The 72089-nt window shown below is 40.9% G+C and overlaps 2 protein-coding genes across 5 annotated transcripts; both read right to left on the bottom strand.

Moving 5' to 3' along the window:
* Positions 1-13155: 13155 nt before the first annotated feature.
* On the bottom strand, positions 13156-59391 carry COLEC11 (collectin subfamily member 11). Of its 3 annotated transcripts, none has more exons than XM_084515407.1 (7): positions 53605-59391; positions 35671-35826; positions 30535-30606; positions 18181-18252; positions 17445-17498; positions 15971-16066; positions 13156-15815 (listed from the first exon to the last, which is right to left on the bottom strand). In XM_084515407.1, the coding sequence occupies exons 2-7, from the start codon at positions 35798-35800 to the stop codon at positions 15406-15408; spliced, it is 834 nt and encodes a 277-aa protein (XP_084371533.1). In that variant the 5' UTR covers positions 35801-35826; positions 53605-59391; the 3' UTR covers positions 13156-15405. The 3 variants fall into 3 exon arrangements, with proteins under 3 accessions (XP_084371533.1, XP_084371534.1, XP_084371535.1); XM_084515408.1 differs by lacking the exon at positions 53605-59391 and adding an exon at positions 39358-40056; XM_084515409.1 differs by having other exon boundaries at positions 15401-15797.
* Positions 59392-60796: 1405 nt separating this feature from the next.
* Positions 60797-68121, bottom strand: RPS7 (ribosomal protein S7). Of its 2 annotated transcripts, none has more exons than XM_084515410.1 (7): positions 67761-68121; positions 67098-67179; positions 66683-66754; positions 65047-65190; positions 63459-63523; positions 61498-61648; positions 60797-60910 (listed from the first exon to the last, which is right to left on the bottom strand). In XM_084515410.1, exons 2-7 carry the CDS (start codon positions 67170-67172, stop codon positions 60833-60835), a joined length of 585 nt encoding a protein of 194 aa, XP_084371536.1. In that variant the 5' UTR covers positions 67173-67179; positions 67761-68121; the 3' UTR covers positions 60797-60832. The 2 variants fall into 2 exon arrangements, with proteins under 2 accessions (XP_084371536.1, XP_084371537.1); XM_084515411.1 differs by lacking the exon at positions 67761-68121 and adding an exon at positions 67297-67757.
* Positions 68122-72089: the final 3968 nt, after the last annotated feature.

Raw genomic sequence — 72089 nt, 5'->3', positions numbered from 1 at the left:
TTCTTTGCAAAAACCTGTATGCTAAACAAACAAACAAACAAACAAACAAATGTACCCACACTTTGGATTCCATTTACAGCCCAACACTTCCTTCTTCAAGAAATAGTTCTTCTGTGTCTTGCATTCTTGGTCTATGAAAGTGAATTGCTCCTGAAGAGCACCTGAAAAAGAAAAGCTCTATGAAATCAGTTTACAGAAGGACACATTAATGTCTGCCAGTGCACATGCAAAGCCATGTGTGAAGTCAGCCTTGCTTTCAGCAGGGGCTTGGAGCAAATGACCTCCAAAGGTCAGTGCAACCTACTTTGTGATTCTGCATCTTACTGCCAAGGACACTCAGCACATAGCTTGTCTGCCATCACAAAAACAGCCTACCTGATAGTTTGTGTAATGGGGCCATGGCAGGAGAGGGGAGGTGAAATGGCCTTTAATCTACTGACTCAAGGGTAGACTGGTAAGAACATTACCAGTCAGGCTCTACCCCTCATTTCTCTGATGGAAACTGCTGTCATTATCTCAGTAGCAAGCGAGCTGGATGCATGTCCACACTTCAGTCACCCCATTGCAATGTATTAACACCATCCATTGTGAAGAGAGAATTGTGTTAATATGCAAGGTGTGACCAGGAGTGGGTGAAGTGCAGCAATCAGTCCCATTTTGCCTCCTGTGCTAAGTGGTGGCAACCTCTGTCACAGAAATAGGGCAGGCAGGAGTAGTGGCATTTGAAATTGCTACAGCTAAATCTGTCAGAGTCTTTTCATGGGTTTTTGAATATGGATAGGAAGGATAATTTGTAGCCTGCAGTCCCAAAAAAAAGCTACATGCTTGTTTTCTCTTGGTCATAATTTTCTGTATATGCAATTCCTACTTCTAATACTTTCAGTTATTTTACATGACATTTACTAAAAGTTCAGTTCCAAGATACAAATCTGCCTATAACAGTAGCCACCTGACCTTTCTTTGGCAGATATCAGCTACTCAGAGTTCTCCTCCTTCTGATTCACAAATGAGTCAGTAATGTTCCATAAAAACAATCTTTTAATTACAACAGATTGTAAGGAATATAATCTTCCTTCTTTCACACAAATGGATTTAAACATGAGGTTTCATGATGTAAAACATTTCAGAAGGATATTGTTTCCTCTTTTCATTAATAGTATCTCCCAATTACAGTATGTAACTCAATTTATTCCAAAGGCACTCAAAAACAAGATTATTCTACTGGCCTATAGCAATTTCTAGTGAGTCACAGAGAGAAAGGACGAGTAACTTCCTTTTTATGAGGTCTGCTGTAGAGTGTCAGTGCCCACCCTCAGAAGACAGGAACCTTTTTTTTCCAAGCTTTCAAAAGATGCAATATATATTTCAGTGACTTATATTAGCAGAAATTCAACCTGTACATCTACTAAAACTCCTGAGAACCACTACTCTTAGCAAAGAACTTTAGTTAGAGCAAAAGACTCTGCTTAGGCTTTTACTCTGATCTTTATCACAGGCTTGCAGTGATATGGTTCAGAAATCTGATATCTTTGTGTCTTAGTATCTCACACACATAAAATTAGATTATTACCTAGTGTGCAAGTATGTTGAAAACCTTAGTTTTCAGAGTCTGTAAAACCCTTTTTGATCTTTACATAGAAACAGAAGATTACTTTTCTTCTTGTATGTTTACATGCTAAGTCTTTCAGACACAAAAAGTCAGACAAATACTGAGTTTTCTTATTCTTTGAGAAAAGATTTCTTCATGGGGAGTTCTCCTAGAGTTTGGGAGAAAATGGACTGTCAAGTGGATGCCAAGAGCCTCTGACATCCATATATCATATGGGAAACTGGTTTTGGATACACCCATATAGCTTCTGGAATAGAAGAAAATGAAAACAGGCAACAACACCCTTTGCGGTGAAAAGATGATTGTGTGACAACAGTGAGGGGAAACTGAACACATTGCAATGGGGGGATAAAAGGAAGAGAGGTGCCTTGAGCTGGATATGGGGAAGGTGAAGGAAAACTGGAAGCACCAACAGCTGTAGGAGTGGGGAAGGGGATGAGATGAAAGACTTGCCCTTGAAATGTATCATTTTCCCGCAGTACAAATTAATGCTCTGTTTATACACCATTCTGGTCCAAGATTCAGAAAGAGCTAACATTAATGCCTATGAGCAACAACTGAAGGGATAGGGAAAAGAGATAAGTTAAAGTATCTACTATAGCGGTCTGTTGATTTGTGAGGAGCAGGTGCAGTATGGAAAGGACTGATTCTCTGACACAGTCTCTTCCTATACAAGTATCAGCAATTATCAAAAGTTAGTTGGAGTTATGGTCAGTACAGGCAAGTGACCCAAATGCTGTGAAATCCTATCTGAAACATTTACAAGATTTCTTCAAAATGTAGAAAACAAATGCTTAAATTGGAGCACTTAATTCCAGTGGAAGCACCCTCATATTTCTGTGAAATGTAACTTAGGTTCTCAAAAATATTATTTAGAAACATCTTTAAAACCAAAACCAAAACCAAACAAACAAACAAAAGAACAGACACCTTATGCCTGTTTCGACTCCAGTATCCTCTGTAGATGCTTTGCTAAGAAATCAAAGTTGGGAAAAGATCATAAAGAACCCAAAGCAAACTTATACCTCTGAGCGGCAAGCAATCACTGGACTTGATATATATTTTTAAAAGACCAAACCATTAATGGTTTATCTTTCCTTACTTTGGAATGATATTGTATCAGTGTGGGTGTCATTCTTTTTGCAGTGTAAACACATATGTCTATTTATATCTTAATATTGCAGCAGTTTGTCTGACATGCTCACAGTGAGATTTCATTTGGGACACATTTTCCTGGCTGCGTTTGGCCTGTGTTGCACCGTGCCAGGAGCACAGTGCAGCAGCAGCACTTGCATTACCACTCACAGGAGACTCGCTGTTATTACATGATTTGCCCTTGGTGCTGAGCCAATCCAAAGGTGCCTGAGCTACAAACAAGAGCTGCAAGGGATTTGGATAGGAAAATCAATAAATTCCTTGTGGCTACTGGAAATCATGCAGAATAATTATGCATCCTTAATGCTGGGCAAACATAGGTAGGTGGCTGTGGCCAGCTCAGTGTACAGCTGGCCAAGAAGAAGACTCAAAATCCTTTTTGCACAGTTCTTTTTCACGCTCATTATCGAGTACTGAGTATCTATGTCTCTCTGCCAGGAGGGGTAGCCATAGCATCATGGCAGCACCAAAATGTGGGCCTGTAAGGGACCAGAAGAAGCTACCTAGCCCAGTGGTTTTCAAGTGGCAAGGCATGGCCACCATGACAACCTCATGTGGGCTATTTGCATTCCCTGACACCACTACTGGAAATGGCAATTACAAGACTCTGTGGAGGACAGAAAAGCAGCAAAAAGTACTTACGATCTCCAGATCTTTTCTGCCTTTCATATTTATTTGGCCATTTGGTCATTTTTTCCTATGTATTATACTTTAGTTTTTCTGGTATTGTATTCCATTGGCTGATGTCAAGCATTTTTCCACTGAGTTCTTGAAACCCTCCTTACTCTAATTTAGACACCCTTCCTCTCCCCCCACCAAAAATAATCCATTATCATTCAAAACATCAGTATAAATAATGACTCAAATTGTGTCTAGGACAGATGCCACAAAGCTCTGACTTGAAATGCCCTCTTATTTTGACCCAAAAGAACTGATAATGTTCCTTTGACATCAGTTTTTCAAGCGGTGCACCCACTTTCTGAGAATTAACCAAAGCTATTGCCCATCTGGCACGTGAGCATATCATCTGGGATGGCACCAAGTGCCACATATGCTAGAGCAGTAAAGATGTCAAAACTAGAAAGATGGATTTGACATGGATTGTTCTTGACAAAGCCAAAATGACTGTCTACATTATTATTTACTTGGTGGCTTAACTTAATTGTTTTATTTTTATTTTTTTTCTAGTATCCCATTTAAACTGCCTGATGTGTTAGTTTCTTTTTTCTTCTTTCAAATTACAGGTGCTATGTGAAAGCTTCTCTTTGCCTCTGGGACCTCTTGATCCTCTATAAGCATCTGAACACCATTAATTTCTTCAGTAACTTTCTTGAATATTCTGCACCAAATTTCACCTGACCCTTCTGACTAGGACATTCATAATTCAACTTAACATTCTTTAACCTGCCCTTCCTCTACTCTGGCCTGCAATTCTCTTCCCTTGTTAAAATTAATTGCACCAAAGATCTGATTGCAATTAACCTTGAGACGATAAATCTTTCAGCCTTTCCTATTTCATCAGAACAGGCAAAAGCTTTTTCCATCAAATTAAAAAGAAATACATTATCTATGGAGTGCCCGCACCTCAGTAAAGCATTTTCATGATGCATCACCAGGCATTTGTTCTCTAGGTAGAACAAATGCATCACCAGTGCTCTCTGATGCTGCTGCTGGATTTGCAGGCTTGACCTCTCTCCCTGTTGATTAGCACTGGCTGCTGTGCCAGGACCATGCAGTGCCTTCACATCCCCCCACAATGGCACTTCTTCCTGGCAGATACTCAAAGGGCAGAGATATCACACACACAAAGTGTTTTGTGGGAGATTCTTTGCAGCATATGTCTTACCTGGCAGCCTAAACCTTTTCAGAAAGGCCACCAAACTCAGATTTTGTTTCACCGTAAATATATATATGCATATGTATATATTTGGTCTGTTTTGCATGAAAAAAGTATTTTTGTTTATGATCTGAACATATCTTTGACTTCCAAGGAGAAGGCGATAAGGAAGGTCTAGTAATCCAGCTCTGTGTAGGTGGTAAAGAAGGTCCAGTAATTCAGCTCTGTGTAGGACTACACTGGGTTTTTACAAGCTAGTCCTCAACACTTCATCTAAAACTATGAGCTAAGTGAGGAAAAGAAAAAGTTTATTTTCAAATGAAGAGTGTAAGATAAATAACTCAGAAGACTACTGGGACAATGAGAAAAGCTGAGGGAAAGCTCTCAGGACAAAAAAGAAAGAGAGAAAACTGCCCCAAAGACCTCTGGGACAGTCATGAGGTGCTAATAGCAGATCTTGTAAGCATAATGCTGTTTCTATTCTGCTCAGAAAGACCTGAGGAGGACCTTAGAGTCAGAGAATAGAATTATTAAGGCTCGAAAAGACCTTGAAGATCATCTGTGTTGAGGATTAGTTTGTAAAAACCCAGTGTAGTTCTACATGGAGCTGGATTACTGGTGGACTATATTATAGTTGTGTTCACATTTTTAAGTAGGAAGTTTGCATCCTCTTTAATACATTGAACATGGTATTTTCCCTCCTGGGTTATGAAGCACACCCACAGTGCTTCTCTGCCAAGCTTTTGCTACTGAATCTAGTCAAATGAGACGCTGTGCATGGAAGTCACTGAAGTTATCTCTGCCATGGCTGTGTTTGTGGTTTATTCTTTCTGCTGACCTTTTGATCTCCTAAATATGCTGTTTATTGCTTTGCAGCACAGCAAGGGAAAGGCACAGTGAAGCCCCACACACCACAGATGGCAGGGAAGGAAGAAGCAACACCAGGCAACTGTTCTCTCTCTTGGGCTCAGTGGAAGTTGAGCTTGCCTCTGATGTAGTGATCATAACTGCCAGTTTGGGAAGGGGAGGAAGAAGAGTTACCTTCTGCAGGCAGAGCACTGAATTTTTCCTCAGTGTGACTCATGAGTAAGTGCCATCCTGTGCTGCGTGATAGAAGCAGCATCTGGGTCTGCCACGTGATGAAAAATCACCTGTGTCTGGTCATGCTCTTCTAGCAGAGGTCACTCATCCTTGGCCACCCCAAATAGCCTCTCTTCATAACCTTACACACCAAGCACAGATGGTCAGCAAGGGGAACATATGAGTGGCAGATCTATATAATGGGGAGTGGGGGCTGCAAGCTCCTGAGATGTGGTGGGTGGGATTCTTCTGGTCATGCAGAAGTGTCTGCGTGTTAGCTTGTCCCCCTGGTCTCACCTGAGAGAGTCTGAATGAAATAGGCAGTCAGAACGAGGAACATTCCCATCTCAATTTAGACATCTAAAATAGGACAGATGAATCACACCATGAATGTACTTATTTCTCCCCACAGACTATAAAGAGAGCTAACGTAACTAGCTCCAATGCAGATATCTACAGTGTTGATGTTTAAAACTAGGGGAAGCAAATCCCGCCCAAAAAACCTGAGCCAAGGGTTCTGGCAAGCCAGGAGCAGCTGGGGGATCAAGGGGATCTGGACATCTCCATTTAAAAGTCTCCATTTAGGCGTTAGCCTATGTGCATGGAGTGGAAACTCTCACAGCCCACAGGCCAAACTGACAGACATGAGGGACTTTGAGGGACTCAGCTACTCACACAGAGGCTCCTAGCACACTTTCAGACACACTAAGATGTCCAAGGTGTTCAGCAATTTCTTTGCTATCTTCTGTTCAAAAGGTTGTAAAAGTTTGGCCTTACTAGAAAAAATATCTGCCAGGCCAGGCTGTCTACTGCATTGATACTTCCAACATAGTATCCTGTACACACTGTCACTTAGACCAGGTGATGTGTGCCAGCAGGTCACTTATAGCAACCATCTTCTACTAGGAGACTGACAAAGAAATCAGGAATTGTGAACACTCAAAGCAACCTGTAAAAAATAAGCTAAAAACAGTAGCAATTTAGAATAAACTTATATTGTTTAAATCAGTTCAGAATATTAAAATGCAAAATTAACTCAATAAGAGTCACAAAAATAAGAAACTACCCAGGCAATTATGTCCATGACCGCTTTCTCTCAGTCCTTTTTACATGAAATAACATCTTTTTTATTTTCTAGGTTAATGTTGTATATAATATTTTAGTTAATATTGATTTCTACTGTGTTTGTCTTTGATTTCTTTTCATTTTCATTATATACCTAGTAATAAACCTAGTCTGCATAATCATCATTGTACTTCTAAGATCTTCAAAAATTTCATAACAGTTTTAAGTATTTCCACTTACTCCTCTCTCTAATCCTAGGACAGAGTTTTTCCCCATTAAAAACTATTAAGAACTGAATTCAGTGAAGGCACCTATCTGTGGTCTGCAATCACACATACATATTTTTAAACAGCAGAGAAGGCCACTTTTTACCTGTATCTCATCTGAGAATAAAGAAGTTAAAGAGTAAGAGCCAGTGGGGAAAGGAATAAAATGCTGTATAAATGCAAACACAAAGCATGTAGCATTCATCCAGCACAACGGGTGGGATGCACAGGACCCTATATTGTCCATCATTGTTGATGCCCTTTATTGTTCCTGAGAAAAGCCAGGACAATGCTGAGGTTTTGATTAAACTGTCTTCATCCCTTCTTGGTGACCTCAGCAAGGCGGGAACATGGCATGGAATCAATGCAGGCTTAAATCAAAATTTATCAGATGTCATTTACAGTCAAATCACAGTGAAGCTAATTCAATGAAACATATATGGAAAATGTTCTCTCTAGGATCTAACAGTCCCTTTTCACTGCAGCCAGCATACCATCAGCTGAACACCAAAAAAACAGATGAGCTGTACTGTGAGCAATTGGACTGAGAAAGGTTGGTATCCTACAGTATGCCCCACTATTGTCTTAAGTCCTTAATAACTAAAAAGGTCAGGTTCTAATCAAATCTATTCCCATAGTTAAGATTGTCTGTCTCCAAGATGACTCTTTGGAGTTTAATAACACGAGTTCACACTGCAGCTGTTTCCTCAATAGGGACTGAGGGAAATATTTTTTCATTACCCACTTACACCTTTATGCAAAATGTTTAGAAACTTCATATCTCTGAGAGCTTTTGTTACATCTGGTTGAAACTGGCTAAAAGGTTCCAATGCTATTTGAAGGAGAAATAGCATGTGATCACATTAGCCTTGTTCTTCAAAAACAAGGCCTAACGGTGATGACAGAAAGAGCAGTTAATAACTGAGGCAGATACTACTCTGGGGGTCACAGCAGAAACAGATTTGGGCCCCTATGAAACTGGCCAAATATAAGGCCCACAAAGCACCAGAACAGATATCGCTGGCAGTGCCTAATACTGGGCATGCTAAAATATAGCCTAGTGCAAGTAAAATCATGCCCCGCTACATTTAAACCATAAGGTCCATGGGCATTTAACTTTTCATCTGTTAGCAACCATCACATTACATTTTAATTTAAAGTTATGAAGCAGATTTGCCTCGTGGGTTAGATTTGTTGATCTTCCATTTACTCTAAAGCAAAAAACATCTAGGCTTAAAGGGGATTCATCTTAGTTAATGGCATAAACCATATTTTCAAAGAATCCATTTTAAACTGCTTATGATTGAAAACAACTGCACACACAGGCAAATGAATTTCTAAGATAATACAATACAGAATATATACTAAAAGTATAAAATTAACTTTCCGTATGGGTTTGACAAGATGCTAAAGGAAGAGAAGCTTTAAGAAGAATATGGAAAACATTGCAGAGATGAGGACAGTAGTCTCAAAGAGTATTTAAAAAAGCAGAAATTATCACTAAGTGTTAGGCATGGCAGCAATATATCAGCTGTAATGTATTTATGCTTTTACAATGCAAGATTGAGGGATTCTTCCACTTTGAGAGGTTTCTGAATACTAAGACATAGCCCCCTCCCCCCCCCCCAATAAAAAAAAAAAAAAATCCATATGGAAAAAGAATTGCCAATATCAAAGTTCACTATAAACTTTTCTGCCCATCTAATTGCGGGTATTCAGAAGAGATACTAAATTTTACCTAAGTCACAATTTGCTATACTAGATTTTCTTTTTATCTAGAGGAGAAGAGAAGTGATGCTGGGGAAGCAGCGGGAATTGGGCTTAAATAAAACCAAATAAACAGATTTACAAATGTGGAAGGCACTTTGTAATAAGTAAGTTAACATTTTGCATATTCTTTCTCAGTGTGTATGACAGACACGGTGAATTGAACATATTGCTCAATTTCCCTCTTCCAAAATGTTTGTCTTTCTTTATCATTCCAATCACACTAAGAACGAAACAAGAACAGAATTGAATTGTGGCTCTTTAGACATGTAACAAATCTTTTCTTCACTAGATGGCACCAGTCTACTCCAATGAATCAATGTGGAGTGTGGGGAAAAAAAAAAAAAAAAATTGTTTTCATAGAAGAATATAAAGAGGACTTATTATTCATGTTACATGCTTTTACTGTTTCTTTGTCTTCTGCATCATACCTTTCTGTACTCTCAGAGGTAAAGTTTCACATTTATAACATACATCTACTTCAATTGTTAAGTTCAATATTTGTGTCAAAACTGATTACAGCCCAGAAATTTCCATGAGAGATGAATGCATTATACCAGATCAGACTTTGAAAAAAAGTGGCCAGAAAAAAAAACTATATACATCGAAATACTTCTGTTTCTCTTTCTTTCTGAAATAAGCATAAGTATGAAATGTTTGAAGATACTGTGCCAGATCCGCAGCAGGTATAAATCAATTTGGATTCACTGAAGTTGATTGATGCCAGGAGAAGATCTGCACCTGCATTTAGATGCTGGCCTGCAGGGCACAGCTTGACTTGTTTCCTTTTTCATAACTCCGAGGCATGATAATTGAACTCATTTGGACACAATTCTCACTTCTTAGTCAAAATTCCCACCTAGGTATTGGCATTGGACTTAAAGTCAACGCACATCTCTTTGTTAAAAATCAAAATAATCTTTTCACAAAGAAGAGGAAAAAGCTGACTAAAGACTTCAGGGATGGGAAATTGTTGTTCAATACCACATTAATGGCTTCATTCAATAACATGGTAACTCTGATGCAAGCAGAAGCAAACTACTGCTCAGCTCCATCGTTTTGCATTTAGTTGCCTCTTGCTGCCACTAGATGATAGTATGGTAACACATGTATAGTTCAGCTGCACACCAGATCTTCAGTTGCTGAATTCTTGGCAGTATTCACACCTTTATATGAAAAGAACATACAGAAAGGCATCAATACTACATAGTTAGCCTTTGAATATTAGTGCTTAATTTTATCCTCAATGACTTTATACATTAATATATCCAGTATTAGTAGATAATATTTGGCCATAGACCTAAACTGGACTTTATTTAGGCATAGATATTACGCTGAAATGGTCACCTACCTCCATTTTTGTAGATATCCAGCCAGAGCCATAGCGATACACTTTGATAGAAAGGGCAGGATAATTATGTTTCCCTACCAGGAAGCACAAGAATGTAAATGGCATTTACGTTTCTCCTTATGGGCAAACCACTCACTTCTGGTTCTGCACATCCACTTTCTGCTTCTCACAGCTTTTCTATTTCATGCTCTCACCCTTGAGAGGACTCCCCTCCTCACCCATTTGAGAAGCTCCCAGCTAGGAGGAGACATGCAGCTGGAACAGCACCTTGGGCACACAGCTAACAACCCCTCCACAAATTTCTCACAATTCAACTGATGTGTTTGTTTGTTTGTTTTTCTCTCCTAATATGTCAAAATTAAAAACAAACTCCTCATTCTCTCAAGCTCCTCTGTAAATAGTCAAAACCCTCCACCATATGTTTTTTTTTTTTCCCCTTGATATTAAGACTCCCATTTCCTTTTATCCACAATAATGAAATCAGTTCTCCTCTCAGTAAGCTAGTCTGCTTCTCCCCAACCAGGAATAGACACCACAGGAAACAGGTGAGTGGCTGGCTTCAGTCCTGCACAACACGTCTCACATCACAGCCAGTTTCATGGATGCACTTGCACTTCCAGATGCCCCAACAGACAAAAAAGTGTCTTGGTACATAGCCTCTGGCAGAGAAGCTGAGTGATGTGGATCTATTGGCACCCCAAAGTAAGAAGAAAATTGAAAAAGAATCTCCAGTGAAGAAGAATTGACCCTTGGAATACATTCATACGTGCATTTATACAGAGAGCCAAGTGAGCAGAATACCTGAAAATAAAGGCTAAGAGAAAGTTGCACAAAAAGTGTGAGGGGCAGAGTAGCATGTAATCATTGTTTGGGCTGTAAGACAGTTTGTCTACTCTAAGATCTGGCCACCAGCACCACAAGTCACAGACTTTCTCATCAGAACTGGAGATGGATACTAGGGGAAAACTGAAATTTCCTTTTTGCTAAGAATTTGGTTAGTCTGATGTCTTTTGTTTTAATTCAGGATGAAAGTATATTATTAAGATTTTTTTTTTTTAATTTAAAATATTTGTATTCATTTTAGATTGTGTAATGATTGGACACCTGTAATCATGTATAAGTAGCTAGTTATATGGCATAAAACTTAAAAGAGTCATTTTCATTAACAGTAAGAATATCTTCTACTTAATATTGATTGACCTATCTATTGTTTTGTATTCAGTGTTAACAGTGCCAGAGCAGTCCTGGAAGGAGAAAATGATTTAAGCATCAAACTCTTTCAATACAACAAATAAGAGAACTCTCAAAAAGAAAATAACTTGTTGTAACTGGAAGCTAAGACATAAAGAATAAAGTAAAAAATTTCAAGTGTTATATTGAATACTTTAACTGGTATGGTGTAAAACACATTAACAATGGTATAAAAAATTGAATCCCTTTATAGGTCAGTATGAAGCTTCAGAACTCAGAAACGGAATTCCTGAAGGAAATATCTCGAAAAATGTCAACTTAAAAATTCTTTGTCCATCTTGAACTTTCACCTTACTTTACATGGAAAATGTATTTAATTTCATTTTATCTCATTTTCTTCAAAAACCATTGGGAAAAAAAAATCCAACCAGCTGCTATTTTATAACATATATTTGAACTGGCATTTTATGTGTTTATTTAAAATGATGCACTCTATTTTTCTTGTATCAGTAAGAATGGTTTCTATCCCATGTATAAATACTAAATGTTACAGTTCTGCTCTGTGACTTTAGACATTTTAAAACTAAACTCATAGCCAGGGAGGTGTGCTGCTGCTAACCTGCAGCCTGTTGTGAAACCATATTTTCATGGATTGTCACATCAGCTGTCAGGATGCAGTAAGGACCATCTGGTCCACAAGGGATAGCAAACTGGGACCCAAGCATGACAAGGCAAGTGGAGATAACACCTTATACCAAGGTGCTAGGTTGTAGAGTGGCAAATCTGAGTTAGGATCAGGGCCAGGCAGTGGTCAGGGTCAGGCACCATCAGGTGATCTCCTAGGAAGTCCACAGCGATGAGGAAGCTTGGTCTCAGCCAGCTTTACCTTCTCTAAGTCAGCTCTTAGGAGGGGGATACATACCTGTCCTGACATCAGTAAAATAACAACTCAACCTTAACACCTAAATGTGAGGAGTACAGTTGAATAAAATTGGTATTTTGTGTGAAGAAGCCATTGAAGAGTACACATAGGTGACTGTGTAAAAAAAAAAAAAAAAAAAAAAAGCTGTTATTGTTCCTCTCTTAAAATGCATCAACTTGCCCATTAATTAAGAACAAAATAGATAATGGCTATGGCGAATTTTTTATGAGGAAAAACCATCCATCAAGAGTAAAGAATGCAAAAGCCATTTTGGAAACCTGACAGTGCGTGCTTGACAGACAGACATGCTTAAAAGGTTTCTGTAGAGCTAAACAAAATGAGTAATGATCTAATGAAATAGGTTTTAAAGTACATGGAAAATGCCTCAAATAAACATTGTATGATTTTTTTCCTCACAGTAGCTCTGAATTCTACTGGAAACAACAGAAATCTTACCATGCTCTTCAGCAGGCTTCGTGCAGGCTGAGCTACACAGAGCATTGATTTCTGCCTCCAGCAAGGGTCCACCTATGGAGGTCAGCAACTGGAGGATGATAGAGATGATCAAGGGCTCAGTCATTTCCAAACCCTGTCATTTCTTGCCCAGTTCCACACAGAGGTAAATATCAGACGCGTAGTCTCTGCTCCTTGCAGGATAGCTACAGACCTTCTGCATCAGCCTTGTTCCTCCCACCCAAACAATGAAATAAGGACTGTGGCAGACAAGAGAATACACAGGACTCTGACAACACAGCTAATTTCCTTTCCATTTCATATATCAAGAACTGCAAATATATATATATATTATATATTATATATATTATATTATAATTATATATAATATAACTATTATATATTTTTATATTTAAATATATATATATCCTGACAAACATGAAAACTGGGGGAAGTAAATGTTTTTTACATTGCCTTTATTTTTCATCTCACATTTTAATAGAAACTCAGACTGCTTAAATGCTCTACACATCAAGGCAATCATTATAAATGTGGTGTGGCTTCCAGCTAAAATAGGAGCATTTGGCATCTGAAAAAGCTTCCCACCTCCTCAAAAGGCCTCTTTTCATGTTTCTGAGGAAACTGAACATTACAGCAGAGACTTTGAAAACCTGGGTGAAAAACAAACAGTTAGCAACTTCAGCACATACATAATGAGGGAACTCCAGATATCTGTAACTCAAGTTTAGACTACTTTTAATATAGCTTCAATGATTTGACAGAAGTGTGTTGGAGATTTGAAGGGCTTCTGAGGATTTCTGTAGCAGGCAGGAAACAACCATGATATTCATAAGGCACTATTCTAATCAAACAAATTGCTCTGCTAGAATTGTTAGTTCCCTGCAAATTCTGTAGAGTCTTTGAGTATTAGTGTAGAGCCATATTCACATTATTTAATAGATTTCAATATACAGTTTGAAGAAAATCTGACATACAAGAATCATACCTACATTCAGAAGAAAGAAGATAAAGCAATGTAAGATCATTCATTTCTTAGTGTGGCTGCTCTGGAGATGGACTGATACTCAAATACTATAGGAATTTACTACTAATCTTCAAAATTAATAGCAAACATATATATATACATATAATAGATTCAAATTCACAGAGTAAATATATCAAACAAAATGGTTTGTTTTCTTATGTATATAATAATAGCGTCACATCAAATGTTCTTGGACTGTGGATATGAACCAAACTGTGTGATCATTGGTTGCTTAGGTACCATGGCACTGTAGAGTTGATTTGAGTTTGTCTTGCCTTACTGTGGGGCAATCTCTTGAACCAGGTTAGATCCATTCTGCATATGTTGCAAATCTCCCATAACAATCAGATATTTATATTGATTACTGTGTTATACAAAGGTTCATTTCTCCTTAAAGTTGATCTTAAACCAGGGTATTCTGAAAAAACACAGAGATTTTGTGGTCACCTTTCTATGCCTAACAGCAAGATGAGATGGCATGCCTCCTTGGAAGACCCAAAGTAATTCATCATTTATTTTATGAAATTATGTTGTTGCTGTTTTTTAATGTACATCAGCTTTTCCATCAGATGCAATTGTAAATTGGGTGCATAAATTATTTGTACAAAATGGCATTATTGCTATATACATAAACAGGAATATTTTGGTGACTTTTCCTGCTTTTCAGAGGGTCACCCCTGCAATTTGAGTAAACAAAGGCTGCTTTCCTGCCAAAAGGAACTACAAGCTAAACCACCCCTGTGAAATTTGTTGTCTACTTATGAAGTCTGTTTTAAATTGTGGAGAGTTTTTTGTTTTGTTTTTTTGTTTTGTAACATGATGCACCAAGATCATTTTATAAAAATTGAAACAGTTACTTTAAGAAATTATTTTGAGCTTTAAATAGCTCATTCACTGAGTCATTCTCAACCAAAGAATGCAGAAAATCAAAATCATACTTTAACCTTTAACCAACCCCAAAGCACCCATTTGGCACAATCCCTCTTTCAGTACTGAACTACAAGAAGCTAGTCCCCTCCTAGCACTAAAACTGAGTTTACTGAAGGACCTCCTCATCTGTGAATATTTTAATAAAGAAACTTTACAAAATTGGTAGGACTCCTGCTTTGTTCACTTGCTTTAGCTATTAAAAAAAAAAAAAAAGTAACACCTTTACATCCAAAAAAAAATACAGTAATATTTGTACTAATTGACTGGAGTATACAAAATATTTGCCTTCTTGCTGAAATATCCCTGTAGACCTACAAGCAATTAACATTTATAACTACAAAATTTGCTAAGATAAAAGAATATCAAGAATCTATTTTTTCAGAAATGATCAGTCTAAAAACTAGAGGCCAAATTCTGCCTTCCCCTACAGTCATGCCATCACATTTGATAACTGTTGTGAGGTCAGAATTTAGCCCCAAACCACTTTTTCTTTTTTAATCTAAATAGTTACATTTTCCTACCAAAAAAAAAAAAAAAAAAAGCTATGTCTTACTTATCAGTGCTCTTCCCTTCTGAAGGGTAAATACCGATATTTGAAATACCTAAATTGTATTTACAGCTGTACAACACCGATGTCACATACATGTAAAATATCACTTGTACTCTATAAACCTGGGCTAACTTGTACAACCTGCTTGAAAACATTTCTTAAAATAAAGAAAGACCAGACAAGCTTACACATTTTCTTTGTCAAATTCGCACACAAAATACATGGTAATGTGACATGCAACATCATTCCACCCTCCAGACGCCACCATCTCCACACAGTCCTCCTCGTCATAAGCATTGTTGGGCTCCCCACTGCGCCACTTGTTGAAGGTCTGCATGGGCGATCGGTCAGAATAGACAAAATTCCCCTCTTTCTCTAGGTCGTTAATCCCAATGAAAACTCTGGTGAGCCCAGCTTGGTTGATGTACGAGGCAATCAGATTGTTGGCATTCTCATCCTTGGGCATGCTCAGTGTCCCTCCTCTTCCGTGGCAGTAGAGCTGGGCTTCCTTGTATCTTTTCTCTTCCTTCACCAGCAGATATATCTTATTATCTGTCTCACGCACACCAGCAACAGCTGCGGGGGAGGGCAGTGCTGAAAAGTGAGCACTCGCATTTCTATAAACCAACTTACTGTACACCCCAAATAGCTTCACAAATCCGATGCAAGGCGGTGATACTCTCTACGAGCAATTCCACCGGTAAAACATAGCAATGAGAGAGGAAAATATTTAAATAAAATTAACCTACCATTTTTTATGAATTTTAATTCCGTCGTCAGCTGGGCCACTTGGATATCCATTTCACCAATAGCCTTCCTTAGCTGGCTACACTCACAGGGAATGCCTATGAAATGATACAGGAACACTGAAGTGAAAAAGCTATCTAAATCCAGTAATTATCTTAATAAGATCATGAAAAGGCCCACACATCCACTGGGAGAGGGACACCTTCCTCATAAAAAATGGCCAGAAACCTGTGGCCTTTGCTAACATGTGCCATCAAATGATTCTCACCATTGTCTCAGCCTAGCCAGAACACCTTATTTTCTTTCCTGTGAAGCTTCAGCCCTGCATGGTTAGTGCTAAACTGAACACAGACAGAAATACCCTGGGGAAAAAAAAAAAAAAAAAAAAAAAAAAAAAAGATTTTTTTGAACTAAAAATACTTGTCAAAGTTTCACGCGAGTAAAACTGTTCTCTTCAGTCTTTTCTAAAGAACACTTTTTCCACAGCAAAAATCTACCATGTGCATTGTTCACCTGTTCCTCACAAGGAATCTCACACAGCAGATCAAAAAGGCTAATGTTCCAACCATGTAATGCATACAATTAGCTGAAAAATGTAGTTCTGTACATTTCAAAGTAGAGAAGTTACTGTACCTCTTTCAATAAAAGAAGACAATAGAAAGCCATCTATTACGCCAAATTGATATTGGTTTGACAAAGATAATCTGAATGAGAATACTAAAAGGGTAATTGTTACTTCTATGAGTTCAAATCTCAAAAGGAGGATCAATTACATTTTCCAGTTTTGTGTGTAATTATTCAAATCTGCATTTAACTACCCAATTACTCAGCTTAGGTATCTAAGTCAATCTAAGTACTGGGTAGTTATACTACAAAACTGTCCTTCTTGTCAATGTATATGGTACTCTGACTCAAGAATTAGCGTGACAAATTATGTTCTCATGAGAAATCTAATAGATGAACCTTTAGAGCACCCTGCTAGGAAGGAACAAATTGGGCAAAATCAGAAGCCACTTTTGTAAGACTCACACTTCTTGTGCCAGACATTCACCTTTCTTTCTGGAGGATTTGTATTCTTCGTAAGCTCCTGTTGCTACAATGATAATTGATGGAGGGGGCAGTATCTCCCAACCTGCTCCTTTGTGTTGGCTGGAAGCCAGAGAATATACAGAGATGTCCCTTTCCACCAGTGACAAATTATATTGACAGTTGCATTTCAGTTCCCACTGGAGTGATCAAACCTCTAAGAGCTCTCAGACGTTGTTTCAATACACTGTAAGTCCAGCAACTACTGCAGATTCAATAATATTTTTTTAAGTGAATTGATAATATTTCAGTGAATAAGCGAGGAGTAGCTATCTAAATATTTAATTTATCATCATTTCTCTCAGTAATTTAGAAAATATATATTTTTGGTGATGATGCGTGCATCTTCTAAAATCCTTCACATCATAAACAAAGTATGTCATAGAGTACCTGGGTCACCATTAGGACCTGGTGGTCCTATGTCACCGTTATCTCCTTTTTCACCTAAAAACATGAAAAGAATATAAATTTAAAGCATATTTTTAGTTAACAAATAATTCAGCGTTTTATTTTTTTTCTCTAATAAAATCCAAATGTGCAAAGTAGAAGTATGACCAAACAAAAAATAAAGATTTTTCTGTACTAGTCAGTCCACAACAAAGGCAAGCCAAAGCTATGAAACATGAACACAAGGCATATGTAACAATATTCATTTTTTGACATTCATGGGGTTTACAGAACCAATACATTCAGAAGCTGTAGAGGGAAAAGGGCTGTATATGCTACATTGGAGTCCAAAGCTTGATTCATAATCCAAATGCTTACATAAATATCGGTCCAAATGACTTAACCAAAGTCATTTAAGCATGTAGGGAGCCCATGGAGTATGCAGGATTGTAATTCAAGTCTTGTGGTTCTTAGAAGTCTTCCAAAATATAGCACATCTTCCCATGTACTTCTCTTAAACGTCCACAATTGTCTGTTGGCAATTTAAGTTCCTTAGCCTCAAACCAGGATTTCCAGCTCTTAATGCTGCTGTCAGAGCAAAAGGTAATGGGCTGACAGATCTCAGTTCGGCTGACTACAGTATGAGAAACTCCCTATTGCAATGAAGTCTGAGAGTAGCTAACCAAACATAAACGATTTTTCATCTGAAACAATGCAAAAACGATTGTACTAAGCATACCTTTTGAACCAATAGGACCAATTTTTCCATGCCGTCCCATGCTGCCTTTCTGTCCTTTGTCCCCCATTTCTCCTATACATAGCAGAAAGACAAAATAAATTAACAATGTAAATTAACAATTCACTCAGATTCCAGCATATTTGCAGTACCAGTTTTCACAATGAACAAAAACACGCTATGCTCCCAAAATGCATTGAATTTCAGACGTTTATTTCACTCCTTCTGAAGGACTTATGATTTAAACTTTACAAAGCAATTGACATTAAAGCAGCATACAGGTGTAAATGAAAACAGATCTTAGCTGAGAGCCATTGGAAGAACTTTTGCAAACTTCTCTTAGATGATCATGCTAAAATTATGTTGACAATGAAGGAGACTTCCATCAAAATATGTGGATCAATGTATTGAAACTGTTAGGGAGTGTAAAAGACCTAAGGGATCCAAGCACGACTGACAGTTTCATCTGTCAGTAGTTAGTTTCATCATTAGTCATTAGTTTCATCTAATACAGTAGCTTCACTGTAACTGAGGGCTGAAATTGGGCTTCATAGCTTATTTCCGCAGTAGCAGTCACATCCTTAGTCTTTGTTCTTTCATTTGAAGACTGCAGTAATGAAAAACGAAAACTAATGGAAATTGTATGTGTACATTGACACACACAGATGTTCATACAAATGTGAAGTCTGACAGTAACATAACAAACAGAAATGTTGAATGTTACTTAATTTAAAGACTGTTCTATGGAATACTACAAACAGTAATTGTAGCAAAGGTGCAACTCAAAACTCATTTTCCTCAGTTGTGTTTCTACAAATAGAAAGTAACCATCTACCTCTTAAGGTGAATTGAAATTGTAAACAAATCTGAATGAACCTGCCACTGTCACCTACCTATATATATCCTTGATATATAGCCAGAAATCTAATGTGAGACAGTTTGATTCACTTACTTTCCCTGACTTTGACCTCTTTTCCATTAGTTGTACTTTCCTATGCAATGTAAAGTGAATATTAGAATGGCTTCAGGGGAAACAGAATTTGCACTGGAACAGACAGTTTCTTTTATCATCATTGTCTTCACAAACCAAGCTGAAGCATTGTTACTAATAAAATGTGTGCCACAGTCCAAGTATTAATGTAATTGACTTGAGCTCCTCCAGAGCTCAAATAATAAAACGGATAAAACATGTCTGTTACATCATGCCTGGATTTTCTAGGTGGCATTTCTCAGACATAATGAAAAATAATTATCTTAATGGTGTGAATCTGAGAGAACTTTAGACTCTAATAGCAAAGCCTCATTCTACCCCATATCTACAATTCTCATCTTCAAGTTTAGTGCATTAGCAGTTGACAGAAATTCATTTGCAGTAGCCACTTGATAGCGTAAGTAAAACAGGATTACAAATAACTGAAAGTTTTGGCTTAAACCAGGATATTTATAATCAATCAACTCTACACATAGTCTACGCTTGTCTCAGCTGCAACTAACATTTTATAGATTATTATTTCCTAATGATACTTCATTTCTGTCATTGGCTTAGAGAGGATTACATGATTTGATTTAGGTAGACTTTCTGAGACCTATGATATGAGACCTAGCATTTTGTTACACTCACTACATTGTGATTGTGGCAGATTTGGTCTGATTTTACAGCCTCTGTGGCCCTGAAAGCCTCAGGAAATAATACAATATCTCATTGTACATTGGTGATACTTTTTCCTGGGTGCAACACCTGAGAAAATCAATGCTCTGCCATCAGTCTTAGGCCTCTTTGTATTACTCTGTCATGGAGCAACAGTCTGTCATATGACAGTACAACTGTCATATGAGATAGGTTTCCTACTGTACCACATAATATTAACAGAGAGCAGGGATGGAGGGACTACAGGAACAGGAAGTCAAATTCCTCCTGAAGCACCCATCCTGCAGAAACCCAAGACTGAGACTGCATTAGTATTAGAAATATTTAGAAATATTGATACTGCTTGGGTTTTGTTTTTGTTTTTGTTTTTGTTTTTTTTCAATGATTGTCTCAGCCAAGATTGTTTCTTTGCTCAAAGCGACACCTGTTCTGCTAAGTGACAATGTTCTGCTACACAGAAGCAAGGAATCAAACAATCAGGAAAGTTCAGAGGAAAATCTGCTACATGAATCCAGTAACTGAACCTCTGTAAATTATCATAGGTCAGCCTCAGTTCTGGAACTACAACAACTGAAGATTAGTTGTCAGGATGTGGGTTTCAGTGCAATTGGACAGACAGCCACATGTCTAAAACTGGATAATTTTATGACAGATTTCATCCTTCAGCCCAAGCTCAATTAGAGTTGAAGTTGGACAGCACTGTGGGAGACACTAAAAAGGGTTTTATAAAATATGTTAACAACAAAAGGAGGACCAGAGAAAACATCCATGCGTTACTTGATGTGGATGATGATCTCACAAATAGGGATGCAGACAAAGCAGAGACTTCTAACACCTTATTTGCCTGTCTTCAACACCAATGATGTACTCTAGGACTCCAGGTTCCCAAGTTTGGAGGACTATGATGGTGGTAATGATAAACTCCCAGCCAACCCTGAACATGTGCAGGACCCGCAGGTGTTGGTTGTCAAGGACCTCAACGTCAGCCAGCAATGTGCACTTGCCACCCAGAAAGCCAAACATATCTTGGGCTGCATCAAAAGCAGTATGACAAGCAGGTCAAGGAAAATTATTTTCTCCCTCCACTCTGCCCTTGTCAGACCCCACACAAAGTACTGCATTCAGCTCTGGGGCCCCCAGCACAAGACTGCCATGGATATGTGAGTCCAGAGGAGGACGATAAAGATGATCAAGAGCACCTCACAAAGACAGACCGAAGGAGTTGGGGGTTGTTCAGCCTGGAGAAGAGAAGATTCACCTAAATGGGGACTACAGGAATGCTGAGGAGGGACCCTTTTCCAGGGAGTACAGTGGTAAGACAAGGAGTAATGGTTTTAAACAAATAGTGGAGATTTAGATTAGATATTCAGAAGAAATTCTTTTCTCTGAGGCACTGGAGAAAGTTGCCCAGAGAAGCTGTGGATGCTCCATCCCTGGAGGTGTTTAAGGCCTGATCAGATGGGGCTTTGTGTGACCTGGTCTAGTGGAAGGTGTCTCTACCTATGCCAGAGGTATTGGAACTAGGTGAAAAAGGTCTTTACAGTCCTTTCCAACCCAAAGCGTTCTATGACTCTATAAATTCGTGCTCCAGCTGGATGCATGTAAGTCTATGGGACCTGATGGGACTCATATCAGGGTACTCAGAGAGCAGGCTGTTTTCACTGGGAGACCTCTCAATTATTTTTCAGCAGTCTTGGGAATCTGGAGAGGTTGCACATGACTGGAAGCTGGAAAATGTGGTTCCAATTTTCAAGAAGGGCAAGAAAGAAGACCCTGGTAATTACAGGCCTGTCAGTCTCACTTCAGTGCCCAGTAAAATTATGAAGAAGATTATTTTGGGAGTTATTGAAAAACACCTGAAAGACAATACAGTCATTGGTCCCAGCCAACATGGGTTCATGAGGGTAAAGTTCTGTTTAACAAACTTAATTTCCTTTTATGACAAGGTCACCCATCTAGTTGACCAAGGGAAGACAGCTGATTTAATCTTTTTGGGTTTCATCAAATCTTTTCATACTGTTTCTCACAGTAAACTCCTGAACAAGAATTCCAGGTAGACAAATAAATAATACACTTGATATGGGTCAGGCTCAAAGGGCTACAGTAAACGGAGTTACATCGGGCACATGACCAGTCACTGGTGGGGTTCCCCAGGGCTACATTTTACAGACAGTTAATGTCAATGTTTTCATGAATGAATTGGATGTAGGACTAGAAGGTGTTTTGAATAAGTTCACAGATTGGGAGGAGCTGCTGACTCTGTTGAGGTTGTGAGGGTGGAGAGGCCTTGCAGAGAGATCCTGACAAATAAGATATCTGGGCAATCTAATATGAAGTTTAACAGGAGCAAGTGCCGAATTCTGCACATGGGAAGGGGCAACCCTGGATGTATGGACCGAATGGGGGAGGGGAGGCTGGAAATCAGTCCTTTGGAAAGGGATCTGGGGGGATGTTGGTCAACAGCAAGTTCAATCTGGGTCAACAGTGTGCCCTGGCAGCCAGGAGGGCCAACGTGTCCTGGGGGGCATCAAGCAGGGCATTGCTAGTCAGTTGAGGGAACGGATTGTCTTGCTTTGCTTTGTGCTGTGCTGCTGTGGCCTCACCTTGAGTACTGCGTGCAGTTCTGGACACCACAATATGAGAAGGACATAAAACTGTTAGAGAGAGTCCAAAGGAGGGCTATAAAGATGGTGAAGGGTCTGGAGGGGAAGATGAATGAAGAGTGAATGAAATCACTCGGTTTCTTCAGCCCAGGGAAGAGGAGGCTGAGGGGAGGCCTCATGGTGGCCTGCAGCTTCTTCATGAGGGGAGTGAAGGGGCAGGCACTGAGCTCTGCTATCTGGGTACAGCAACAGGACCCAAGGGAATGGCATGGATCTAGGACAGGGGAGGGTCAGGCTGGGGGTGAGGGAAAGGTTCTTCGATGAGAGAGAGGGTGGCTGGGCACTGGGACAGGCTCCTTAGGTCAGTGGTCATGGCAGCAAGCCTGACAGAGTTGAAGAAGCACAATTGGACACACAATCTGGTTTTTGTGCAGTCCTGTGCAGAATGAGGAGTAGGACTTGATGATCCCTGTGGATCCCTTACAACACAGGATATTCTATGATTCTATTTGATCATTAGCTTTAACTTAAAAGTGTAAATAGTGATATGTGCCAGAACATAACATTATCACCACTGGGAGATGTCTTCTGCATTTCTATGCATCTCAAGCAGCCATCAGTTGATGGGTTAAGTCAGGAAGAAAACACTTTCTCCGAACTGAAAGAAGCCAAATGGATATGGCTTATTGGTCTAATTCATTACTGGCAAGTTCTACAATCAATGATTTCCCTCTGTTTCCAAAAAGGATCAGATTGAGCCACTACTGGATATGGACTCGATTTAGAAATTTTACCAGAAACCCAAAAATTGTTCTCTTATCCTGTATATTCTTACTGGAAGAATGGAAGTAACTCACTCAACCAGCTGAAAATCTATTTTCCAGAATATAGCTTCACTTTCAGAATAGATTCATGGTTTGCTTTAAAGACACAATCCATGGGGCTATGCAGGTTATAAAGGTACTGATGCTACTAGTGGATATTTATCCAATATAAATAGCATATTGAGAAGGCATTTCCTCAACAATCTCAAAAATACTACCTTGCCATGACTTGATCAGGTTGCTCTGAAAGTGACCCGTCTTGCTCTGGACATTTATGGATTATATATGGATTGCTTATGGATTACGGTTACACTGTCAGATGTTTGAATGTTTTCTGATGTATAATAACTCTTTTCAGGCTGCTATACCTGAAATTAAATAACCATATAGATATAATGCTTAAATGCAATGTAATATATTAAAAGACTTAACTTTCGTTCTCATAAATACTACCCAGAAGACAAACAATTACTCAGTAATAGCCAGTAAAAACTACTTGGTCTGATAACACAAAAAGTGTGTTATCTCAAACAATGAAGACATATATTAAGTCTCCTGTGCTCATTAAAAGAACTGTTTGGATTTGGTTTTCTCTTACAGTGACTAGCCTCTGCTTCTACTCCAGGGGCTTGCTTATTCTGCTTCTTCTGCAGAATCAATCAGAAGGCTTCAAGAGAGACCAATCTGCCCTGAGGGTTTCAAAACTTTTTAAACCTTCTGTAAAGTCCTTTTTAGTGGTCCTGTGATTGCCAAAAATGCAGTCTGAAGAGTCTTAATGAAATCAGGAAATGAGAGTTGGAAAGAAATGAGGACAATGAAAGTAAGTCTCCATAGACCAAAACTAGGAAATTTAACTGAGAGTTTGAATGGAGAATGTGAAGCAAGACATCTGTCATTTCTCAGATGAAGGTGATATACACTGCAACCAATTATAGAAGACTTAAAGGATTTCAGAGGAACTGAAGAGAAGGAAATTCTAAATGATCTTCTTGTTGGCCTTTTCAGGCCTACAAACAAGAGAAGAAATAAAACCCAGAGATGAATGGTGGGCTACACAACTGGTGAAAAGATGAGGTTTTGGCAAAGTACAACAATATAAAAGGGGGTGTTCACACAGGATGGTCGATCTTTTTAGACAGGACTAATTGGAGCAGACAAGAAGGTGTAAAACTACTTTAAAAAAAAAGAATTGTGCCAAAGACAAATCGAGCAGAAACTCAAATTCACCATTTCACAACAAAATTGAACTGACCTGGATCAAAGAGGAAAAGAGAACAGTAGTTTACTAGCCAAACTTGAGGATTTAAAGACAAATCAGAAAGCAATTCTTCATGATTTGGCACAATGGATATAATGAAAACCTACCTAACAACATAAATATAATCATCCCAACCCAGACCACAAGCCTGTCAACTCCAGTGCCATCTTTGACAGTAGTTAGCAGAGGATACTTAAAAAATAAAAAAAAATGTAAGATATAGAGAAAGCTTGCAATATCTTTCCACAGCATACCTCCATAGTCTTGCAGTCACTATAGCCTGACTTGATGAGAACAAACAGTATTTTTAAAGGATACAGCATGTTACAGCATAGCAAATCTACTTTCAGGACTCTTAACTTTTTAGAACCTGACTACTGGAAACCAGAAAATTCTGAATATACTAGTAGACTATGGTACTGCTTTACAGCTCATAAAACTGAATTATCTGTGCCACTGGAGGCTGGTGGTTGGCTAGGGAACAGTGACAACAACCCAGTTACATCTGATATGAACAAATAGTGGATAATCTCAGGTAGCATTTTATGAAGTTGGGGCAAACTCATTTCATCCAGCGTTAGCCACCTGAATACTAGCTTTGTAGTCTAAATTATTTTTCTAAGCTCCCTTGATAGGCAATGGAGAAATGAACACCTCTCAGCAGTGATCCATCCCACTCATTATAGACAGGTATTTTAGTGACAAAGGGTATCTTTAAAAGCTTGGCATAATAAACAGGGGGGAAAAAAGGAGAAAAATGTTACCAATCAATGCTGACTAGAAGTCAGAAAGGCTAGAAAATTTGTAAAGGAAGCTATAGGTAGTACACAAAAATAAATAAATAAATAAATAAATAAATAAATAAATAAATCCAATCTAGAAAGGCAGTGGAAAAGTTTAAACCATTTTAAAGTACATTCCAAACAAAAGCAGTGGAAATATCATGTTCCATTCCTGGAAAGGGGTTTCCATTTAAAAGCACAGTTACACAAATAACTACACTTACAAAATACATACCTTGCCAGAGTTATGTTAAGAACCTAATACCCAACTTGTTCATATCAGTGGTCCCTCTGACTCAACACTCTGATTACCACAGTGACAGCAGGAGGTGTAATACAGAGAGATCATGCAACCCTGGCTACTACCTGCAGTCCACTGAAGATGGCGATGCTAAATCTGTCTCCCAGAAGCTTCAGTGAGTGCCTCCTAACTTGGACTTAGTGAACAGCAGGTCACCTTACTCACAGCTCTCAGGATTCTGCAGACCTCAATCATATCCTCCTCAGATTCCTCCTTGCAGCTGGAAGAGTCTCAACCTGTCTAGCTTCTCCTTACAAGGCAGTTTCTCCATCTTCACATTTCTAGTGCCCCTCTCTAACCTCCTGTATAACAAGCCACACTTGTTACTTGTTGCATGTCAGGTTTTGATACAGAGCAAAATCAGCTGCAAAGAGCATCCTGTTTTGTTATTGTTAACTTTTCTGATGATGAGCAAAGTTTGTTGGCTTTGGGACTGCTGCTAATGATTTGAAAGAGGTTCTTGAGTTTTAAGTGACAGTTCTTTTGTTTGGCATCATGTAATTATGGACTAAATTATGTATCCCTAAGGTCCCTATGCAATATATTTATTTACACGGAAGCCCATCTGCCATGTTCTTGTCCACTCAGCTTAGCACAGGTTTTCTCAAAATCCCACTGTGTTCTGATGGAACTGAAAGATAGTTCTGAATAAGATACCCACTTTGTGAATCCACAACTGTCAATGTCAGGACTTCTATATGGAATTCTGCCTGCAGCACTCCTTAGTGAGCAATAAATTCATGTAAAAGTTGACTCAGAAATGTGAGGAATTGATTGATTACATATTAATGAGCAATCAGTAATACTAAAATATAAATTAAGATATTATTACCACTCTTTAGAATTTGATTATACAAATGACTGAGCACTCTGGCTCCTATCCAGATAAATTAATGAGTCTTCTCTCATACTTAGAGGCTATGTCTGTACTAGTAAGCTAAATGCCTGGGACAGTTTCCTAGCACTGAGAAACAGGTGGCCAAGAATGGGACATTCCACGGTTGTAAATTGTCTTTTTCTTCAAACTAGGATAATCAGTTGCAAGCTGTTCACTGTGTTAGCTCCCAAAATGTGCCCAAGAATTGTCTGAGAAATTGTTAGCTGCCACAAGCCAAAATCACACCATGGACTGTGCTAACACTGCAGAGATAGAGAGAGTTGTGTTTCATGCCCAACACTATTGCGTGACTGTACTTAACACACCCATATAAACAGAGCATGATGCATAAAGGCTGGAATGAAAATATTAAAATAATCTATTTTCATATGGTTGTAGCTCTAAAAGAAATTAAATATCTAAACACATTTTTAATGTCCTGCTCTTTTGATTATGGTTTACAACACTAAATTCACCCTCTCCTTATTTTGATTGACATAAACAGAATCTATGCTACTCTGAGAATATTCACAGTATTGTATTTTTACTGAAATATCTGTTCAGAATTTGTAAACATGTAAGTTTTGGTCTCACAGATAGGACCAAATCTAAATCAAATAATTGACTTCGATCCCAACTTGGGAGTGTGCAGTCCAGCTATCAGAGCAAGTGGAAAAGTTATGTCCATTAACCTCACACCCTAAAACTTGCATTGCACTACACATTACTTTTGTCTGAATCAGCCATTTTACTTGATCCAGTGCTCTATGCTTTACATAAGGCTTACACAGTTTTAAATTCTGCTGACATGCTATGCATCATAATTGACCTATACAATTAATTATAAGCAATGAAGAAAGTAAGTGGAATTTAACCTTAATCAGTGCCCAAAGACATCAGGATGTCTGATGTCACCTGAAACATCAGGACACTCAGAAACAAATTTATTTCAAGAAAGCAGCAGAAATTTTTAATAGTTATCAATGTCTGAATTACTAAAATATGAAAATATTATGAGGAAAGGATATGACAAAAAAATCTGCATAACTTTCTAATTTTGAGATGTTCACTTCAGGTCAAATATACCATAAGAAAAACATTTCTTATGTATGTTATTTATTCACTGATTATTGTACTCCTGAATTCAATGAAACTAAGCACAAGTCCTTCCTGAACTTGCCTGAACAAAACAAAGAAAGGGAAAGAAACAAGAAATAAAGAAATAAAAAGTGTGATTCTGATATTGAAAATTAACAACAAAAGTACAAAACTCTCCAAACATTACAGAATAATAATCTTTCCCTTGTGTAAACCATCACTTACTCAAATAGCAGCAATATACAATGAAATGTGGTAGTTTCCATCCATAGAAGGAGCCAAATGTTATCCCAACAAGACAGCAATTATCAAATTTCAATAGAAATATGCTTAAAAACTACAGGAGGTCAAATGTGTTAACACAGTGACTGCAGTTTAACAGACTACAGAGAAACACAGCACAGAAACAGAGCTGCTGTATTCATCCATGTATGCTTATAGAATGAGTAAAATGCAAAGTGAGGCAACAATTTTATCCCCCTTTCATTATTCACTAAGCTATGTGTTAAGTACCTGCATCATGGATCTAAGCTTTCTACCAACTGAGATTTTAAAATACTTGGCCAGGACGACAAAGGACATCAGTGATGTATGCCCATCAAGAGATCAAAAACAGAGAAAAAAAGCAAAGCCAATAGCAGGTCACAAATAGATATTAGATAATCTGATCAGGAACAGTTGCTGAATTGGTTATTTTTGAGAACACCGTACTTAAATTTCTTACTATGTTAAGATATAAGTGTTTACTAAATATTCCAAGAACATATATAAATCAGATCAAATCTGGATGCAAAAAAGAAAGCAGAAAAAATATGTTGCTACCAAGCAGTAAGGAATTTTGCCTGAAAGCACAGTCTGGAAAAATATAATACAGAATGCATTAATATTTAAGTTTCTTTCATCTCTTTTCTGTTTCAAGTACATTTTCTTGCAGTGAATTTTCACTTCAGTGTTTCCTCATGCAGTTGCATCAGAATTTTGGAATTTTGGAGATATAAAAAAAAAATGGAAAATTATCCTAATTAGTAGAATTCACCAAGCTTTCCTTTTGACAATAATTTTCCAAGTAAATGCAACATTACAATATAAAATTATATAAATTAGATGTTACACTCTGCGTTGTCTGATCATACAGCAGTACTTCCATTTCTCAGCCAATTCAAAACATTTTGAATACATGACATACATCAATCATCAAGTCCAATTCCTGGGTCCACACAGGACCACCCCAAAATCAAAGCATATTTTTGAGAGCAAATGTTTATTGAATTTCAGAGGGCTTGGTGCTGTGACCACTTCCCTAGGGAGCCTGTCTCAGTGCCCAACCACCCTCTTGGTGCAGAACCTTTTTCTGACACCCAGACTGACCCTTCCCTGTCCCGGCTCCATGCCATTCCCTCAGGTCCTGTCACTGTCCCCAGAGAGCAGAGCTCAGTGCCTGCCCCTCCTCTCCTCTCGTGAGGAAGCTGCAGGCCACCATGAGGCCTCCCCTCAACCTCCTCTTCCCTGGGCTAAACAAACCGAGTGGTTTTATTTAGCCTGCAGAAGACAAGGATAAGAGGGAGATATAACTGCAATCTTCCGCTACCAACAGCAGCTTTGTAGCAGCCTGTTTGATGCAGCCTTCTCTTCTCAGACATGCACAGCATAAGGACAAGAGGCAACGATCACAAGACAAAAGCAGGAATTTTTCAATTGGCCCTAAGGAAAAGGTCTTTTATAATGAGACTGGAGAGCAGGCCTGTCAAAAATGTTGTGGAATCTCCATCCCTGGAGATTTTCAGAAGTCTGCTGGACAAGACCCTCAGCAACCTGACCTGAATTTGAAGTCTGCCCTGTTTTAAGCAGGAGATTGGAATAGATGACCTCCATATCACCTTTTAACCAAAATTATTCTGTAGTACTTTTACTTCTCTTCATGCTGCATTACCTTGTAGGAGTTGAAATTCTAGTTTCCAATATTTTTTATGAGAGTTGTCCTTGAAGGTTACATATTCATATGGGAAGTACACAGACTGAACATACACACCTCATGGGAGTTGTAAGTTTTTCAATATGTTTTAGGGGATGAGCTCTATCCGTAGATCTTGGTCCCAGGGGAAATTGCAAATATTAGGTTTCTGTAACTGCCCAAAAGAACTACGTAATGGATCATGCATCATCATAACGACGTTATTACTGTAAATACTTTGAAAAAAGGCTTGTAAATTAATTTTGGTAAAAACACCAACACTCTTACGACAGTAATGTCAAATGTTTCATTTCAGTATTGAAATAAAAGGTTTTTACTATTCCTAATATGATTATTTTTTTCAGAATATGCAACTCCTGAAAAAAAAAATATATGAAGGTTAAATTTCCTCCCTGTTTCAAGAGGAAAACAAATGTGAATAGACAGAATTTCCTGTAAGACAGAAATGCTGTGTTTCCCCCAGCTCTGTAACTGAATATGATTGAGCACTATTCCTCTCAAGAGCTCCAAATATTTTTCAACTACAGTGCAAGCAATGTTAATACCATCTTTCCATAAATACTACTGAACTGTGATCTAAGAAATGAGGAATCACTCATGGCCACCCCTGCCTATTAAGGCTTAATGCCTTCCCACAATGGTTTTAATTAAGGTATTGTGAGTGTTCACATTTACAAGCAAAAGGAAACTGTACCTCATGATTTCTTCCCTCTGTTAAAATATGAGGTTTGCATTTGCAGAAGGCATTATGATGTCTTTTTTTACAGAGACCTTACTAAAAAAAAAGAAATATATATTTTTTTTCCATGAACCTTTTGGACCAAAAAGCAATAGCTAGTTTACAAATGAGTGTGCAAATGAATGTAAGGTACATGGAAACACCTAAGGATGTCATCCAGCAACGGGACAGAGTATTCTCATCAACATTACCTCAAAAGAAAAGGTAGTATTTGGTCAGAAATTACTTTCAAAACATCTTTTCTCCTGAAATTACCTTTTTCTCCTGGAGGCCCAACCCTGCCTGGACGACCTGGTGCACCTTTTTCCCCCTTTTCTCCAGCCTCCCCTGTCGACAAAAAAGGAAATAAAAAGAAGAATCAAATTAAGCAAGAACTATTTTCAGTTGGTGTCAGTGACGAGTGCCATTGCCCTCACTGAAAATACAAGCTTATTATAGCAAGGGGAAAAAAATAAAAGCAGATGAAACCTGACTCAACAGTTTTGTTTCATGGACTTTTCTGCAATGGAAATAGAAACTGACAAAACCAAAGTCAGTATGTTATCAAACTCTTATGATTCTAGTTCTGTGGATGTTACTCATATCACCAAGCCCCCTCTGAAAACACTACCACAACACAATTTTGTTCAGCAGAAGCCTCAGAATCTGGCCTCAACATAGCACATGTTCACGTTCCTTCTGCTGCCATGATCACAAAATAATCTTGAGTTTCTACCAAATGTTGCTCTTTTTCAGCAAAGCATGCTGAAGGACATGTCTGTTTCCAGTGATAATGGCTTAACCATAACCTCAAATTATTAAAAAAAAAAAAAAAAGTTTATTCCATGTACTTAGTTATTGAGTAAGGATGGATCTATAGGAAGGCATTGCTACATCTGTCATTTGCAGGATAATTTCTGAGCATTAAACCATTAAACGACATTTACTTAATCTGTGTTCTTTCATATACCATACCTTTTAACCTTTGTGGTCTGAACCATAGTGCATTGTATTTATAGTTATGTGGCTCATGGTACATGATACGTATTCAGCATACTTAAAACATAAGTTTCCATAAGTGTGTCCCTCACTTGTGTCTTTCATTGTATATTTGGAGATGCTTACATTGTTTTGACCCCTACTGTTGTTGTTTGCCAGGGACATAAAATTTAAAATCTCTTAAACAGAAATTTAAAGAATGATTTTAAAAGACACCTTTATTAAAAAGAAGTATGTGAAGGAGGGGAAAGTTCTATGACTTCCACAGAAAATAACATGTAAGAATCTAAAATCCAGAGCTAACACAACAGGCTTAATGCCTCAACTCTATTTCTGTAGAGAGTGAGCATTAGCTGCTCTCCAGGAAGCCAAAGTAAGCACCATAGCAGGAAGGGAAATGGTTATCATGTACCCCTCAAGCTCTCCGGCATATCTGGAAGACGCACTTTAGAGAGGGACCGTGTATAAACAAGCTGAAACATGGCATGTTTCAAATATGCAGCCTCCAGCCCTCTCTCCTTATTGTAGACATAGGTGGCTGTGAGCTGAACTCAGCCCTCCATCTGTTATATTTTCCTTCTTGAGGCTACCAGTAAGCTCCAGCCCATCTTCCCTGCCTTCAGACATGCAAAAAATAGGCCATTCTCTGACCTTAATGAGGACAAACTTCACATAATCCCCAGTGGATAATATTGTTAGTATGAAACAGGCTATTATTTGGCACATTTGGGAACGTCACCTTTTTTTATTACCAGGTAACCAATAGTCTTTGTATGATTGTCTTTCCCCCCTCAGGGCTGGTTATGAGTTCTTTGCTTCCCAAAGATAAATCCTGACAATGACTTTTTCCCTGCTCTCTGGAGGCTCAGAGCAGGCTATTACAGCCTATTGCTTTACATGTTCTTCAGAGTGAAAGCTGTGCATTAGGGATCAATAAAATAGATCACTCTTGCTTCAGGCCATTACACTTGCCTGCATTTATTCCTATAATAAGATGACACTGCATTCCTTACTGTGGATGTTTAAGAAACTTTCCCTGGGAGGAGATTACCACATTACAGGCCCTGCTACAGACCACTTTGCAGGTTTTGTTATCAGCTGTTTTAAGCAGCAAGACCTTGGCTAAAAGTGTCAGCGGCCAGTTCAGCTTTGCAGTGTTTAAGCCCCCATTTTTGCTATATGTACCCTGAGCACTGTGCAGGTGTCACGAACAACAACAACAACAAATCCGTCAAGGAATTAAATATATATATATATATATATACATGTATGTATAGTGTATAATTAACATTTTTTTTTTACCTCTTTATTCCTGAATTAGGAATAACAAACAAAAAAATAAATGAACCTCGGGAAAGACACCTCTGCTCCGCTGGTCCCTTTCCAGTCTCCAGTCCCTGTACTGTTCTTTACACCCCATCCTTTCAGTGGAGGAGGAGTCTATGCACTGTGGTTCCTACCCAATGGCTCCAGTTTAGCTTCCTCCACCAGTTGCAGTCCCTTTGCAGCTGTACCTCCTTCTCAGAGTCCTCTCCATCCCTGCCCAGACGAGCTCTTTGTCCCAGCCCTGCTACATGAACGCCCACCTCCTTCCTTAGTGCTCAGCAGCAGCTGAGGCAGGGTGAGCCCAGCAGTGCTCCGCAGTGTTGTGATGCCCCACATCCCCAAAAGAAATCAAGCTCTATTACCAAACCAAGCTGCAGCAGGACCTGAATATCAGGCACAATCCTGACACTATTGCAGACTTCTTGTTCCGTCATCTCTAAGAGCAATCCCTCATGATTCAGACGATAAATCTTACTACTGATGTCAATTTGCCTTCTCATGTGAATTCTTTGGTACAGGATTTGTCTCTGATTCTGTTTGCAGTGTGCCTACCTTGAGTTGTACCATCTACTGTAATAAAAATTGCATGCCAAAGATCAACTCCGTGAGCTATTAAGCATTCCTTGGCTGGGGATAACTTTCCTCCATTACTCATATTCCCTGTGTAAGTAGAAGCATCAAGTGGGGGTGTAAAAACAAAACAAGGTGGCAAAACAAGAAGCTAAGCCTTGAAAGATTTTTATGTGTAATGTTTTTTCTTTACAGTAAGTTCAATCTCATGGACCTAACAAAAGAAACAGGAATTTAGGAAAACTATTAATGAGCAATATAGTGAGGCTTTGCCATCCATATCTTCTTCACACAAAATGCACTTTTCCTATTATTAATATTGTTGTTTTTTTAAAACACGGATCATTCTGCTGTCTGGATTCTCAGACCCATGGTATTTTTCCCTCTCACATTTTATCTTTCTCCTTTATAAAGTTGAGGTTTGAAAAAAAAAAAAAAGAAATGCATCCCAGACCTAAGCCACTGACCTTCAACTCATTTGTGCCTTTTTTCTATTCTGGGTGTCTTCACTGGCTTTCTTCATCTTCCATTTCTACCTTCATTCTCATCTCATCCCTCTTCCGATAACCTTTTATTCTGTGGGGTCCTAATTGGCTTTGTGTTATTTTCTTTTTTTTCTTTTTTTTTTTTTTTTCCTTCTGGTTTCCAGACTCTGCTCAGTCTCATTCTTTGTGCCCTCTTTCCCCTTTTATCTCCTCCTGCTCTTCTAAAATTTCTACATTTCACTCCCCTACCTTTGGGTACTTTTTCCTGGTGTCTTTTTCATCAACCCCCACTCAGGCTCCACTCTCTACACCATCTCTTCTTGCACCTAACCTTCCCCTTCTACTTTTACCTTTCACACATCTCATAGTCTCCCTCACTTCTTCCATGCATTCCCAGCCAGCTCATTCCTGGTAGTGGGGTAGGGGTTCTTCCATCACTGGGTATCTTGCTCAGCAGAGGAGGAGCTGGGGCAGGTCTAAGAGCTACAACAAGCAAACCCCACATTGTGTGGGAGCCAAAATCTGGGCACATGGCCTCATACAACCTCAGTTTAAAGGAAACCTTGGCCACTGAAATAGATTAGAGTTGTGCCAGTGGGGGACAGCAGTATCTCATTACCAATTCTCTGAGCCAGTCCCACCAACAGCATAGCTGGGGCAATGACAGCTTTTCAGAGACTTCACATTAACAGGGGCTGCGTCAGGCCATTTTGTGCTTCGCTAGATTTGTGCATCCATCTCTCTCACTTTCACAATGTCTTCAACTCGTGAAGCGGAGTGAAATCATTAGCGCATAATGGTTTTCAGGCTTCTTTACTGCTCCCTGGCTCAGGTTTGCCTTCTGGCAAAGGACCAAGATTATTATTGCTGTGCTTATGTGTTTTAAAAAAAAAAGCCACATACAATAGTAATAATGGTCCTCTCGTAACAATGGTAATTACGGGTGTTAATTTTGACTGATAACACAAATAGGAAAACTAAGGCAAAGAAGTTACAAAGCCTGACAATGACTGACAATTACTTTGAAATGAAAGATTGTGATGCTCCAGTTCCCAGTGTTGTGGCCTGATCATTTGATGGATCTGTGTAACTTTACACAACATGTATTTACCTTGATTGTGTTGTTCTCTGAGTTACTTAAACAGCACTACCTTATGCCTATCACACTGCAAATATATCAGAGTGGAACAACTTTACTCAAGGCTTAGTCAAACTCAGATTTGGATGTAACAGGCAAGTGCTGTTCCTCCCAGCTAGAACATTACCCTCCAGTAGAAATACCATAGCCTCCACAATGTACATTACTGTTATTGACTACAATAATGGGGCTGAGATTTCACACTGTAGTGGATGCTGTTGCTTTAAAATGTTAATTCTTCCCAGATGCTGATTTCTTTACTGAAATTTACTGATCTACTTTAGTACATGGTTTACTATGGAAAGATCAATAATTTATTATGCCATATTTTGGGCAATAGTTTGGGGGCATATTTTGTGAAAATTGTGCTTTTCTCCACAGAAACTATAGAAATGCCAAAAAGACTAACTTTATTTTTTTATTTCTGCTAAAAGGTACTTGAGTATTTAAAATCAATGGAAACTTAGCCCAAAGGAAGACAAGTTTAAGAGTAGAAAATACAAAATACTTCCCTAGTACGTTGCAAAATGGCAATGAAAGCCTCTCCAGGTATAACATACAGCCTGATTTTACAGTGTGTTTTTCTGTGTATGTGCACCAGTTGTGTGCATAAACACAGAGAAAACAACTAGGCAGAGTAGCAGAGGAACAAACATTAAAGATCAGAAGCAAGTTTGTGAAATTTTGGCATGCATTCTTTAAACCGTGTTGATTTTAACAGACTTAAGTTCATCTTAAGGACCTTAAAACTCCATATATAAGGAGGCTACAAACTGGACAAATAAGAAAGACACCTTCTTTATCTCTGTAAGAAGCTGTCAGTGCAGTGGTGCAAATTAGCCTGTTAGAAATAATGGATTAGTATTTGAATGATGCAGTAGACTTCCACATTACCTTTGAGGCCTGGGACAAGGATTTGAACAGAGCAGGACTCCTCTGCAATATGTTGAGGATATCCAGACCTTAGCAGTGACAGGAAGGCAAGGCTAATTAGAGTCACCAAGAAAACCAGATCTCTCTTCATAATGAGCACTTACAGGTCACTGACTCCTAAACAAAAGAATGAATAAACAGTTATAAGAATTCCAAAGACTTTCAACAGCTTCTGAACATATGCAGCAGCCTACTACAAATACGATATATTTTTGTATGCCATAACCCACACAGCATGAGAAGGATGTGTACAGGTCCTCCAAGCAGGTTGCATGTCCCACAAACGTATGTAATATATGTAGCAATGCATTCAGCAGTTTGTTTTGGTATTATACTAAGATAAAGTTCAGAATAAATTTAATTAAGAAGGAGAAGATTAAATAAAGACAAACAAGCGACACTGTTCACTATTTCTCATTGTAGGCAGGAATCTGGAAATGTCAAAGGAGAAGATCTAGTGTACAGGCTTGCATTGCAAGATGTCAGTACTAAGTTGTCACTTAGAAGGAATGCATAGTGCTCTAAAGAGGCAATTCAGTAGTGATGAGACCAACCTAAAGGCCTGAAATTTCTGTTCCCATCTGCCTGAGCACTGAAATTGTGCCCAGTAAATTGTCTGATACAATAGTCCTCTTGTAACTCAGCAACAGTGGGAGGGAGATAATATTTCACTACATCATGCAATGAAGTTACATCAGAGCCTTCAATAAATCCTGAAAAGGTTCACCCCTGAAACATACCCTCATCTAAGCTTACAAGTGAAATGACTTGCTTGATATTAGGCTGTAAAAAGATCTCTTGAAAACAACAGTACAGAAATGGAATTTTTGTGAAAAGACCATCAAAAGCTGATATTTAGGAGGTCTACAGAAATACCCTTTGACAAAAGTGTTATTTATGTACTTATGATGTTTTTCCAGTCCTTCTTTCACCAAGGTTTTGTACTACACAAACAAGCTAGAAGTTGTATCAGGGTTTCAAGACAAGGTCTACATGGATCAGTTTTTATAGCCCTGACAGAGCTGTGGACATTTTTCATCCAGAACAAGATTGGCCTGTATTACTTTCCACTTCCTTATTTCCTTCAAATAGTAGGGTTAGATAAGGGTAGGGGTAGGAACAGTACACAGGACTTTACATCTCAGCATGCTGGGATCTAGGAGGGTGGATCTGTTATTTTGGGGGTGGCCTGAAGGAATAAATGCCCTTCAGCAGCAACAGGAGAATAAGGAGCTTCAGGGTGAGAGGGAGCTGTTGAAGCAAATACCAAAACAAATAATGGAGAAAGAGGAAGGCAAGCTGCCCTCCATGTGCAGCAAAATACAGTTTTGCCCATTCTATTTCTTGTTCTGATTTTAAATTCCACCATCCCCTCTATAATGTTTCCTGGATGTCTCAGCAGCAAGGCTAAGTAAATCAATTTAGAGCTGGGGGAATAAGTTAGTCCTCTGAATTGCTGTCCATTTTGTGTTTCCATTATCCTCTAGGAGATAACACAACTGGACCACAGCAAGGGAGTCAGCTGGGAACAGATTTCATCTTCCTCCTCACAAGGAGAAGGCATAGCATGAATTACAGTAGAGTACACTGTGAGCCCCTTGTAACCCAAGTCTCTTCACCAGTTTTCCCTCTAAAAGACAGCAAGGTACAAAAGGAGGTTCAGGCTTGAAAAAGGCAGGTTGTATGCTCAGACTTGGGAAGAGGTCGTGGATCAAGAGACCCAGGAGAAGGTGCCCCCTCACAAAAAAAAAAAAAAAAAAAAAAAAAAAAGATTCCACTAAGCTGCAGTGTAATGATTTTAGTTTTTAGGCCTCTGCTTCAGTTTTACATTAGCTTTCAGTCTAGTAGATTACAAAACAGGCAATCTTACAAAAGATGTATTTTTTACACTCACAACATTCCTGCCAGACTTCTAAATACTAATGCCATTTATAAAAGTCTCTTCTCATAGCTTAAGGTGTAGGCTCTGGAGGAATAACACACACATATGCAGATGTTTACAGTATTTTTTTCCCCTTCAAGAGTGCTCAGCTCCCAAAATTTTGCTTATGCTGCCATAAGTAAAATGACTGCAGCTCATGCATACATGTCTGAATCAGCTTTAAAATACCTAGCTCAGGTATTGCTAGGAGCACACAAACCCACAGAAGCACAAACCTCAGCATGGGCTGCTCGAATATTTAGGCCACATTAAGTTTTGTCACAACTGCAGCAATATCACTCATGGCTTCCCAAGACCACAATCAAAATTGGATTTTTCTACCCCAATGATGAGGAACCAGAGCTGAAGGAGAAGGTATGTAATAGAGATGGACCTGAGAAACCAAATAGCAGAAGGGAGGAAAAACAGAAATAAAGGTAATGGAAATATCAATATTGGATACAAAGCTTATAGTGCCATGGAGAAGAAGCAACCAGCCCAGCTCTCCATGGCTCTGACAGACAAAACCAGCAGGAAAATATTTGCTGTGCTGCTGTTCTCTGCTGTCACAGAGGTTGCCTTCTTTGCCCATGCACAGAGCCAGCCCTGACTGCCAGAAACCAGGTCAGGCCACCGGCCACCTCACCTGATGGCTCTTTGCTAAGGTTATGCAAACCACTGCCCACATTGTATCACTGTGATAGCACTCTTCTCCCACATGCCTTCACGTGCATATTGAATTACTTCAAATACATTAGGTTTGAATCCAGCCACGTTTCCCCAAGAGGAGATCCCAACACACAGGTAGAAGGCACTACATCTTAGTGAACTTGGCAGATTAGAGGGGCTCACAATATCCACAGTAGGTAGTCCTGGCTCTATTTGACAGGTCCATGATTCCCAAGACAGCAAGTGAAAGAGAGAGAGACAAAAAAATAGCCAAGAGGAAATGTTAAGAAAGGTAGAGTTGGTAGAATAGACTCCTTCCAACACCTTAACTTGTGTTTATCAGCAGAAGCCAACTTTGAGGGATGGGGAATGGGACCATCCTGGACCAATAACTGGAAGGGACCTTCGAAGATCATCAAGTCCCATTTGCCTGACCTCTTCATGGCTAACTTTAACTTTTTATATTTAGAGACCAGAACTGCACACAATAATCAAGTTGAGGCAACACCAATGTTAAATATAGTGGGAGAACCACCTCTTGTGACCAGTTGTCTACACTGCATTTAACACAACCCAAAATACAGTTTGTCCTCTTGGCTGCTAGGGCGCACTGCTGGCTCCCAGTGAGCCTGCTGTCAACCAGCACCCCAAGGTCCCTTTCTACTGAGCTGGGTGTTTCTCTAGATCTTCCCTTCATGTCTTGTAGGGCTAGACTGAGTGAGGACTTTGGCATTTGAATATCAGTGCTAGAAGACTTTAAAGCAAGGGGAGCCGTGCAACAACAGGCTTTGCAATGCCAAGTTAGGGACCACCACTCCTTACAGGGGAAGGCAGGGAGTTGTCACTGCCTCAGCCAGCCAGGAGTACTGGCAGCAACTCAGGCCTAGAATTTCCTTTCCAACACCTGAACATAGGTATTTATCAGCAGGGGCCACCTTTGAGGGTGGGGAATGGGACTATCCTGTACTATAACCATATTGCAGAAACAGAGGACATGAGCCCTGTCTCAGCCCACAGCCCAAGAGCATGGCTGGTGGCCAGCCTGCAGGACATCCCACCTTTTCCTTGAAGCTGGGGCATTTCAGAAGCCAGAAGATCAGACAAAGGCTTTCACACCAAGCAATTCAGGTACTCAGCTGAAAGCCTGAAAAACTGGGCAGTTTCAGCACAAGCATCCAGCAGCCAGGTGATAAGGATTCTTGACAGATGAATGGGAGAGGTGAATGAAACTGCCTGAGATAGAAGGAATTGAAATTAGGAGGGTGCTCCAGTCTCTGCATCAGTGGAAATAAAAGCAGCACCACCTCAGCCAGTTACATTTTATGGGGCTTCAAACGTAACCAGACTACAACTGAAAGATCAAAGCTTCAGGGTATGTTAAATATTCATCTGCCTTTGCAAACTCCTACACAGCTCAGGCATGAGACAGGCATCAAGCAGCAGAGAACTGGCATGGCTGCTTGGTGGCTCTGCTCAGCAGCCAAAAATGAAGGATTTTCTCATCACATGAAACATCCCATTCACCATCCCCTGCTGCTGCTGCAGAGTTTACAAACCCCAGAGACACCAGGGATGCACCTCACGCTTCCTCACGATAGTCTGACTCTCCAACTCGCACAGAAAATGGACTGTCACAGCACAACCTTGAGGGAACCATTTCAGAAAATAGCTCCTTGGTTTTGGGGCAGGCCACAATACCCAGGCCCCATGTGAACACTCAGGATATTACCTTGGTCTGAAAAGAGTCAGTAGCATAGGAAATCTCTGAAGAGGCTGCAGATTAAACACTTTTATAGAGTCGGCAGCTGCAGTAAAGGGACAAATTAGTACTAGAAATCAAATCAGAAACACTGTGGATAACACTTTTTCCACCTTTTCTTTTCCTGCTTTAAGAAGAAACCTTCTCTTCCGCAGCTAAAATGGCCTTACGTGATTGAAGTAAAAGTTTGATCTCTGTGTATGTACTATAGGAGTACCTTTCATTTTAAAGTCCTAGAAAATTCCTTGTCTTTCTACATTATCTTCGAGTCCTTTCAGACCCAGACTCATAAAGCCATTTGGAAAATTAAAGCCCACTGAAAGTAGTCCTCAGAAAAGGGTACCAGTGTGTTTTTCAAACACCATCTCAATCCTTGCTTTGGGGATTTCTTCAGCATTAGAATAACCAATATCAGGAAGAAACCCAGCACTTGTAGAAGTATGAACGCTTTCACACTCTTTATCATTGAATGGTTTGGGTTGGAAGGGACTTCAAAGATCACCCAGTTCCAACACCCCTGCCATGGACAGGGATACCTCCCACCAGACCAGGTTGCTCAAAGCCCCATCCAGCCTGACCTTGAACATTCCCAGGGATGGGGCACCCACAATTTCTCTATGCATGGGTTGAGTCAAATTTACAGAATTTATAATGGTGCTCATTAAATCAGAGCAAGTGGAAAGCTTTGAAAAAAAGAGGAGGAGGAGGAACAGGAAGCATTTACATGATTTTCCATTAAAAAAAAGTTAGCCACGCACCTTTAAGAACAATAATTTCATAACAACTTTGGAGACATGGCAGCTTTGGGGAATCTGCCTGGGTTACTGAGAGATGAGATTTATGGAACAAGATTTCAAGTTCTTTCAAATCCTTGAGAGAGCATTGGGGAACACCTGAGGCAGAGCACACCAGAGGCTTGCAAGAAACAATGCTGGAGCCAACCAGGACACCTGGCACTGGGTACTCCTTGAACCACCCTGTTGTGGATGGAAGGTGGATGGAAGGCTTCGACACCACTTCAGCAAGGAAATGGCTGAAGTGTGAGGACCCTGCAAGTGCCAGCAGCTGCTCTACAAGGGGTCTTACTGACCTGGGTTAGTTTGGACCTAGAAGCAGCAACACAGGTGTTCTGCCTAGCTGAATCTAAGTCACTGAAAAATGCAGCAGGAAAATGATGCTCACTGGCATTAATGCTCAGCTAGTCAAGAACAAAAGAGACTATAGCCCTCTATAATCCTACATAATTCTTCTTTGAGGTTATGATTTTAATTCTTCTTTGAGTTGCTTTTAATTTACTGACTTATTTTCTCTCGTTATAGAAAATAGAATTTAAAAATCATAATTATGCTCTGTTCTCAGAGATCTGAACTCCAGGGATCTGAGCTGAGTTTTCTGCATCCTGAGTTGACTATATATCCTGCTACAGACAGACATGCAGATCTGCAGAGGCAGCCTGTAGCTGGAAGTAATACAACCACATTTGAGGGATGATTTTGAGTCAGTGCTACAGTTTGACAGCTTTCAGCAGTTTTCACTCCTCTGACTTCTCAAGTCCATTTCACCCACCTCCTGGACCTATCTGGCAGCCTGTGCATCCTCAAACACATGAGTAGGCATGCCCACAAAGTGATGCCATCAAGATGTCAGGCTGTGACACAGACCTCGCATTGTTTCAGACACTCTGAACAAATAAAAGACAGATTAAAAAATAAATAAGTTACCTGCCAGTATTATGAAGGTAACACCAGAGGCAGGTTTTGGGGAGAAACAGGAGGCAGCAGAACTGACAACCCTCCAGCCACATGCATGCAGGCTGCTACTTTCCAGCACATAGCCTGAAGGCTATGGATCACCCCCTGGAGAGGATGTCTTTCACACTGGAGATGAAACATGTGCCACTGACCTTTTCTTTCTCCATTACAGCCTTGCTGATAACCCTAACCTACGGATGTTTTGCGTAGCAATGTTCCTACTTTATCTAAGTGTTCTCTCATTTGTCCTCCCAGCTCCTCCATGCATTACCTTGGGTAATCAAGGGTTCACTCTTTAGCCAAAATACGAAATCAGAATCAGTGGTAATGTTGTTTAAATGCTAAAATGATCATCCACTGTTTAACTTAAAAGCCCTGCAATGCTGCAAAGTGTTGATTTAAAGGTTAAAGCAATGAGCTTGCAAGAAGAAAAAATATCTAAATGTTAATGCTGTGGGATTGTGGAAACAGGGATCATAACTGCCGTGGTTACAAATTCTCTGTGAAACCTATGGAGCATGGAGTGGCATAAAGCAGTAACACATTTCAGGTTCTGATGATGCTGAAGAACAGCAAGGTTTGCTGCAGAGGACAAAAGACTGAGTCTAAGCTAACGAGAAGCTAACATTACCTAAAAGTCTAACTGATGGGAAGTCATCGGTTACTCCCTAAAGTGCACTTAATTCTGGCTCAATAGAGCTATTTCCTCAGCCAGTGTTTGTGAGGTGTAAGGGACTATTAGTTCTGACTGTACCATGTAGGTGCCCTTGTCACATGTAGGAATAGTTGCCCCACTTTTCATTTAGAATAATGTTTTTTTAAAAGTTGTGAGACAAATTTGTTCCTGATGTAGTTCTGCTGAAGTCAACGAGTTTATGGCAGAATTGACTTACCATCATCTGTGCTGAAAATACAAAATCAGGGCTTCAGCAAGGGTGAGAGAAAGACTGGTGCCAGAAGGAAGAAAGTACCTTTTCAAAACCTACAAGTAGGGGGAGATGGGACCCACATGACTTCTTACCCTGAGTGTCAAAGTTCTCACAACAGCTGTGTTGTGTGTTGGATAGTAGCAAGTCATATTCATGTAGAATTTTCTGTGTGAAGCATTTGTCAGAAATAACTAGAAATGCTAAACAAAAATGTCTCCCATAAGGTTTTAATTAAAAGTCCCCATTATACGATCATCTCTCTGCAATAGACTTACTTGCATATATAATTAGCAGAAATAATTTGTGATTTTGGGTGTCATGCTTGAAATATGTCAGACCAAATTATCAGTATTCCTAATCACCCCCACATCCAAAATATCAGGTTCAAATATAGGTGTCAGTACTTTTAAGAACCCATGCCTAAACTGTCTCAGTTCAGTCCCACTCCTTTCAAGAATCCACAAGAAAACCTGATGCTATCTCTACACACATTACTGTAGGAACTAAAACACCGAGGAGTCACTGAGAATCACTGAATAATCTAGAAAACACTGCAGGAAACATTCCCTTACATAAATGAATACATATTATTTACATATGCATTTTGCATCACATATCTGAAGCTGGCTGTGTCTGTGAGAGAAAATAAAAAGGGTTTTTTTAGATATGTGAATGGAAAAAGGAGAACTAAAGAAAACATAGGGCCGCTCCTTGATAGGGAAGGTCTCCTCACAGACGATGACGTAGGCAAAGCAGAGACGCTTAACGCCTTCTTTGCCTCTGTCTTCAATGCCGATGATGGGCTTCGGGACCCAGGGTGCCCTGAGCTGGAGGACCAGGATGGTGGGGATGACAAACTCCCAACTGACCCTGAACGTGTGCGGGATTTGCTACTCCACCTGGATCCCTACAAGTCCATGGGTCCGGATGGGATTCATCCCCGGGTGCTGAAAGAGCTGGCGGATGTCATCGCGGAACCTCTATCAATTATTTTTCAACGATCCTGGGAATTTGGAGAGGTCCCGGTAGACTGGAAGCTGGCAAATGTTGTGCCAATTTTCAAGAAGGGTCAGAAAGAAGACCCTAGCAATTACAGGCCTGTCAGTCTCACGTCAGTGCCTGGTAAAATCATGGAGAAGTTGGTTCTCGGACTTATTGAGGCGCACCTGGGGGACAAAGCAGTCATTGGTCCCAGCCAGCATGGGTTTGTGAAGGGTAGGTCCTGCCTAACTAACCTGATTTCCTTTTATGATAAGATCACCCGTATGGTGGACCAAGGGAAACCAGCTGATGTGATTTTTTTGGACTTCAGCAAGGCTTTTGACACGGTTTCCCATAGGATCCTACTGGACAAAATGTCCACCATACAGCTAAATAAAAACATCATACGATGGGTGAGCAATTGGCTAACGGGCAGGGCCCAAAGGGTTATGGTAAATGGAGCTGCGTCAGGCTGGCGGGCGGTCACCAGTAGGGTCCCTCAAGGCTCCATTTTAGGGCCGGTACTTTTCAATATTTTTATAAATGATCTGGATGTAGGAATAGAGGGTATTTTGAGCAAGTTTGCTGATGACACCAAACTTGGAGGAGTTGTGGACTCAAATGAGGGCGTAAAGGCCTTGCAGAGGGATCTGGACAGGTTGGAGAGCTGGGCGATCACCAACCGCATGAAGTTCAATAAGAGCAAGTGCCGGGTCCTGCACCTGGGACGGGGAAACCCTGGCTGCATGTACAGACTGGGCGATGAGACGCTGGAGAGCAGCCTAGAAGAGAGGGATCTGGGGGTCGTGGTAGACAGCAAGTTGAATATGAGCCAGCAGTGTGCCCTGGCAGCCAGGAGGGCCAATCGTATCCTGGGGTGCATCAAGAACGGCATCGCTAGTAGGTCAAGGGAGGTGATTGTCCCGCTCTACTCTGCGCTGGTGCGGCCTCACCTCGAGTACTGTGTGCAGTTCTGGGCACCACAGTATAAAAAGGACATGAAGCTGTTGGAAAGTGTCCAGAGGAAGGCTACGAAGATGGTGAAAGGCCTGGAGGGGAAGACGTACGAGGAACGGCTGAGGTCACTGGGCCTGTTCAGCCTGGAGAAGAGGAGGCTGAGGGGAGACCTCATCGCAGTCTACAACTTCCTCGTAAGGGGTTGTCAAGAGGCAGGAGACCTTTTCTCCATTAACACTAGTGACAGGACCCGCGGGAACGGGGTTAAGCTGAGGCAGGGGAAATTTAGGCTGGACGTCAGGAGGGGGTTCTTCACAGAGAGGGTGGTTGCACACTGGAACAGGCTCCCCAGGGAAGTGGTCACTGCACCGAGCCTGTCTGAATTTAAGAAGAGATTGGACTGTGAACTTAGGCACATGGTCTGAACTTTTGGGTAGACCTGTGCGGTGTCGAGAGTTGGACTTGATGATCCTTAAGGGTCCCTTCCAACTCAGGATATTCTATGATTCTATGATTCTATGATCTGAAGCTTTAGGGCATCTCTTTTCAACACTCCACATCCACAGAAGCATAGGACTGGCTGCACGTTTGTATATTTGTGCAATATTTAAGTATTTAATGCCTGTTCAACCAATTTACCCTTTCCAAGATGTCCTAGCCCTCCAGGTGCCTCGACGTTTTTCAGGTGGGCTTGACCATTGACTTCCTGAAGGCACTGGATGGGCTCACAAGGCAAACTTTAGCTGAGAAGGGTGGTCCCGCATCCCCAGCTAAATTCTCTGAGGTGCAGGGACCAGGCAGAAAGACCCCTCAAGCTCCCCAACACATCAACAGCAGTGTGTGCCTTTTCCACAGCAGAAAAGCCACTCAAGTACTGGTCCAAAAAGTGAGAAATGGCAGCTGTGGAACAGCCTTAACCAAAAAGGATTAAAGTCCACAGCTCCAGCTCCTCAGGAGAGTAATGCTCACACTGGATGGATGCTACAGGTAAAATTAGGGTACACTTGGGCACAGCAGATTAAAAGATGAAAGGCAAGCAGGGAAGAAGCCTGCCTGAAGGCAACTCAAGCCTAGCAGTAGGACACTAGGCTTAAAAATAAAGGAAAATGAGTCTATTGTGAGACATAAAGCAGTGAAGGAAGAACACTCATGTATTGATAGTATTGACACAGGATTAGAAATGTCTATGTAGAGGACAAATTCTAATTAAAGTACATAATAATGAGACTATAGGAAAAGTAAAGAAGAGACATAGGATGATCCTCCTACTAGCAGGAGGAATACAAGGCATAAGTGAAGAACGTGGGAGACCTAACCTGAGGTGAATGGCAGAGAAAGGAAAGAGATGGCACCATCCCAGAGCACTCATGGATTGGAGAAAGATTTGCTTTCTGTTCCTTCAACAGAGTAGAAGCAGCTTTAGCCCCCATTTTCTCATGCATTAGATATCACATCAGCTCAACATAAAGGAGGTTCTAGGGTCATGGAAAGCCATTTGACTGCTGCTCAGTTTTTCTGAACGTCACAAGTGCAGCATCTCAGAAAAGTGAGCTACGAGACAGAACACCCCTGGCATTAAGGTATGATCGTTTATCAGGGCAGCTTTGCTTAGATCCAGATTTCAACCTTGGAGAAATTACAGGCAGACCCTTGAGTGGGATTCAGTCATTCTGGTTTAGATTGTAGGTCTGAGAAAAATCACCCTGAGCTGCTTATATAATCAAGTCAGAGAAAGGCACCTATCTATGACAATTCATTTCTTCCTAAAATAGGTTAGATAATTGGCTCTCTAGAGGCATGCATTCATTTCCCAGCCTCATAGGTATGTAAAGTTAGGTGAGCGGAGTCCCACTGTCACCATTAGCTAAGCCCATCTACATGAGGAGTAACAGCAGTCTGGCTCCCCTGCTGCAGTCACACATTACCCTCCCCTTCTTCATACTGTCACCAACAGCCATCTGATCCCATGTTGAGCTAGCACAGCATGCTAAGCCAGCAGAAAGCTATTCCTCTTTCTGTAATGTTATTTTTCAGTTGATTTAGTTGCTTGGCTCCCAGTGAGGGTAAAACGGCTATCCACTCCCATGAAGAATGTTGCCAGCCAGGGAAAGAAACACCCTTGGCAGGAGTTGAGGTAGCCTTCAGTGTGTTATAAAACTGTGCCCTCACGTGCCAGAGGCATAGAGAAAACAGAAGGATATGTAACTGAAAGTAGTAATGGGACTAAATTCACTGGAACATGGAAAAAAAAGGAATATAATTAAAGAGTGGGAATATTTTAAAAGTGATGAAACATATGGCAAAATACCAGGCTGCAGTGGAAACAAATATCTAGCGAAAGATACAGAGCTTAGGAGATACAAGATGAGATATTTTGCAGTAGCATGCAAGCCACTAAGAGTCATGGAAGTGATCCAGGAGTATTATCCTCAAATGACAGGGACATGCTTCTCAGAAAGATATTCTCATCATCACTAAACACAATAGCACATAAGTATACATGATCAAAATCTTGCATTTGAATTGGGGCAGTGTCAATGCAATATCAATATATCCATATAGAAATAGCAATAGAAGCAGAACAGTGGTGGAAAAACAAACAAGGTCATATGGATCTGATGTAATTTCATAAAAGCATATGCAAAGATGTGATTACTGTAGATGACTACATATTAACAAAGTTCTCAGAAGATAAAACATTCTTACAAGAGGATGCTACAGCAGATTTGGCCATTCATTCTCTATCATTGGCAGCAGTCAAGATCCTACTTAGAAGACATATCAAATGGTAGCCAGCTGAAAGAAGATCTTCAGTGAAGTATTTTCCAGAGCAGCTTTTATACCACAGCACACACATTTGGAGTTCTTTGCTATGTATAATGCACTGGCCTAAAAGACTTAAACAATTAAGAAAAAATACAAGTGGTTGCATGCAGTTTGAAGTGCTTTTAACAATCCGTTCTCATTTTGAGAAAGAAATTTTAATTCAGAAAGAAGCAGACAAACTGTAGAACAATTTGCAAACAAGGCCACTTAAACTGGAGGTGTTACTTCCCTTATCCGTATGCCAAGATTTTTCTGCTGCCAGAAGATGCCTGAGGATGACAAATCCCTTTTGGATTTTTTTTCATTAATTTCCTTTAATCTAACCAACTGCCCTGAGTGATTCCTTTATTTTAATTATATATATATATAATTATACATGGAAGAATATATATATATATATTATATATATATGGAAGAATATAACAAGCCACTTTAAGTAACTGCTGGCATCTCCACCTACTTTGGTGCTCAGCAAATTTATAGAATCATTAAGATTGGGGAAGTCCTCCAAGACAATTCAAAATCTCCAACAACAGCCACAGATGCATCTTCACACAGCCAGAACATGACCAGAGGCAATTTCTATATCTAGAGCCCCGGTAGCGCGCCGTGATCGTATAGTGGTTAGTACTCTGCGTTGTGGCCGCAGCAACCTCGGTTCGAATCCGAGTCACGGCATCGCCCCGGCGGTACCACAGCACACGGGCTCCGAATTTTTAGGAAAGCTCTGCAGGAGGATCTGGATAGGCTGCACCGATGGGCTGAGGTCAACTGCATGACGTTCAACAAGGCCAAGTGCCGGGTCCTGCACCTGGGGCGCAATAACCCCAAGCAGAGCTACAGGCTGGGAGAGGAATGGTTGGAGAGCTGCCAGGCAGAGAAGGACCTGGGAGTGATGGTTGATAGTCGGCTGAATATGAGCCAGCAGTGTGCTCAGGTGGCCAAGAAGGCCAACAGCATCCTGGCTTGTATCAGGAACAGTGTGACCAGCAGGGCTAGGGAGGTGATCGTCCCCCTGTACTCGGCTCTGGTGAGGCCGCACCTCAAGTACTGTGTTCAGTTTTGGGCCCCTCACTACAAGAAGGACATCGAGGTGCTTGAGCGGGTGCAGAGAAGTGCGACGAAGCTGGTGAGGGGCCTGGAGAACAAGTCTTACGAGGAGCGGCTGAGGGAGCTGGGCTTGTTCAGCCTGGAGAAGAGGAGGCTCAGGGGCGACCTTATCGCTCTCTATAGGTACCTCAAGGGAGGCTGTAGCGAGGTGGGGGTTGGCCTGTTCTCCCACGTGCCTGGTGACAGGATGAGGGGGAATGGGCTTAAGTTGAGCCAGGGGAGTTTTAGGTTAGATGTTAGGAAGAACTTCTTCACTGAAAGGGTTGTGAGGCATTGGAACAGGCTGCCCAGGGAAGTGGTGGAGTCACCATCCCTGGAAGTCTTCAAAAGACGTTTAGATGTAGAGCTTAGGGATATGGATTAGTGGGGACTGCTAGCGTTAGGTCAGAGGTTGGACTCGATGATCTTGAGGTCTCTTCCAACCTAGAAATTCTGTGATTCTGTAATTTGCACACGTTAAGAAGCTGCACATCAGCTATGATCACTTGAACTTTCAGATGCCTCAGCATGTATATGCTTAGTATTTAGAGGATACTTACAAGAGAAGAAAGTAATGCTACAGCTCTGATTCTACAGCTAACAGCTAAAGAAAAGGCTTCAGAGGTGTTAAGTGTTAAAGACTTCATTAACTTTGTTCTGGCTGAAATCCCAGCACCTGCCAGTTGACATAAGCAAAGGAAAGATCAACAACAACAAAACGTTATTTAGTACTGCCAAAAAAGGATGCAGGAATCAACTGAACATATCATAAACTCCATGTACACAACACTAATTGTGACATTTAACATCATTACTCCTAAAGTCAAGGAAGAAAGTGAATGCAATCACATGTGAACTCAGTCTAAATGGGCAAATACATGCTTAAAAAGAGAGTTGCTTAGAAGACTATAAAGAAAGTTATTACCAGAGCCATTAAAGTACCTGAGAGACTCTGGCATTAAGTGCCACCAGATTCATTTTACAGGCCAGAAGGTATTGACCTACTGAGTCCTAACAATAATCCATGTCGCTTAGTGCTATATTCAGATGTCTCTTAAATACCTGCAGGGATAGGGACTCAATCACTTCCCTGGGCAACCTGTTCCAATGCTTAACCACACTCTCCATGAACAAGCTCTTCCTTATGTCCAGTCTAAACCTCCTCTGAAGCAACTTGAGATAATTTCATTGCATCCACACTTAAAATCAGAAAAATAAAGATGTATACCTGGAACCTAAGCACAGCTATGGACATCTTAATTTTTCAACGCCCCCTCCACAAAGAGCAGCCAAGAACTGAAGTAGTTAATCTTTCCATTCTCCACCCTTTACCTTCATTCTTCATACCAAAAATAAAAAATAGACCTACTTAACTCAACACTGGTGACACTTACCACTGAATCCGCATCTGTGGCCTCTTCCTAAGTTCAACCAAATCACACCAAACCTCATTCTCCAAACTATTCTATCATAAGAGGATGCACCCGTGGTTCTGTCAGGTTAGTGACAAGGGCACTGTTCTAGCAGATACAGGATGGGCACTGAAGCAGTGGAATGAACTGGATGCAGATCCTCACTCCCCAGGGAAGTGCTCCTGGCCAGCAGATTACACAGAAGCTGGGTGGTAGCACTCAGCTTTTCAAGAACTATTTTCAGTTTCTGAAGTCTCTGTGCCAAAATGACAACAGGCCACACACTTTCAAAAGGTTTCAGCTGTAGAGCACTTCAGCACATAAACACTTTGGGTTCTTGGGCTGCAGCCAGGTGCCTCACTTGTAGCTTTGGAAATAGTTTGTCCATGCCCACATTTCACTCAGGTGGTTTCTTCCTACACTGAATAAAGCAATGTAATAATACCTCAAACTTCTCACCATTTGCCTTTCTACTCTGTTCTGGCCTCTAGAATGTCATCATAGAATGGCCTGGGTTGGAAGGGACCTCAGGGATCATCTAGTTCCAACCCCCCTGCCATGGGCAGGGACGCCACCCACTAGATCAGGTTGCTCAGGGCCTCATCCAACCTGGTCTTAAACACCTGCAGGGATGGGACATCCACAGCTTCTCTGGGCAGCCTGTTCCAGTGCCGCATTATCCTGAGTGGAAAAAGTTCCTTCTAACCTCTAATTTTAAGACCATTCACCCTTGTCCTATCATTATCTAGCCAAGTAAAGAGTCTTTCTTCATCTTTTTTTTTTTTTTTTTTTTTTTTTTTATAAGACACCTTGAAGTATTGAAAGGCTGCAATGAGGTCACCCCGGAGCCTTCTATTCTTTAGGCTGAACAGCCACTGCTCTTTTAGCCTGTCTTTGTAGAAGAGATGCTCCAGCCCCTTGATCATCTTTGTGGCCTTCCTCTGGACCCACTCTAACAGCTCCACATCATTCTTGTGCTGGGGACTCCAGAACTGGATGCAGCGCTCCCAAGTGGGACCTCACCAGGGCAGAGCAGAGGACAATCACCTCCCTCAAGGTGATGCCTTACAGACATCCTAACTGGTTTCCTGATGCAGTTTGGAGGAAGCATCATCCAAACAGTCACAACAGATAAGGATCCTTAGATCCTAATAAACAAGTAAGAGACTGGCCCAGCAATGAAGAACTCAAGCAGCTTCAGTTCTCTTCTTGCCTACAGACATCTTAAGCACCTAAGGGCATATCATCCAGGCCAAGATTTGTTTGAACAGGCATTTAGACGGTTGAGACAACACCTTGTTGGATTTTAAGAACCATCACTTCCAAAAGCCTTGGGCTCCTAGGAGGTTGTTTTCCTCTTGACTCCTTCACAGTTTACCTCGCTCCCAAAATCCCGTCATACTGTGTACTTGCAGCTTGCAGTTCCAAGTACATAAAATGGAACACTTCTGGCACAAAAGTTGGCAGAAACACCAACAAAGTCTCATAAGCATTTTTAAATGTTTTCTCCCTTGTATGGGCGGAGAAGCATTTTTAAATGTTTTCTCCATTGTGTGGAAGGAAACAACAGAAGGGTTTTGAGCCTCCTGCTGACACACCTAACCCTCCCGACATGTCACACTTTCAAGTCCTACAGCAAACTGTGTGGTATGGGGCTCACATGCAAACTAGAGCAAAGTATTCAAGCTTTAAACTAGCTGTCAATTATCTACTAGCAATCAGAGAGGCTTTTCCTACATCTTCCTCCTTACTGGCCTCTTTCACTGGAGTGTACTTCCCAAAATACAGCACAGTGCTGCTTGCATCAAGGGAAATCGCAGCAGAGTCCCTGGGCACAGGCCTTACGGGAAGCATGGTTCAGCCGGGAAGTCCAGCCAGTAGTGAAATGCAGTGCAAAGCACAAACTACAGTTCCCAGGAGACACTGTGAGTATATTTTTGGCTAAACTCTTCTGGTTTTCAGCCAAAATACTTTGACAAAAGAACTAAACTACCCTGGAAAGCTGACACTTCTCCCAAAAAAAGCTGCTTTGTCAAGAGCCTTTCTACTTCAAAATTATTCTCAATCAAGATTTTTTGGGCAGCCCTAAAGCTGACTAAATGGAGCTTTTGAAATAGAGTAAAATCATTCAAAAGTAATCAGAGAAACAGCACTCATCATCGTGATGCACAATTTATAAGTTACTGTGCAATTCTCCACTGATTGTAAGAATACACCATGTTTAAAATGCCATTTTGACAATGAATTTGTCACATATTCTGTCCTGTATTAATTTCATTTTAACAAATGCTTTCAATAATTTTGTGAAAGAGTCCTAACAATCTTAAGAAGAACAGTCAGCTTGGAAATGTTCCTTATATACAATATCTACATACCTTATTTATGTTGCAACAATCAGTAGAACCAGTAAAAAGCATTAAGGGTATGTCTAACAAGTTGTCACAGACAAAGACATCCTAACATCATTCTCATGAGTGAAAACTTTAAATCACTGTTTGTTTCATATTTTTCAGTCCCTATAATGCCTTAAAATATCATGATCCTGCCTTAAATGATCATATAAATATGAAAAGTCCAAAAGTGTGAGATCTCATTTTCAAAAACAGAAACATAGGACAAGAGTTTCCTAATGCATCTCTAAAATCTTTCACTACCCAAATATAAAAGCTGTAGTATTTCCAGCCAAGAGTCTCTGTTTCACTGTATGGCAAGTGAAGCTGTATATTTCAGTTTTCCAAAGTCACTTGATTTTGTCAGAAAAGAATCCCTGTCCTGAATTCCTCTATTTGAGCACACGTATGTATGCACAGAGGTCAGAATGGAAACTCTTAATTCCTTTTATGAATCCTAATTTTTCATATCCCATGACTGAAAAGCAGGCATATGGCCTTCTGGTTACTGAACTATGGCTTACTCTCTTTGTCCAGCTCATTTAGATCATCTTTACATTCTGTCTTTACACATCCTTAATTTTCATTAGACAGTCCTGTATACTACTGCTACCAACCTGATTTGGTTTTAACTGAGTTTACTCTTAATTACCCACTGGTGTAATTCTATCCTTTACTGGATCCACTGTCATCTGCTTCACTTCTGCAATGTCAGTCTTTATTCTCTGTCTTCCAGACGTATTAAAAGCTCACTTTGTAAAGTAGAAAATAGCCAGCCACTTAGCAATAAAAGTGGAAGGATGGAGAAAAGTACTGAGCACTTCCAAAATTAAACTGAGATGTCTGTCATGTATTACCAGGAATCAGAACCCCTTAATAAACTGCATTAACTTTTCATTGCATGAGAAATTAAAATACCACTTCATCCTTTGTTGCTCAAAGAAAGGAATGAGCTCCTTCAACGGCATTTGAATGTTTCATAGACAAATCTCACACTGACCAGGAATTCTGCGATCTAACCCACATGGGTGCCTCAGACAGAAAGGTCCCACTTCATCTGCTAGAACAGAGCAAGCTGTTACTCCCCTTACCTTCCCCTGCTATGCAGCCATTGCCAATCATATTTTGCTGCTTACAAGACACCCCCCTAACAAACATCTAAGCTTTTTTCCTCTGCATTTCTAGAGAGCAAAAGCACAAAAGCCTCTTACCTTACGATTGCTGAGAAAATGGGAACTGCAGAACACTCTGTGCCTGCAGGGACACTGCACAGATGAACCTCATTGCTGCTGTTTACAGAAGTCTGACAGTTTTTAATTTGAAAAGAGGTTGTCTTTTGCTTTTCGACAGTTCAACAAATCAGACAACACAGTTGCAAGTGTTATCTGTAAACAGCTTCCTGTTTGAAATAGATCAGCTGTCCTGTAGGACAATAATTAGGAAAGAAGTGTGGGAAAGCTGAAGAGGTCCATGATGTAAGCTTTTTATTTTGGGAATGTACTTTTTTGGGAATGCACTCTTACTCTCCCCTCCTCCTCTCTAGCAGAGAACCCCTTTTTAACCATTTAGATCTATTCAGCTCTACGTTATGCATGCAACTGCCCTAGGACAGCACTTCCCTTGCTTTACTTCATTTCTAACAACTGATGTGACAACACAGGGAGTGCAGCAGTGAATATGACCGAGTTATGTGAATAATTAACACACTTTCCCTAGTGAAACTCACCCCACTCCTGCTGTTAGCTGTAAGATTCTTGACTTACTGAGTGGAAACATGCAAGTATTTCAGAGCTGAGTCTCAATTCTCCAAAACAATGCTGTTGTCCACATGACAGGCTTAAAGATTTATTTTTTTAATACACCTTTGACATCACCATGTCAGCGAGAAAGAAAAAAAGATAAAGAAATATTTCAGTATCTTTTCACCCTCCTAAAATGTGAAAAGAATCACCAAAAAGCTTTTGGACTGTGGGACAAGAGAAAGCTGTGATAGGAGCACATGCTCACTTCAATGACCTTCTGATTTGCTCTCATAGAGGTGTATGTCCTCTCCATCAAGGATTTCATGCTGTGGTGGGGGTTGCAATGTCCTTTGATAGACTTTTCCTCCTCTGCTCATGTCTGGCAGCATCCCCTCTCCCTGAGAAGAGGGGATGCACTCCTCTCCATGCACTCCTCTCCTGGCCCTGGGGCATGTAACCTCCTTCCACACACCACAGCCCCCACTTGAGGCTTCACCACCCCACACCTGAGCAGTTTTACATGCGAGGGATGGGTTCTGTTGGCAGAGCTATCCCCCTCTTCTGGAGGAGGGAATTTGTTCAGCCAGCACATCCCCACCTCTGAGGAGGCTGTGGCAAAACAGGCAGTAAGGGGAAAAAAAGACAAAAACCCGGTACCACAGATACCACAGCAGTGTAGAGGTAGCAGTGCCTCACATTCAGAAACCACTTTTACAAGGGCTGAACCTCTCCTACACCACCCTCTTTTCAAGCCGGGCTGGATCCTGGCTGTCTCTCCTCCATCAGCTTCTGTGTTTCAACGTCCACCAGATGGTCACAAGAAGTTCAGAACTGATGCTCACTTTCAGATTACATCAGTAAGGACAAAAATGTAAAACGTAACAGGGTAAGCACCCCACAACTCTAACTTGAAAGCTGTTTTCTGCATACAAGCTGCATTAGTTCAGAGGGAGCAGAAGGCAATTAGCAGGATCGGGCCCTCACAGCACTCTGTTGGCAGCAACTTGCTACAAGAAACGTTTGATGTAAAGAATGCAGCCAAGTGACTGCAGTCCAAGCCTTTGAAGATCATATTACGATGGCAAAGGCAACGTCCATTTACATACATATCTGCTCTCCCTATATAAACAGGCAAATAACTTTGAGGCCAGAGCTGGAATTCAAGGGAGAAAGAGCCATTTCAGGGAAAGTAGAAAAGGTAGTGTTAAACACCAGGCAAACAGAAGTAAAGAAAAATAAATCTAAGTTTCCAGAGTTCAAAAGGGAAGGCCAAACACAACAGATATGATAGAACTGTTTTCCCTAGACAAGGAGAAAATAAGTCTATGGCTTTGTTTCACCTCTGAAGAAGAAAAGGGCGTACTCCTCTTACAGCTGGACACGAGCAACCTTCCTTCACCCACCCAGACAGCAGACCCGAGGCTGTACAGCCACGCTAGCACATTGTTGGAACCAGACTATGGGCAACCCAGGGCACTAAGACAGACTACACTGGAGCAGCTCAAAAATTCACCTCCCCAGCTTCACCACCTAGCCCTGTCCCCAACCGAATTACTGTAGGGCAGCTGTTCAACCCCACCAGGTCACAGTCGGTAGCTATTCAGCTAACGCTTTTCTTTATGTTAATATGCCAGTCTGCAAGCTGTAGCAGTTCAAGAAATGGTTCTTAAGTCTTTCAGTCACCCTTGCTAATGCAGCAGGACAACTTTCAGAGGCTAGGGTATACAAGAAGACAGATCTAAGTTGGCTATCATGATTGATCCACAACCAGACATCCACCCAGCCTTTAAGCTCAGGGTAAATACCAACTATGCAGAAGAGTTGGATTGAAATAGTTAAAAAAAGCACAAATCAAAATCAAATTGATTATTGAAAGGTGATTTTTTTTTTTTAAAGGGAAACATTTTCAGAGCCTTCAGGCAAATTCTTTTACTCTTTCCAGAGTCAACTGGCATTCAGTCTGTAAGAGGATTAAATGTAATGCTCATTTTAAAAATACTGTTTAAAATACTATTTAAAGATACTGTTTTGAAAAGATGACAGAGCCCTAAAATTCTCCCCTCAGTTTGACAAGTCACCCAATGGTGTCAAAGGATCACGGAACGGTTGGAAGGGTCCTCTGGAAGTCATCCGGTCCAACCCCTTCTCAAGCAGGGCAAACAACAATCTGGATCAGATTTTCTTAAGGGATGAAAACTGCCAATACCCAAACTCTTTCATAAGTCATAATGTGAACTCAGTTGCTGGAGCTCAGCTTACTACAGGTTGCATCACAAATACTGCTCCACTTCTTCAAAGCCAGGGCTGCCTTGCTAACCAGCCCTTGGTAAGCATCCCAGGGCAAACTCCTGAAAAAGGCAAGGAGATGCAGCAGATCTACGACTTCGTGATGGCAAGCTGAGTGCATTCCCTCCTTTGCTCCTGTGACAATCAAAAAACATAGCCCCTTCACTCTGGCTTCACCTAACAATAAACTGTTTAGGCAAAAAAAAAATAGGAAACTGTTTTATTAAGTATCAAAACACATCTGGGGGAAAAAGGAACGTGTAGTGCTGCCTGCCCCTGTGAAGATCCCCATACATACCTCATCCCATTAATGCAGCCCCAGAGGGTGAACATCACCACTTCAGTTTGATGGACAAGGCAACAGAAGAAACTCTCCTTACCACCTTTTCTGTACAACACATTCGATGTGTAGTGGGAAAGTTCATCATGGAAACAGCAATGCAAGTTTTAAGTTCTTTTACTGCAGCGTAAAAACTAGCCTTCAACTTCTTTAGTGTTGCTGCACCAACATTTTTTGCATAAAGTTTCTGAGCAGCATTCTCTGCAGCAGTAGTAAGAAGTGTGAACTGTGTTTTCTGTTATTTCTCATCTCTAAATTTGGTAAAATCTCTTAAATGTCTGGCTCCACTTCTATCTTTGCTGTTCCCGGGGCAAATCAAAACTGAATCAGACTCATCAGCACAAGATCATGAAAACCATGGTGCTGCCCATTAGCTATTAACCATTTAGCAACATTTAACAGCAGAAACTAATTGACAAGGTTAAGAATTATTTTCCTGAGAAATGGCAAGAAGGAATAGCAGTAAACCTGTGGGTAGAGGAGGAGATACCTAAACTTGCAAGCTGTAACAAATCCAACAAAAACTTTCTCCTGTTGATCACAATAAGATCAAATACATGTAATTCCTGCAGGGAACAGAGCACTAGTACAAAGAGATGCTGCAGTGTCGCCTCTTTCTCTTGCTCTCAGTGAATGTAGGTTTTTCACATGTGTGCTCTTAAGGCAGGCAATAAGCACACCAAAGCCACCTGCTTACAAAGGGGTCAGCCATTTGCACTGATCAATGCTGCAGTCAAGCCTGTATGGAGGAAAGGGACTCACGCTCCCCTAGCCTAGCCTTAAGGCTTCTTTTTCTGGGACCACATGACCCCATAATCGATATTTTGTCTGCCATTCTGATACAGCTGTAGAGATCTACAAAGCCCATACCGCAGAAGATGAAAACAGTCTAAGCTTTAAAGGTGTTTATTTTTTTATTATTTTTTATTTTTTTCTTGGCATCACCCTGGCTTTTAGACTCAACTAAGAATCAAACTCAGGCCTCCCATTTAGAAAACTTAGGAAAAGTGAAGGTACAGGAAATAGATTATTTCAGTCCATAGCACAGGAGCCATAATGCGTCCTTTAACACTGCTTGATGCAAGGATCACTCTATTAAAGCTTGCCACATGCTTCTACTTATATTCAAGGGGAGCTTATCGGACATTATCTAATCATGCCTCCAATTAATCACATTAATCCAAGGCAGGTCAAGCACTTCAAGCAAATTCTGTCACTCCAGACCTGTGACACATTCATGAACCGGTCCTAGTGGAAATCAACAGGGAGCAGCTTTCCTCACAGACAAAAATATTTGAAGACATTTGTGAGGACTTACATGGAAGCCATATGGCAAGCTCTCCTATCAGGTGCAAGCCTTAAGAGCACCTAACAGCATAAGGCCCTTGCTCCTCGCTTTGTTTGACTGGGCTACAACAGGCAAGAATCCGTTTTTCTATGCTCTTCAGGATGTGATGTCTCTCCATATGACACTACAGGTCTTGCTACAGTATGATGCCTCATCACTTTTTCACAAAAACCAGACAAGCTCCTGAGGAATCACGCTTTCAGAGCTCCTCTGTGACAGCACACAAAAGGTACAGGCGAAGTCTAGCATCATCTCTTATGGGCACTCCTTGAGGTTAAGGTAACATTTGACACCAGTATTCCAGCTGCCTCATTAGTACTTGACCAGATGGCATCAAGTGACTTTCCAGATTGCAGGCGTTCATTTGATATGCTTGTCAAGGGAGAGTGGGAGTTGTCTCACTGTATCACTGACACTAAAACACACGGGAGCCCGTGCATAAAGGTAAACTATGACAAAAGTCTTTTGCGGAGCACATGGCCTGGTATTTTTATGCTACAAAAATTCACCTCTGCTTGCAGCTTCATTTATGTAAGAACCGTAAATAGTTTTAAGTGTTGCACTTTCAAAGAATTTGCTTATAGAGCCATCACGGGCCTTTGCATTTCATTTAGTTCAAAGGACTTACAACAAGAGCCAAGAAAAAAATTGTATAGCCAGCTGGCAATGCCTGGCAACATTTGCCATTTTCATATTCAGTTTACTTGATTCCCTCCAAATCCCCAGTGCGTCAAAACTGGAACTGCTACTGACATTTTTGTTACTAAGAGATCAAACCTGAGTTATATTTCACTATGAAAGAAGAAATACTGTCTACTGTAGCCTGCTGTCTGAGCATCACCTCTACTTGCAGATGTTACTTGGCCCCAGTAGACTCACCAACCTCTAATTAAATGTAGTTAACATCTGGTAAGTCTCCAAACAGTCCCCTAACTGCTTCTTCCAACCCACAACAGCAAATATCTATTTGCACAGGCTACCATCTGTGACTGTTATAGCACAAAGATTAGTAACATGTCTGACTTGAGACTGGATTTTTTACCCCCGCCATCTTCAACCTGCGTAATGCCCATTATAGCAGTGAGAGACTTGAATTCTCAAGTTCTATCACTCCTTCTGTTGTAGGATCTCCTGGAATTACTCTGCCCACACACAGACAGGATTCAGGGCTATACGCCAGAGACAGAAGTTTGAAAATGCAAGAGGAAAAGGTCTTATGCAAATTTCTCCAAAGACACAGCCTGTTCTTTTCTGTGTGAAGTCAAGCCTTGTCAGTAAGTAGCAGGAAATTAACTATTAGTTACAACAGGGTATATATAATTTCTTTGTTCTCTTTGCATTGTCTGCACCAGAAGTAACAGCCCACTACTACCTGCCCTTTGCTACTAAACAGAAGCTATGGTACAACTTAAAAAGCTCCCCTGTTCCAATGCAAAAGCAACGTAGAACTTGTTTTAACCTTTTAGTTTTTCCACAGTTCAAGAGATGCATCAAGTGGGAAGCAAGCAAACCCACAGAAAATGAGAAAAAGGAAGCAAAGGTACAAAGACCCTCAATAAGTGCACTTGTCTTCCATTTACTCCTAGGTAAAAAGACACAAGCTATTAAGAGCTCCTGGTGTATAGGTTGTTACCTACTTAGCTTTCCATCTATTAGGCTGTCTCCATAATTAGGTACCTTTTATTGCATTAACCACTTCCTCCTAAGTAACAGAATAGTCTGTTCAGCAAGGTTAAGTACTAAATTCATACAAATTGCTCAGAACATTATAAATTGCTAAGTCCAAAGAGTCAAACTCCTCCCTGAGCTGGTAAAAAGTTAAAACTTGCTGGAAATGTTTCTAGATATACGTACAGATTTTCAACGTGTAGGGCTTTCAAAGCCTTTGGCTGCTATGATACATATGGCCAAGGATGTATGGGAACTATGATAAAACACCATCTATAGATCATAGATACCGTCTAGATAGCAGTCCTCCTTTCACCCTGGCATATCTATCCCTGCTGTTGGTTATTAGTCATGTCCTGGCTACCCCAGATTACCCCAATATTTATTTACATATATAAACCGCTAATAGGTGGAAACAAAATCCATGACTTCCAAAAGCAAAAACAAATGACTAAAACTGTAGTTTGTGTACAAGATAATTAATCGTGCAGAAATTAAAATGTCTTCCAATTTCACTCTATTGAAGGTTGGAAGCTGCAATACCTGCTTTTAGGTAAGAGCCAGTAACGTTCTACCACTCAACCAGCAAGGACAGTTACCTCTAACTCAAGCTATGCCTTCCCAAACCTACTTCCCACAGAATTAAAACCCTTCTTCGGATATGTCATTGCTCCATGTTTCAGAGGTCACAATATCTGCTATGTAGAATTCTTCTAGTGTCAGGAAGGTGTTGTTCTCCAACTGACAGTCTTAGCACAAAAAACTCAGGAGTCCCTCTGCTCTATGGTAATTCCCCACTTCCTCTGTACAAGGAGTCTCAACACGTGTCATTTTATTTTTCTAGGCCGATTCTTTTTGCAGACTCTTCTGTCCAGAGTCACATTTTGACCAGAAAATGTTGGTGGGTTAGTACTTTGATACACAAATGCCACTCATCCAGAAAGCAGAGCAGTCTCGTGAACTGGTTAATTCCCACCTAGTTTTACAGAATTGGAAATTTAAATGAAATTACTCTGTTATATGAACAATTGTTTTATTCAGCCATCTTTTGCGCTTTACAGCTGGAATTCTGGAAACTCAAACACCACATCTTTGCCTGTGAGCTTCTTGTAGACACCAGAAAATGTTTCCACCTGTGAAGACAGACAATCTTGTTTATATATACTGTACAGAAAAATAAAATCATTGTTAACACAGTTTAGGTATTACACCGTTTCCCACTGTATCTTCATATGAAACCAACTCTTAGACTGATTCTTTTCTTCCAGAATAAAGTAACTGAGCATTTACATAGAAAACAAGTGTTTTGCAGAAAATATTTACAACCTCCTTCATTTACAAGCAGGAGACTCATACATCTAAGTTTTCTTAAACGTGTCCCCACAAAAAAAAAAAAAAAATGATCAAGGACTTAAGCAGATGTGCTTAGTACAGCCTGAAGATCAAAACTAAATGCTCTATGCTAGAAACAATTAACCCCCCCCTTCCCAGTAAGAAACCAATATTAACTACTTCACAGTCACGAAGGAGGTTTTGACAAGCTGAACTAAAGCTTTAGTTCAGAACTGCTTTGCATCATCTTTAGCATTTCCTTCCAAAAACACCAGGAGCTCCTCCATTGCCACAAGTCGAAAAAGCTTTAGCCAAAAGTCTTTAGCTGAGAAGTTTTGTAATTAATGCAGCCATGTCACCCCATTCTGAATAATTTAAGTTTCTTTACCTTGTGTTCAACATTATTCTGTTGTGCTTTGTCCAAATGGACTTTTATAAGTCTGCTGCCGTCCAATTTTACACGGATTCTCTTGCCCACGATTTCACTCGGGAAGACCAGATCTTCAAGAATAGCATCGTGCACTGCAGTAAGTGTACGGCTGAAATGCCACATTCAAATCATTAAAATACGTCCGTCTGCCAAATTCCCTAGTCTGCCAAATTCCCTAGTCTGCCAGGGCTTAAACCTTCACCAGCATGCTTTTGCTGAAAACTCAGTGTTATAGGATTTTTGATTGTTTTGCTTTTTTAAATGGCGCGTGGTGACAGTTTTACAGCTTTTATTTCTCCATGATCTGCGAAAAAGTTCTATGCTGCTTGCAGAAGTTTGGAGTGCATGACAAAAAAAATTAAAAAAAAAATCAGTAACTGGGTTTTGATCTATTAGATCACAGGTTGCTGTGCCCCGACAGGCCTCAAACACTATTTCTACACATTTAAAGAAGATTTTGTTTACATCAAAACTAAGTCGTCCCACCTTTACTTCTGTGAGACATTCACTGGAAGAGTAAGCATGCAGAATATAAACTACATATAGCACAATATGCTCATAGGATAGCCAGTTTTGAGAACAGTGGTTTCTTCATCTACCATCAGTTTGTGGTGTATTACAGGAAAAATCTAGCTGGTAAGTTTAGCCTCTGCTTAGAAAACATGGACTACACTTGTGTTCTTGAACTTGCTCTTGAACTGTCAAAGACAATAATTAGAAAAATCCATGTTATTCTGTGTACGAGTCTAGATGACTAATAAGATTCCCAGCTTCCCCATCTGCAGTTTCAAGGCAGAATCACTAATAGCAAAGAAACGTTTCTGTAGCTGCATTTCAAACTTCCAAAAATTGAGATAGTGAAGACAGACCAACACCCATCACGTTTCTACACTTTGCAATACATATGTCAATTTTACAACCCTACTAGTCTGACCTAGTGTCAGGCTGTGAAAGGGACAGCCCTGCACACTCTACTTCCTTCCTGCTGAACACAGCAGCACGCTGACCAGGTTCACATCCAACTCCTCCAGCCAGCCTGCAACACTAGCTGTGTTGCACTAGCACTCTGTAACAGAGGCAAAGTCCTCCACAGGCAGGACTGACAGTAAGTACTACAAAACTGCAACTTTAAAATCCATGCCTGAAAATCTCAGAAGACAATTTAGGTAGGACCTGAGTGTAGTACTGGGACTGCAAGAAGCTACAGACCATGCTATGTACCATGAAGAGGACAAACTTTCAAGAAAGGAGCTACATTATGACACACTACAATAGAGAACAGTATAGAAGAGGCATTAACATAGTAGCGTCCTGTAACTACCAATACCTTAAAGACACTCAATAAGCAGGGATGCCAGTTAACACAAAGGACTACAGTACTGCTGCTAAATTCATGCTCTGCAGAACTACTTACACTTACATCCTACCTCAACTACTCTCCCTCATTGCACCCCTTCAGTATCATAGCCCTGTCTTTTCTACATCTATCATGTAATGAGACTCTCCCTACAGTTTCAAAAAAAAATCTTGTCAGAACATTGTGGAAACACAGACAGCTGTGAAGGTCACTTAGGCCACTATTCTGGTCACTGTTCTTAAGTCACTATTGCTGGCTACAGCTTTAATGGGAAATACAGATGAAAGTTCCTCCCAAAATGCAATACACTGCTCAAAGACTGGCTACTTATGCACCTTGTAGCAGCCAAATGGCAAACAGTATTTCAACAGTGTTATAATGTTAATTTGTTAACAATGTCAACAATGTTAAAATGTTCTTTCCGTCTCACAGAAAGAACAAGACCACCCAATCATTTAAGTGACTACTCAAACAACAAAAAAAAAATCACCTACATGTTACTTCAGTAAACCTCCAAGTTACAAAAGAAGTCTGTCATTCTGCGTTAATGTAACTTGCTTACCTCCTGGGACGCTTCTGCTTGTTTTTTGTGCGGCTTTTTCTTGTTGGCTTGGGCAGAATCCTCCTCTGTCAATGGAAAAAAAAAAAAAAAGTGAAATGTCATTTCACAGTATGTAGCGTTCAGAACCAACTTAAACTGCATGCTCTGTAACTTATTTAATTTTTAGGAATCAGAGACACAAATCAACAAAAAATTGAGACTTCAGTATGCCCAAAGCTACTTGCTGAAATACTAGCATAGCTTTACTTCTCATCTATCAATGAGAAATTATTTCAGTGCATTGAAAATATTCATATTGCATTACTCTCACCCCCTACACGTACAGCCAGGGTGGTTTATTACACTGCATTAATAAGCTGAATGGATTTGGGGGAAGAGAAATCTCAGTTTCTAGTGGACTAAGTTTACTCCCCTGCTTCAAACTAAAGGCTATCTCAATCCCACAGACAGCTAGGTGACACCTGAGACAGAGACACTGCTCTGAATTATGCGATCTGCTACTCAATCCTGATCAACCCCTGGTTTAAGGTATTCTGTTCCAAGGACATAACCTACAAATATTTATGACAGTTTAGATGATTAAGACTTATTTTCTACCTCTGTATCTACATAGATGTTTTAACACCTTGAGTTTTAGATGCAGTTGCAGCCAACTACAGTACTTTCAACTAACACATCAGAGCTTCTCCATGCCTGTACACATAGGGTGGCACTATAATCCATGCTGGCTCGTGTCACATTCAAAAACATTTCACCTTCAGAACTGCACATATTCCGTTTTAAGATATGGATTGCTATACTGACAGGGAATTCTCCAGCACTGAGAATAAGCAAGCCAGAAGTACTTCATTAAAAGTTTTTGTTCACAAAGACTCAGAGTAAGGTACTCTGGCAATACTCTTAAAAGTATTTCACAAAATATTTTTGCTGAAGAGGTGCAGTCTAACAACTAGTTGTCCACCCTGTAGACATATCTCCAGAGTTTGTTTTCCCCCTTTGTACTGCCCACAGAGCCATCCATCACCTTTTTGTTGTTCAGCTCTATAAACTCAGAACTGCAGTTAAGTCACTTCATTAAGGTCTTCTTTTCCTCTGCCATTAAATTGAACGTTAAATGCTTATATTATGCAAATGTACCACGGCTACTATTAATATTTGCTGTCTTTCACTTTCAAGGTTTGCTTCTCAAACTTCTGAAGGAGAAGGACACCAGAACAGGAGTTACATCCTCTTCCAAAAAACCTTCCCATCTCACCAACAAGTTCACATAGCCTTGGCTCCTAGCTGAAATCATTTTAGTTTACATCCACAGAAGGACATTCGCTGCATTTCCTGCTGGTACAAAAACACGCATTGTATCACTGTTACCTTGAATGGACAAGACAAGAGCAGCAGTAGAACTCTGGAACAGGTTATCCAGAGAGGCTGTGGAATCTTGATCCTTAACTGTTTCCAAGACTCAGCTAGACAAAACCAAGGCTGACCTGATCTAATGTTGGTAATAGTCCTGCTTCATGCATGAGAGTGGACTAAATTACCTCCAGGGATGGCTTCAAACTGAAGTTTTTGTTATTGTAAAGGGTTTTACCTGAGCAATGAACACCACATGCTTTCCACTGAATTTCTTCTCCAGCTCACGAACTAGCCGCACCTGAATCTTCTGGAAAGATTTCAGCTGAGGAACAGGTACGAAGATAATGATGGCTTTTCTGCCACCACCCACTTCTATTTCCTGTAATAGAAGTAAAACGTTACCTAGGGGTTGAGAAGGAATGGTTAATTTGATCATGAACCCTCTGAACACTGACATTTGGTAGCCTTGCCTACAACTTTTAAAAAAAGAAAAAGCATCGAGGGGAAGTACCTGCTTTCATGCATTTAAGCACAAGGATTGAACAGAAAAACCTGTAAGAGCACTTGCTATGCTGTAAAACAGTGCTGCAAAGCTCATTGCTTCAGCAAAGATTCTAGCTCCCTGAAGCCTACCATCACACCTGAGATGTTACTTACATCCTGACACAAAGTTTCAAGAATCATTTGCCTCTAACAGACTCTAAACAAAGATTAGGGTAATAGCTCTTGGTTTTGAGTACCTACTTCATGGCAGTGATATTCTGTCCACTATCTGAATCACTACTCAAAATTCTTTCACCTGCAAAAGTCAGTTTTATATCACACCAACACAGAGCATTTTCTCTCACAATTGTTCAAAACCTAGGTAAGTTGCAGCAGCTTACAAGGCACTTCTCTCCTGAATCTAAACAGGGACACGCTCATTCTCCCACACGTTTGTCACCAGCAGCGTTCTCACGAGCTAACTCTGATGCCCATAAGGTTTTTCTATAAGACAAAGTAGTTAAACTCAGTAAATAACAGACTTTTTTTTTTTTTTTTTTTTTACGATTCCTCATTGCAGAGGGTAGATACTGATGCATTCAGCAGTAAATGAGCTTTTCAGTACGGCCCTGAACTCCACTGAAGTTAACGCATATACCAAGCTGACTTCTGCATTCCCACATTCTTTAACTCAACTCTAATCAGTTGTGCCTTTGTGCATGTGTGCATGTCAGTGGGCTTGGGAAAGAACCAAAAATCAGCCTAAGTCTCTGGCTACAACAACCAGCTTCAGAAGTTCCACCCAGTCCCCTGGTCTGACAAATTCTAACGGTGACTTTCTTCCTTCTGTTGCCTCTTCAAACTTAGACTTGAAAAACAAAAAAAGAAAGAAAAGCTAACCTTCACAATCAAGTCAGCCTATTATATTGATCCATTTCTCATCTATCACTTGTTGCCTAAAAGAGGATTTATAACAACCTAACTTTACAAAGAGTATAGCAGTTTATGTTCCTGACAAAGATTTCATAACATCTGCACTACTAAGAACCACAAAAACATTCAGATCTCAAACCCAGTTTGCAGAGACAAAACATGGAACTTACTATTAACACATTTACTTCAAGCACCAAACTGCCATATGAGTTTTTACAAGGACTTATCAGACCAACTCCTAAAAAAGAAGCTACTACGAAATCATACACGTTAACAGCCAATACCATAAGGTAAATCACAACAGCATACAGAAAGCCATCACAGGCTACGTACATGTACAACTAAAGACACCATTCAACTGGTGCGTTAACATTTGTAAATGTTAACAATACACAAAGCAAGTTACCAAGCAGTTCTTATGGAGAATCTCTCTTCATGGAGAACATCTGGCCTACCTTTGCTGCTGTGATGTTCAACTCCCGCAGCTGAGCCTTTAAGTCAGAGTTCATTTCCAACTCCAGGAGAGCCTAGAGAGAAAAAAGTTTCAGAACAATCCATTATTTGGTGTTCAACTCATTTTAAAAAAAAAAAAAAAAAAAAAAAAAAACAAACTTGAGAACAAAGTCTGTCCACAGTGGTAGAAATGAGCTGTAAGTATTTTTAAGCAAAGAGTTTGCTTCCTGTAGATCACACTGACAGATGCAACAAACTCAACTGGTGGGAACACTATCGCAGTTCTTAAGGAAAACCAGGAAAGAGGAACACATTTAGACAGCATCAACCCCAAAGTTTACACTCTGGAAAACTGTCAGAACAGCATCTCCACAACATGCACTTAGTCAGCGAACAGCAGAATGAAAACACACATACCTGGGATATACCCGACTCAAATTCATCTGGCTTCTCGCCATTAGGCTTCACAATCTTTGCGCTAGAGCTGAACATGGCCTTTCTGCAATGCAAAACAACATCTCAGTCACCCACAGCAACACACCTTCTGCAACAAGCACAGCGTTACAGCTGACTCCGGCCTTTCAGCCGCACACTTCGAAACGAAACCAAGGAGCACCTCACATCCACACGACCCCCGCTGCAAGCGAAGGTGACCCCAGCAAGGCGAGGAGCGGCTGAAGGGCTGAGGAACGAGGCCTCCGCTTACACCCTGGCGGTTACCGTGGCCCAGGAGCGGCGGGAGCCCCACGTGCGGCCGGACAGGGTGCCCCTCACGGCCCACAGGGCTCCGTGCTTGGCCCCGGGGCTCTGTGCCAGGCCCCGGTCCCCTCCTCGCGGCCCGGCGGCCTCCCCTCAGCGCACACCCATGGGACGAGGGGGAGGGGGAGGACAACCCCCGGCGGCTCCCTCCCCACAACTCCGGGCTCCCCGCGCCCATCGGGCCCCGGGAGGGCCCTAATCGGGGGTATCCCGGCCCCGGCGGGCCCGCGGGGCGGCCGGCCCGGCCCTCGGCACCATATCGCGGCGGCAGGGGGCGAAATGGCGGCGGCGGCCAGGCCCGAGCGGGGCCCGGGCACCCACCTCGCTCAGCGCCGGCCTAGGAAGAGGGAGAGTTCTCGCGAGAGCAGCGCAGATCGCGGCCCGCTCCGAGCGCTCCGCCCCGCCTGTCCCGCCCTAAGGTGAAGCCAAAGCCGGAAGAAGGGAGGGGGGAGCCGCCGGGCGCGCAGGAGAGAGCGGAGGGCTTCCGCCCGGGTGACGCCGCAGAGGGTTCGCCGAGTGCTGGCACGGCGCGCGTGGATGACAGCAGAGGCAGTGGCGGGGAGCGGGCAGGGGCAAAGCGCGGAGGGAGGGGGGGAGCGGAGGCGCCGCGCATGCGCACTACGGCCGGCGGGTACAGGCATTGCCTCTGCCTGTGAGGAATGTGATGTCCTTCCATTCCCTCACAGGCTTCTTTTTCTTGTTTTTCTTTCTTTTTTTTTTTTTCTTTTGTTTTTTTCTCCTCTTTTCTCTCTTTTTTTTTTTTTCTCTTCTTTTCTTTCTCATCTTTTTCTTTTATTTTCTTCTTTTTTTCCCTTTTTTTCTTTTTCTTCTTTTTTTTTTCGTTTTCGTTTTTTTCTTTTTTTTTCTTTTTTTTTTCCACCCTTTTTTTTAGGGAAAGCCCCCCCCTTCCACCCTGCCTTTCTCCATCATGCACACCCTGCTTAATCCTGCGTCCCCTTGGGCCTGGGGAGCATGAGGTGGGCTCACTGCCCAACTCCCCTCAGGGGTGCAGTCTCTGGTGTTGAAATACATTTTGTGTAAATAAAATGGGGTCTGGGCCTGGGAAGCCTGGCACAGCAGCTAGTGAACACCAAAACCCTCAGCAAAACATGCTGCTACCTCTTCTGGTGCTCCCTCACCCGCATATAATGCCATATAAAAACAGTAGCAGCTTGCTCACACACATAAAATACCATATAAAAAACAGAAGCCACCAGCTTTAAAGCAGCATGATAGTAGATGATCTTTCTTCAGTACCCACCATTTCAACTCTCCATATCCAGTTTAATACATAAAGTTAACCCCTGATGTTCAGCCCCCTCCTCGGCCCAGGGAGGACGTCTTTTCAGAAGCCAGAGGCTCTGTGGCAAGGAGTTACTAAGTAGTCATTAGAAGAGAAATAATACATGAGTCGTCTGCTATGTTCAGGTGCTAACTCAAAATATGAGTCCTGGGCTCCACGTACTCTCTCATCACTGGAAGCACTTTTTATTATATATGGTTTTATAACAAAAGCAGCACTATTAACTAAGCAGCACTATTAATATTAAGTTGCAAGCTGCTAAAATACAATCATAGAATATCCCAAGTCAGAAGGTATCCGCAAGGATTATCAAGTCCAGCTCCTGGCTCTACACAGGACCACTCAAAAATCAGACCCTGTGTCTGAGGATGCTGTGCAAATGCTTCCTGAACTCCAGTAGTCTCAGTGCTGTGCCCACTGTCCTGGGGAGCCTGTTCCTGTGCACAACCACCCTCTAGGTGCAGAATCTTTCCCTTACACCCAGCCTGACCCTCCCCTGTCCCAGCTCCATGCCGTGAGGGAGCTGCAGGCTGCCATGAAGCCTCCCCTCAGCTTGCTCTGCTCTGGGCTAAGCAATCCAAGTGAGCAGCTCTCCTCAAATGTCTTGCTCTCTAGACCCTTCACCATCTTCATAGCACTCCTTTGGACACTCTCTAATAGTTTTATGTCCTTCTGATATTGTGGTGCCCCCAAACAGCACACACTACTCGAGGTGTGGCTGCACAAGCACAGAGCAGAGCTGGACAATCCCTCGACCAGCTAGCAATGCTGTGCTTGATGCACCCCAGGACACTTTGGCCCTCCTGGCTGCCAGGGCACACTGTTGATTCATATTCAACTTGATGTCAACCAAAACCCTCAAATCCCTTTCCACAGTGCTGATCCTCAGCCTCTCATCCCTCAGTCTCTCTGTACATATAGCCAGGGTTGCCCTGTGTCAGGTTCAGAGTCTGGCAGTAGCTCCTGTTAAACTTCATGCAGGCAAGGCCTCCCTACCCTCAATCTAGTCAACAGCTCCTACTAATTTAGTGTCATCTGCAAACTTAGTATTCACTTTAAACCTACATATAAATCATTTATGAACACACTGGAGAGAACAGGCCCTAAAATGGAGCACTGGGGAACCCGACTAGTAACTAGCTGCCAGCCTCATGTAACCCCATTTACTAAAATCCAACTTGTCAGCCATCATATACCGTATTTGTCTAGTTGTATGCTGGACATTTTGTCCAGAAGGATTGAAAGTTTTTTTGAAATCCAAAAAGATTACATCAGCTGGCTTCTCTTGGTCAACTAGATGGATGACCTTGTCATAAAAGGAAATTAAATTTGTTAAGCAGAACTTTCCCCTCATGAACCCATGTTGGCTGGGACTAATGATTGTGTTGTCTTTCAGGTGTTTTTTAATAACTCCCGTAATAATCTTCTCCATAATTATATCAGGCACTGAAATTGAAACTGACAGGCCTGTAATTACCAGGGTCTTCTTTTTGCCTTTCTTGAAAATTTGGACCACATTTTCCAGCTTCCAGTCATGTGCAACCTTTCCAGATTTCCAAGACTGTTAAAAAATAATTGCAAGAGGTCTCACAATAACATCAGGCAGTTCTCAGAGTAACCTGAAATGAATTCCGTCAGGCCCCATAGATTTACATGCATCCAGCTTCAGAGGCAAATCCCACACAGGTTCGGGGGCAGCTGGGAGTTTATCATTACTGTGGTCATGGTCCTCCAGCTCAGGGCACCTGGGGTCCCAGAGCTCACCATCAGTGTTGAAGACAGAGGTGCAGAAGGCATTAAACATCTCTGCTTTGTCTATGTCCCTATTTATGAAGTCACCAACTTCAAGTAATGAACCGATGTTTTCTCTGGTCCTCCTTTTGTTGTTAACTTTTTAAAAAGCCCATTTTATTGTCCCCCACAGTAGTGTCCAGCTTCAACTCTAACTGACCTTTGGCTGCACAAATTTTCTTCCTAAAATGGCAAACAACATCTCTGTAGTACTCCCATGTCACCCAACTACTGGCCATACACTTTCTTCTTCTCCCTAAGCTCTAGAAGAAGATCCCTGCTCAGACAAGCCAATCTTCTGCCCTCTCTGCTTGAATTCTGATATTTTGGAATTGCGTCTTCCTTTGCTAAGAGGTGGTACTTAAAAAGTCACTATTGCTGGTGGACCCCAACATCTTCAAAGGCAGTTTCCCAGGGAACTAGTTCTCTGAACAGCCTGAAGACCTGTTTGTATCAGCTGTGTTGCATTCCCAGTTAACATCTGGCAAATTGAAGTCACCCACACAGACAAGGAGAGCTGATCTAGAGATACCTCTTAGTTCTTCAGTGAATAATTAATTCACTCTATTTTTTTTCATGTGCATTCAGGTGAATGCACCTGGCTGTGCATCTAAAATGGAGCTAAAACCTTGCATTGTGGACCAGGGTACCCTAGGTGTGACAGATTCCCTGCTGAAGGGCAAGTCCCATTCTGAAGTAGGTGTGCAGCTCTTGCATGCACTGCTCAGAGAGGCTAATGTGGTTCAGAGCATTGATTCAATGCTCAGATTCCCTGTATAACCCTAAGAGCAGCCAATTTTAACATGTAATACCACATTCAATAGCGAGTGCTAATCTAATAGTCTGTTACAAAATAAATAAATGAATTAAATAAATAAATAAATAGATGCAGAAGTGGAGTGATAGGCTCCTGCTGTAAACAAAACACTGTCAAGAACACCCCCACACACACCAATGCTAATTAACCAAAGCATCTGCAGAAGGCAGCCTATCCTATTTTCTAACATTCTGAGGCTTTTTGCTAAATTTCAAATAGTCGGAAAATCAGAGTGTTCAGCACTCATCTTTCCTTGCATGAATTCACAGGATAGGAAAAAACTGCCCAACTCGTACTGACATTCAGGATTAGTATTTATAGAGATGTGAAATTATCTAAACAGCTATGATGAGGATCTGACTAAAGAGTAAAAAAAAAGAGAAAGATAAGTAATCATCTCAGCATTCCAGTAGTCTGCATTCAGTTTATACTGAGAAATCCTTTACAAGAAGCAGAAAGACTAGATGATGTGCAGATGGATCAAAATTGGACTGTTCAGAGTGTTAATGAAGAAATCCCATCCCCATCTTAGTGCTACTGAATAGACCAATGTGAGAATTGTGAGAACAAGGTGCAAAGAGATGTTTCCTTACTGACACCCACTATTAATGAGGTTCATATGTCAGGCAGACTCAGAATGGACCAGGTGAAGAAGTGGAAAGCTGTGTTACAGAAGGACCCCAACAGCAACAGGACAAGGTCTTATGATGGTATCAGTAAAATGATTGAGTATATTAAC

Source organism: Aythya ferina (assembly GCF_964211825.1).
Source record: "Aythya ferina genome assembly, chromosome: 3".
Taxonomy (NCBI): Eukaryota; Metazoa; Chordata; class Aves; order Anseriformes; family Anatidae; genus Aythya; species Aythya ferina.
This window is presented reverse-complemented; position numbering and strand designations above follow the sequence as displayed.

Excerpts from the sequence above, each read along its gene's own strand:
- COLEC11 (XM_084515407.1), bottom strand. The coding sequence starts at position 35,800 with ATGAAGAGAGATCTGGTTTTCTTGGTGACTCTAATTAGCCTTGCCTTC. Across the intron at positions 30,607-35,670 it reads CCTTGTCCCAGGCCTCAAAG|GGGAGGCTGGAGAAAAGGGG; the intron begins GTAATGTGGAAG and ends TTTTGTCGACAG. Across the intron at positions 15,816-15,970 it reads ATTAAAATTCATAAAAAATG|CACTGCCCTCCCCCGCAGCT; the intron begins GTAGGTTAATTT and ends CTCACTTTTCAG.
- RPS7 (XM_084515410.1), bottom strand. The coding sequence starts at position 67,172 with ATGTTCAGCTCTAGCGCAAAGATTGTGAAGCCTAATGGCGAGAAGCCA. Across the intron at positions 65,191-66,682 it reads TGAACATCACAGCAGCAAAG|GAAATAGAAGTGGGTGGTGG; the intron begins GTAGGCCAGATG and ends CTTCTATTACAG. Across the intron at positions 60,911-61,497 it reads AGAATAATGTTGAACACAAG|GTGGAAACATTTTCTGGTGT; the intron begins GTAAAGAAACTT and ends CTGTCTTCACAG.